The sequence below is a fragment of the Tamandua tetradactyla genome, chromosome 6 (genome assembly GCF_023851605.1).
Source record: "Tamandua tetradactyla isolate mTamTet1 chromosome 6, mTamTet1.pri, whole genome shotgun sequence".
In the NCBI taxonomy this organism is placed as follows: Eukaryota; Metazoa; Chordata; class Mammalia; order Pilosa; family Myrmecophagidae; genus Tamandua; species Tamandua tetradactyla.
The window spans coordinates 129,391,068-129,463,156 of NC_135332.1; positions in this window are offsets into that span (position 1 = coordinate 129,391,068).

A 72,089-nucleotide genomic window follows, 5' to 3' on the forward strand; every position below is an offset into this window, starting at 1 on the left:
AACTAAAAGTGAGATTGCAATGGATTTTCAAGATATTTGTTTATTTCTTCTGTTTCTCAACCTGAACACATGGATTGGAGTTAGAACAAATATGATGAGTAGATTTATTTCTACTTTCAGTCATAACTGAATTTGTGGTATAAATTTTCTAGGGTGAAAATGTGTTAGACTTCACTTGATTGAAGGCCGGGTTTTTTGCCCTACATGTTTTAAAATGAACTTTGCCCTCTTTTTAAGTGTTAATACAGTATTACATCGGAAGTTTCTCCTATTCCTGGTGATCCTGGACTTTCATTGTTTGGACTATTGATTGTGATTAGCTGAATACCAACACGTCTGAAGGCTTCTGCTGTGCTATTCACTTCCTTTAAAGGGGGGAAATAAAAGCATTTTTCATGTCTGAAAATCAATAAGAGAGTTGCAGAACAAAAGCTCTGTGCGCACAGCTCTGTAAAGAGCCAAGAGAATGAGGGCAAGAGTGATTGGTTCACTTTTGTTGTAAAATACCCTAACTCATCTAAGTGTGCCTAATGAGGAGACCTATTTAAACAGCCCCTGCCCACAAAATTTCTACAATAGATAAATAGAAAACAAAACTTCTGTGTGACTTTTGTCACACAAACGTCAGTGTGTGACAAAGAAGAGAGCTAGCATTTGAGGGAAAAATGCCCAGGTAGTAAGACTCAGAAGTTATAAATGTTAAGGTTTGCAGAGACCACTATTTGACTCTCAGTAGTTTTCCATGCAGCTGTCTCATTCAGGTTCACCTACTTACCTGACCTGAACTTCCCTGTATTTCTTTTCATTAAGCCTTGGAGTTTATATATATTTTTCAAATGCTAGCATATGAATATCAACTTAATTCAAACTTTAGAAGAATGTTTTTAGGAGAAAGCGTGGAACCTATTTTGAAGAGCCCTTTTATCCTTCTTATGAATTATCTGAGTTTATTGCTAAGAACTTGAATCCTAGAAATTAAATGGCAAAAAGCTCATGTTTTTGCTTCAAAGAAAAGAGGGTCTCTCCGGGGACTGAATTTCATTATATAGCTCTGTTGTTAAAATGTCATTGACAGGGCGGGCCATGGTGGCTCAGCAGGTAAGAGGGCTTGCCTGCCATGCCCAAGGACCCGGGTTCGGTTCCTAGTGCCCGCCCGTGTTAAAAAAAAAAAAAAAAATCATTGACAGGCAAACAGCAGTTCAATTATTTTGGCTGAATTGATTAGTCAATAATCAGCATCATGTTGCTTTTTTTTATTATTATTAGAGAAGTTGTGGTTTTACAGCAAAATTATGTAGGATTCCCATATACCATCCCATTATTAACATCTTGCATTGGTGTGGTACTTTTTACAATTCATAAAAGAACATTTTTATAATTGTATTACTAGCCATAAGTCCATAGTTTATCTTGGGATTCACTGTATGTTATACAGTTCCATGGATTTTTTAAAAGATTTTTATTCTAGTAATAAATATACAACCTAACATTTCCCCTTTTACCATATTAGATATATAATTCAGTGTTGTTAATTACATTCACAGTGTTGTACTAACATCACCATTATCCATTACCCAAACTTTTCCATCCTCCCAATTAGAAACTGTACATTTTAAGCCTTAACTCCCTATTTTCTTACCCTCATCCCGTCCCTGGTAACCTATATTCTAAATTCTGTCTCTATGACTTTTCTTATTCTACTTATTTCATACAATATTTGTCCTTTTGTGTCTGGCTTATTTCATTCAATATAATATCTTCAAGATTCATCCACATCATGGCATGTATCAGAATTTCATATCTTTTTATGGCTAAATAATAATTCATTATGTGTGCATATACTACATTTTGGTTATCTATTCAGTGCTTAATGGACACTTGGGCTGTTGAAATTTTAGAAATTGTGTATAATCCTGCTATTAACATCACTGTGCAGATATCTCTTTGAGTCCCTGTTTTCAATTCTTTGGGGTATAAATCTTGAAGTGGGATTGCTGATCATGGTCATATGGTAATTCTATACTTACCTTCTGAGGAAATGCCCATCTATTTTCCACAGCTGCTGCACTATTTTACATTCCCATCAGCCATGAATGAGTTTTCCTGTTTTTCTACATATTCTCCAATACTTCTAGTCTTCCATTTTTTTTTTTATAATAGCGATTTTGGTGTAAAATGGTATGTCATTGTGATTTTCATTTTCATTTCCCTAGTGGCTAATGATGTTTAGCATTTTGTATGTGTGTGTTTGGCCTTAAAATAGCTTCTTCACAAAAATATCTATCCAAGTCTTTTGCCCATTTAAAAAATTACGCTGTTTTTCTTTTTTGATGTTAAGTTGAAGGACTTCTTTACATATTCTGGATATAAAACCTCTATTGAATATGTGATCTACAAATATTTTTTCCCAGTGTGTAGGTTTCATTTTATTTTCATGATAAAGTCCTTTGAGGCAGCCTCTCCAGAACATGAGCTAGTTTCATCTCCCTACCTCATATTAGTGACAGACCCTTCCAATATCAAAAATTTAGAATTGCCATAGCCCAACAACCCCAAAACGAGGGATAGAAAGATCAAAGGTGATGGTGGAATTATACATAGAAGATAGGGCTTAACAAATGAATATGAATGCTGAATCATTACATTGATATCCCTTTTAGTCTCCAGTATTTTAGAGCAGCTACAAGTAAAAACCTAAAATTGTGAAATCGTAATCCATGTCAAAGTCTGAAATATGATCTACAACTAATTGTAGTGCTGTGTTTGCACTACACAAATTATAGCTTTTTTGCGTACATGTTGTTCACAAAAAAAGAAAGTAAATTGTGATGATAAAAAAGTATTTAAGCCCTCTACCCTCCTACATTCTGGGAGAGCTAGAAGGAAAAATATGAGAGGCTCATATGGTAGCCCATGACAAACTCTGGATCTGTCCTGTAACCACTTGTTGAAGAGCGCTTTGAAAACGACTGCTTTTTTATTTCTTTGCTTTGTATATATGTTATACTACACAATAAAAAAAGTTTTAAAGAAATTCAAAACCACTGTTCTGCTTTCTTCTGGCATCATTTTTGATGAGACATTTGGCATTCAGACAAAAAGTCCAGTGCCATTCTGATTCTTATATCTTTGTAGAGGATGTGTTCAATTTCTTTCCTCTTGTAACACTTTAAAAAAATTATCTTTTCTGAAATTCTGCAAGTAAGTGCTTTATGGTATTTTTCCTCATTCTTTGAGCTGGACACTTACTAGACTTTTCCTTTCCTCATGTTTTTCTGTGTTTCTGTGTGTGTATAACTCTTATTAGTCTCATAGTAATAGTCTTCATCTTTTTCTTCTTCTTTTTTTAATCTAAGAATTTTGTTCTATTTCCAAGGAGATTTCCTTGACTATATTTTTCAACTCTTTTTCATTTTGACAATTTTTTTTTAGCTTCTATGAGATTCTAATTACTATCAACATCTCACTTCCCTTCCTCTTTCCATAACTTTTTCCTTTTTTCTCTCTCCCAACTATAGAGTCAGTCCACATAATCAATGAATCATATGAAGCTTTCTGCCTATTCAGTGCCCCAAATTGGCCATTTAATATATTGTATTTTATTGTAATATAATTTTATTTTCTATGAGAAGTGCCTGGAATTTTATTTTGCCTCTATATTTAAATCTATAAAATAATTATTGAAAATATCTTTTGGCTACAAGCAAACACTTGAGAAATCATTACTTGTATTGTTGATGATTAACTTTTTCTGAAAATGGAGGAGACTGTGAGAATATATTCTTCTAATTCTGAATTTCAAGAATGAATTTGATGGTAAAGTGTAATGTAAGAACTTTGATAAAATGGGAACTTTAAATTTGGGACATTCAAGGAGGTGAACCCTAGGAACAGTCAGACATGCCTCTAAAATTGAAGTTAAATATAAAAATAGCTCAGGGTGCAAGGGTGCTTCAGCAGTAGAATGCTTGCCTTCCATGCAGGAGACTTGGGTTCAATTCCCAGACCATGTACCCAAAATAAATTTAATTAATTAATTAATTCTCAAAAGAGTCAGACAAACCTTTGCTTTAAAGGGTAAAAATGACTCAAGAGGGCAAACTTTATCATCAGATTTGTTCTTAAAATTCAGAATTATATAATAAGTTACTCTCTACTTACCATTGAGCAAGAAAAAGTAGCTGACTGATGTAGTTACAAAAAGTTCTTTCCAGATTTAAATTTAAAAAGACCATACAAAATGTAGAAGGAAGAACCAATATTTAGCATAGTGATAGGTAATTCATCCTCTAGAATAAAATTGTTTTAGACTGGCTGTACCACATGTATGACCTTATCAAAGTACTTAACTTCTTTTCTGTTAAATGGGGTTAATAATACCTACCTCATAGGAATTCTGATATCAAATAAGATAATGTACATAAGATGCTGAAAAAATATTAGCTTAAATCATGATACATAGTTGGAGATGAATCATATTGGCCTGCTATAAGAACAATATAACAAAGGTTAAAGCTAAGGATCAACCAAGACTTGTGAAAATAATAAGGAAAAAAATACTTTTGAGGTAAGTGCTGGCCAAGAAAAATAAAGAATGAGTTTAATGGCTCATTAAACTGGTGAACTGACATCATGTCAATAAATAAAGTGAAAACATTCCATACCTTTCTCTGTCTGCTCTGTCAAGTATATAATTATCATATGGGGAAGGAAAAATTAAGTACTGAAATTGAAGCAGAAATTAGCATAGGAAATTATAAGAAATCACGTTTCATTCTAATTATGCTTAGGTCTCCTGTATGAATCATTTCCCAAGATCCAGTTAGAAATCTTAGCTTAATCATTGAACAATTATCTGTGATCTTTAAGGAAATATTGAACTCAAACAAGGTATCCAGAGACTTGAGAAAGATTAATATTGTTCCAAAATTGAAAAAGAGGGTAAATGTGAAAAACTACAGATAAGTGGCCTTGATATCAGTCTCTCATGCAGAACTCTTGGAAAAAGCAAAAACAAAAACATGATTTGTGTAGTGCTTAAAGACTGAGGGATTTTTTTTTTCCATTTTCAATGCAGTTTGAGGTTTTAGCAAGGGGTCTGACAATATTCTATAATAGACATGATAATATAGAGAAAAGACTGATTAATGAACAAATCTAAACTTGAATGAGGTTTATAATGGTAGAGACCCAATGTTCTATCCACGGCTCTGTGTATATGTATGAGGATGTATGTGTATCTGTGTGTGTGTGTGTGTGTGTGTGTATGTGTGTGTGTGTGTGTGTGTAAATTTTGCTTAGTGACTTCAGTGAGGACATAAATATATGCTTTGGAAATTGGCAAATTTATTCAACAAATGACCATGGAGATGATGTGAAGGCAGAAGGAGAGAAAATATGTTACAGAAATTGATTTTAAGATTATGATAAAATCTGACAAGATAAAATTTAATAAGGTAAGCATACCATATAAATATATAAACAAACATGCAAATAAAATATAAAATTAAAATCTTTTTTTACATTTTTACAATATAATTATATAATACATAAATAGTATCTTATATATCAATAAAATAACATACAAATAAATGCATAAAATAAAAAGTAAAATAGAAATACCATTTAAATATATAAATAAAAAATCTCTCCCATCTATAACCATAGATTCAGGCTGGATGGTCATAGTTAAAGTGTTCTCAGGTAAAAATTAAATTGATATCTTAGTTTACATCAAAACCTAACAGTGAATAGAGTGATGAACCAAGTATTAATGTTCTTTAAGCTACTGCCTTAGCTTGCCAGAACTGCTATGTCAGTTACCACATATTCAGTTGACTTACACAACAGCAATATATTGACTCGTGGTTTTAGAGGCCAGAAGTTCCAAATCAAAGCATCATCAGTAAGGCCGTGCTTTCTCTTGGAGTCTGTAACAATTCTGGTAATGGCTTGCCATTATATTTGGCATCCCTTGACTTGAATCTCTCCCTCCATCACATGGCAAGCTTTCTCTACTTGTGACTGCTCTTTCAGTTTCTGCTGACACCTGGCTTCTTCCTGTGGTTTCTCTTCTGTTTCCAAATTTCCTGTAAGGCCTCTAGCCATACAGAGTAAGGCCAACCCTGATTCAATTTAACCACACCTTAACTAATAATAATATCTTCAAATTAAATGATTCTATTTACAAATGGATTCACTCCCACAGGAGCAGGGATTAACATCTGAACGTGTCTTTTGCGGGGTACATGACTCAGTCCCTAACAGCTATATACCTAAAATGTTAAGAATCCAGAATGAGGGAGGTGATTTTTATTTCCCACACTCAATTGTGTACGGGTTAGAGCACAATTGACATTTTATGTACCTTTCAGAAAGACACACTCACAGGGGTGTTTGACAAACTTTGATGTTAAGAAGACAAAGAAACAGAAAAATATAAAATATTTAGTGTGAAGAAGAAAAGGCCTTAGGAGGATAAAAGTTATGTTTGAGAGACTTTCTTATAAACTACTTGAGTTGTAAATGCCAAGGATTACATAAATTCTTTTGCAGCTCTCTAAAGCAAAATGGGAAAAATAAATGGAAAGTCATGTCCACACATAGATTCCTATGGTTTTATCTTCCTCACAAAATTTGGGGGAAGAGGAAGATAAGAAAGTTTATGTAAAAGATTTGACACAATGCCTGACACCCACAAGCCACTCAACACATTTTACTTTCTCTGGTTGGCATCGTCATTGTTGTTGCTGCTTTGGTTATTCTTTGGGGTATAATTTCCAGGCCCTTCACAATGATTTGCCTACTGATCTGAGAATCGATTCAGTGTAAATTCAGGCTTCATCAATTAATTGTTATATATCTGTTCTTGGAATTATATGGCAATAAAGGAGAGGAATGAAATTATTCAGAAAGCCAATAAGAGTGAGGTTTATTACTGCTGCTATGGTAATCACAGAACTTTTCCTAATGATATTTCACCCAAGAGACATTCTCCCTTATTCACTTGTCCATTAGAGGTTTTAATTGAGAAGAAGCAATTAATCGATTTTCTTTCAAATGACAAGAGCTGTTATTTTCTTTATTCCTGCATTCCCGAGTTTACCTCTGGGAGCTATTTTAGACACTTTAAAGTGATGCTTCTTTATTGTACTAAATACCTGACAAGTCAGTACAAGGCAAATGTGCTAAACTTATTTATGTAACCTAGTTACGTGACTCTGGTTGCTACGTATTTCTGATAGAAAGCATAACCGAACCATTCTCCAATTGGTTAATGAATGATTATAATAGCTTAACTTTTCTGAGATAATTGCTTTTCATTAAAGTGGTTCCTGAGTTAAGACACAAGGACATTTATTAGGTCATGTTTTCTTGTATATTTAAAGCTACCTATGACTCTTTCTAAAGAACAGACATATGAAAATACTCATTCATTAAAATTTACTATGTTTAGTAAGTTTTATTGTTTTTGCTTTTTTTTTCACCTCGGCAGGCACCAGGAAACAAACCCGAGTCTCCAGCATGACAGGCAAGAACTCTGCCACTGAGCCACTGTTGCTAGCCCTTAATAAGTATTTTAACAATAAAAATTCTAAAAGACATTATATTTTAATAGTATGGTATAACATTATCATCATCGTCATTATTAAAAGAAAGAAAATTAATTAGAAAAGACTGGAACTGTTACATAATTAAAATTCAGAATTAATGTCAATTCCAACTTCAAATTGTTTCTGTGAAAATTTGTAAGATTTTGGGAAAAGTTAAACAGTTGCCTAAAGCACATAAATTCTTTTCTGTATTCTGTTGTTTTCTCCCTTTCAACTTACTCTTTTTTCTCTCACATTGCTTTTACTTTCTGTCTTTCCTTACAGATACCTACAAATATCTCCAGATGCTTCAGAATTAACAGTTGACTAGACAACTTTCCTATGATAATTAGGTCTTTTCTTATTAATTAATTATTTAATATAATTGCCTTTTGTATTCAAAGACTTACTTTTGCTCATATTTTTAATTGCGTCAATGTAGGTGGGTGAGGAATTCTACTGTAACCTTCTATCTTAAAGGCCACTGAATTTGTAAATGCCAAATAGGCTGAAGACATTTTATAGCTAGTTCATTGTCATAGTTATTATTTCATACTTATCTAATATTCAATTATTATTGCCCTAGGGGAGAATCTTTCAGATTTTTGGTAAAGATCTGTCATTTTACTTGGATCAGCACCAGGTGGCAAAATGTATGCCATGGATCAAAATAAATTAATTATAAGGTCAGAGTGCTTGTCTTAAAACATGCAAAAATACATGTAAAAATAAAATTTATAAAACATCTATATTAGGGTAGCTATTTTGGGTACTTTCTTGGTAGTATTTGGGTAGCATTATGGGTAATTTCTTCTATTTCTAAAACTATTGATGATGGGTTATTTTATAAAATAATTTGAAATATTTTTTTCAATGTTTGAAAAAAGTCAAATGCCTTTAGGGGTTAGGCAAACAAACTAGATGTAAAGTAATGGATTGTGGTGATGACATTGAAATAATGTGTTACCGATTAGCTCAAAAACTATTAAAAATTCTGAACCAGGCAAATAAATATTAGTTTGACAGTGTTATTAAATATAAAACATATTTACCATAGTAAGAAAAAAGTAAAATAATAAACAATAAGAAAACAGTAAAACTATCTGAAGAAAACAACAAAACATTCCTAGAAGACACAAAAGTAGACTTGAACAAATGGAAAGACATCCTTTGCTCTTGGATAAAGCAGCTCAACATCATTATGTCAGTTTTCTCTAAGTTAATTTATAAATGAAATAAGATCCTAATAAACCCATCAGCAAGATTTTTTCTAAAACTAAACAAGATGATGCTAACATTAATATAGAAAAATAAACATGCATGAACTGCTGGGAAAATACTGAACAAGTGGAGCTTTGAGGGTAAACTCAGCCCTGCCAGATATTAAATCATAACACAAAGACTCACTATTAATCATAGATGGTGTTATTGAAAATATTGGGACAATGACAGGCTTTTTAGTAAATGGTTTGGGAACAGTTGGATAGCCATTTAGAATATCCTTTCTTCAGCAATACATAAGAATAAATTCCAAATGGATCCAAGATTTAATGAAAAAGCACAAAGCTATGAAAACTACAAAACACTGCTGAAAGAAATTAAAGAATACCTAAACAAATGGCAAGGCATCTATGTTCATGTATAGAACGACTTAAAATTAAGGTGTCAATACTATACAAAGTGCTTGACAGATTCAATACAATGCCCATCAAAATCCCAGCAGCTTTTTGTTTTTGCAAAAATGGAAAAGCTAATCCACAAATTCATATGGAATCACAAGTGTCCCTGAATAGCAAATCAGTATTACAGAGGAAGACACTTTAAAGTGATGCTTCTCTATTGAACTAAGCACTTGACAAGTCAGTACAAGGCACAGTAATCAAACCAGTTTAGTAATGGCATAAAAATAGACATACTGACCAATGGAATAGAATTGAGAATTCAAAAGTAAACCCATACATCTTTGGCCAACTACTTTTTGACAATGGTGCCATGAACTTTAATTGGGGGAAAGAATGGGCTTTTCTACAAGTGATGGTTGGAAAACTTGAAAACTGGATATCCACTTCCAAAAGAATGAATTTGGACCCCTATCTCACACCATATACCAATATTAACTTTAAATGGATCCAGGACCTAATCATAAAAGCTTGCACTGTAAAACTCCTAATAGCAAACAGAGGGGAACCTTCATAACCTCGGATTTAGTTGTTGTGAATTCTTAAATAAGACACCAAAAGCACAAGCAACAAAACAACAAAAATAGATAAAATGAATTTCTTCAAAATTTAAAAACTTTTCAACATGAAAGTTGACTATCAAAAGGGTGAAAAGACAATCTACAGAATGGGAGAAAACAACTGTTAACCATATATCTGCTAAGGGTTTAATATTCAGAATATATAAAAAAGTGTTGCAGCTTAATGACAAAAAGACGAATAACCAATTTTAAAAATGGGCAGAAGACTCAAATAGATATTTCTCCAAAGAAGATACTCAAATAGCCAATAACCACACGAAAAGATGCTCAACGTTATTGGTCATCAAGGAAATGCAAATCGAAACTACAATGAAACACCACTTCACACCCAGTAGAATGGCTGCTATTTAAGAAAAGGAAGAAGAAAACAAGCATTGATGAGGATACAGAGAAATTGGAATTCTTGTACATTGTTTGTGGTGTTATAAATGGCAGGGCCACTGTGGAAATCAGTTTGGCAGTTCCTCGGAGAGTTAAAAATAGAATTATCATATGATCCAGCAATTATATTTCTAGGTATCTAGCCAAAAGAATTGAAAGCAGGGACTTGAACAGATATTTATTAACCAGTGTTTTTGGCAGCATTATTCACAATGGCCAAAATGTGGAGGCAACCCAAGTGTCCATTAATGATAATTAGATAAACAAAATGTGGTAAATACACACAGTGGAATATTACTTAGCTGTAAAAGGAATGGAGTTCTTATATATGCTTCAGTATGGATGAACCTTGAAGATGTCATGTTGAATGAAATAAGCCAGGCCCAAAAAGACAAATATGGTATGATCTTGTTTATATGAAATACCTAGAATAAACAAATTTCTTACAGACATTTGTCTCTAGGTAGATTACAGGTTACCAGGGGCTGGGGACAGGGTAGAGGGAGTTATTGGCCAGATGATGCAAAAGAGCTTTTGTTTGAGGTGATGGAAAAGTTGAGGTCATGGATATGAATGATGGTAGTGCAATGTTATGGAGTTAGTCAATACCACTGAATTGTTCACATGAAAGTGATTAAAATGGGCAATTTTCCCTTGTATATATGCTATTAGAATAAGAAGTTAAGAAAAAAAAATATATATATATAGAAGTACCCAAAAAATGATAGGTGAATTCCTCTGTAACTTGAATGTAGGGAAAGGTTCTCTAATTATGACTCAAAATGAAAAAAAAAAAAAGCAAAAAGAGGGAACATTGATATGTTTGATCATAAAACACAGACAGACACATGCAAAGGCTAATAAAATCAAATGGCTAAGTGGAAAAAAATATTTGCAACATATATCACAGATAAGAGATTAAGATCCCTTATACAGAAAAAACTTTTGAAAATTGAGGGGAAACTTAAAACCCTATAGAAAAGTAGCCAAAAATTTTGCTAAAATAAAACATATGAAAAAAATTTAACTTCACTCTTACTAAGAGAAATGCAAATTAAAACTACATTCAGGGACATTTCTCACTATCAGGTTGGCAAAAATTTAAAAAATTTGAAATATACTTGGTTGATGCTGCCATTTCACATAGTGCTGGTTAGATTGGCAAATGGTACAATTTCTATGAATTTTTCTTTTGATTCAACAATCTTACTTCAGGAAATTTACCCTGAAGATCACTTCCACCAGTATGAACTAAATATGCACAGTGTGATTCACTGCAGCATTATTTACAATTATAAAATTGTGGAAATACAAAAATACAAAAAGTATAGGATATTGGTTGAATAAACTATAGCGTATCCATCCAATGGAAGGCTCTGCAGCTCTAAAAAAGAATGAGCATGGGTAATCTTTATTTATTTCCAGGATATCTTGTTATATGAAAAGGCATAGCATGAAAGAATATATTTCATAAGCTAACTTTTATGTAAAAACGAAAGGAAAACAAGCAGACATTTATATGTCTACCTACTTTTCTAAACAGAACACAGTCAGGATAAATCAGAAACTAAAGAAATTGACTACCCACAGGAATTGTGGAGCATAAAATGGAAGGGATGGAAAGGGAGCGACATTTCTGTGAGAAAGTGTATTTTTGAGTTACGTAAATATTCTACAGATTCAAAAAATAAAATTATATCACCAAGATGGAAAAAAAAGAAAATCTAAACCTGAATGCAGACAGAAATAAATAACCAAACCTGTATTTCAAATAAGTAACAGGAAGGGGGATAGTATTTCAGTGCAAAATCTTTGGTCTATGAAAATAAGAACTGCAAACAAATCTTGATCTCTTCACAGTATGGTTGGTTTTTTGCATGGTATATATATACAGCAATCCTGAAATTTTCTGTGTATTACTCAACTGGGGAACTTAGAAGAGGGAAGATGGAAATCTAGAATAGGGGAAGGCAAAGAAAATCGCTTAAGGGTTAGAATGAAATTTAAAGTCTCAGTATAAATTCATTGTTTCTAATGTATTTAGTAGCTTGTCTCCAGATATGGCTGCTGTCAACCTCTTTTTCCTATTTGCACATGCCCCTGTGCCATAGAGAGGTAGTATCTGTTCCTCCACTTGCTTAAGTCTGGACTTGCCTGTGTTGGCTTTGACCATTAGAATATGCAGGAAGGGATGCTGTATAACCGTTTTGGCCCTAATTTAGGAAAGGATTGACAGTTCCTGCTTCCTCCTCCCCAGAAAGCTCACTCTCAGGACCCATCCCTCTTAGAACCCACTCACTGTGCTGTGAGAAGCCCACGCTTTAGAGACAGCTGCACAGAGATACTCCAGTTGACAGCCCCGGCTGAACTCTCGACCAACAGCCAGCATCAACAAATAGCTGTGCTTTCATGCCCTTGTCATGGATGGCCATTACAGGCAAGCCTTTAAATGACTCAAGTTCCAGGCACCAGCTTCCCACAACTGCACGAGCAATCCCAAGGGAGAACTCCCCACTAAACCCTGTCAACACAAAGAACTGTAAGAAATAATAATGAATTGCTGCTTTAAGTCACTACATTTTGGGTGGTTTGTTATGCAGAAACAGATACCACTGCTGAAAGAACTGACAAGGAGTAACATCCCAGAAGCAATGACACAGTGTCCAGATCTTCTTGGTTTTTAGATAACATCTCTTAATAAAATGAGCAAGATTTTTGTTTTGTTTTGTTTTGTTTTTTAAATGGCTGTTGCTGGGGCTGAAGCAGGAAAGGTACAAAATGAGTCTGGAACATGATGTTATGCCAGAAGATAAGGAAGAGCTAAACAAATAAGAAAAGAAAAAGTGGGTTTGAGCAGGTCAGATGGAACGTGGCAGCCAATTTGAAGGGGAATAGATCTGGGACATTTTAGAGAATCAAAACAAATGAGGATAGTAATGGATTAAAATACATTGAAAAAATTAAGCCATAAATTCATGCTGATAGGAAGGGACAGAGGGTCAATCTCTTCCTAGCGATATAATGTTATAACGTTATTAGAAAAATCTCCACTTTACAACCATCTTAAGAAAAAAGTGATTTAGACAAGACTTATTAATAGGTGCTAAACCAAGGTGGGGATGGGAGTGGGGTAAGAACAGGATATTTACATAGTCTCAAAGCATCTCCCCCCAAATTATTTATTAATTGTAAGAGGGAATATACTAGCATTTCAGTGGGGAAAATAGACAAAATATACCAAGTGATCAAAATTAACATCACCAAGGAAGGCAGACGGGCATCTTGTACCATCAGATATGGTTACCTGAGAAAGACATGTTGGTTATGTTGTATTTCAGCCAAAAATGCATGACCTAAGTCTATTCATGAGGAAATATTTGAAAAACCCAAACTGAGAAATATCCTATGGAATAACTGCCCTGAATTCTTCAAAACCTGTCATTGAGGTCCTAACAAGCAGAGAAATATTAACTTAGGGACTATTCCAGGTGAAATTAGACATGTGACAAATAAATGCAAAATGTGATCATGAACTACATTATTTTGTATTGGGAGTAATTGATTTAAGAACATTACTAAGACGAGTAGGCAAAAGTAGAACAAGGAAAATAGAAAAGATAAATGTATTATATCAAAGTTACATTCCTGAAATTGATTACTGTGCTGGTATTATGGAGGAGACTATCGTTGTTCTTAGAAAAACACACATTGCAGTATTAAGGAGTAAAGAACAATGTTGCATGCAACCTACTGTCAAACAGCCTTTTTGTTTTTTCATGTGTACGTGTGTGAGTGGAGAGAGAGAGAGAAAAAGAGAGAGCTAGAGAGAAAAGAAAATCAATTGTGACAAAATATGTAAAAATTGATGAGTCTAGCTAAAGTGAAATAGATATTCTTTGTTCTGTTCCTTTAGATTTTCTATGAATTTGACGTATTTCAAAATTTCAAAATTAAGAAACTTGTAGGGCAAAACAAAAACAATCTATAAGTCAAAGTCTACCCATGCCAATTTATGGCCTCTGATTAGAAATATCATTTGACTTACCTGCAGCAGTTAATGAAATAGCATAAAAAACAAACAAAAATATTTGAAACCCAGGTTCAATTCCCGGTGCCTGCCCATGCACAAAATAAACAAACCTATTTGAAGTGAAAATGGAATCAACGAAAATAAAATGCTTTTATGCCTTCCCACCTCAAGGCTGATTCTAGAACCTGGGTGCGATTTCTTCCTAAAAACTAATTTTTGAAAGGATGATGGAGTAAACTTCAAAACAGTGCAATATTGTGATTTTACAATTTCAACGTTGTGTCAAAGACTTGAGTTTTGGAAAGGGCCTTGGGTGTTAGATAATGGGGATAATGGAGATAATTCTCTCCTCTTATCACAGCACTGTTTCAGCAGTCAGTTTGAAGAGTAAGAAGTTACACCATATGAAATTTTCTAGATAGCAGGCTTTCACCTCAAATGCTCTTTTTAAAATTACGTGGGTTTTTTTCCTAAAATATTTCCTGTAATAAGGCATTCTTTTACATATCTTCTTTTCATTTTGCTTCAGCTAATTTCTTTTTTCTGTCAATGCCATGAGCACAGGACTTATGTTAAATTCACTAACAGAATATTGTTTACAGGCAGGAATGCTGTCCTTGGTTAGGAAAAAAAGATGTGGAAAATGTGATTGTGGGCTACATTATTTTGTATTGGGGGAAATGTGGATGAATTATCCAGACTTGGCTTTTCCATCAACATACCATGTAAACATTGGCAAATTATATTCATTGCGTTCTAGTTTTTTAATCTGAAGAAATGCTAAATTAAATTATATCATTTTCAAGATCCTTCCAGATCTAATAATTTCCACTATCTAATTCAGAAGCTAATCTGCTTCCATTTCCTACTTGAAACTGGAGAAGATGTCGTCACCTATATTGGTAGGCCCCATGCCCTACTCAACTCAGAGTGGGGGAGGACTTGATCCTGGGGCCCCAAGATATGTAATTCCTATGAGATGCAAAAATAAATAAAATAGCATAAACGAAAATAGTGCCTTAATGGTCAAATATTCTTGCTTTGTTTAATATTTAATGGGACCAAAGAAATAGCCACTCAATTTAGGAATAAAGTATAAGCATTAATTTATTTTTTTCCAAACCACTTTTAGCTTTTCTGATTCATGGCAAGTGTGGCCTTGAGAGGGGACCAGATTAGGAGGGGGTGGCAAGCCAGCATCATGAAGTTCATGATTTAAGCAAACAACTGCTTTAAATATGTACAAACCAAAAAGATTCTATGGCCTGGGTATTATGAATGATGTTGCAACACAGGAAGGAGGTGCTGTACTTGTGGTTATAACTCATAACTTTCCTTATGTAAAAATAACATGGGCACTTCAGGGACTAATTTAATGTTTATTGGTCAACTGGGTGTTAAGCTGATAGTTAAAATAAGGTCGATGACCTGCAGGGCTATGGGATGGTTAGACCATGGGTATTTACCCATTTTTTCTACCAAATATTCCTTTGAGAAGCTACAGAGAAGAATCATGAAGTTTTTATAAGGATGCATTATGCACATGTGAAAACCCACATCCCCTGGATTCCAGGCTAAATGGTCCTGGAGCCCTCTTTCTCCCATAGGGCTTCTTTTATATATATATATATATATATATATATATATATATATATAAAATGCAATTTTATTGAGATATAGTCATATACCATAGGAACCGTCTGAGGATTTCATGATTTGTACATGCAGTTCATTATTTGTTCGTGTTGTGCTTATTCAAAAATCACTCTCAGGCCACTGAACAACTTTATAGAATTCTGGATGTTCATGTAAGGTCTCCAGAAGCATTTTGGAGCAGAGATACTAAAGCCCGGGAATTAAAACTTTCTGGGAGTTCTCGCAAAGCTTTTTTAAAAACATAAATAATCAGAATACCTTAAATTACATATTTCTCAAATTCCAAGGTATCTTGCTTGCTTCCTAGTAAAATGACTGTATAAATAAATTTAATTATGTACTAGAAATAGGTCTACTTTATGCACTAAACTAGGGTCCTTCTAAGTCATCAAGGGTAGTCAAAAAGCATGCAGATTCCTACCTACAGGGTCAATGTAAAAGCTTGCTTGGCCGCTCTTATTTGAATCTATATATATTATTTGTTTTACTAAAATTGGAACAGCAGAAAATTTTATATGAATGATTCCACATCTCAAGAATTATTCTTTTTAAGTGTTTTTTATTGTAAAATATAACATATATACAAAGCAAAGAAAGAAAAAAAGCAAAGATTTTCAAACCACACTTCAACAAATAGAGAACAGATCTCAAAGTTTGTCATGGGCTACTATTCCACCATCTCAGATTTTTCCTTCAAGCTGCTCCAAAACACTGGAAGCTAGAAGGAATATTTAATATAGTGATTCGGTTGTCATGCTCATGTGTTAAATCCAGTTTTCTCTGTTATACCTCCTTCTTCTCCTTTGATTCTTCTCCCAATCTATAGGGAACTTTGGGCAATGCCTGTTCTGACTTTTTCACTTTGAGAAGGGGTGTCAATGCTAAAGGATAGGGGGATGTGATTAACTGACAATCTTGGAGAGGCTGGTCCCTCTGAGTCTCAGGATTTATCCGACCTAGGAATCCTCCGGGAATTATAGGTTCCAGGAAGGTAAACCCAGTACATGAATAAACCTTTATAGTCTCAGTTTGAGCTCTAGGTGTTCTTAAGATTCAGCAGGAGTGATGCTGGGTTGGGGTTTAGCCAAACCATAGAAATTAGCACTATCTACTGAAACTTGCATAAGAGTAGCTATTCTCTAAAATAACATATTGGCTTATTTTCCTCAAAAACAAAACAAAAAACAAAAGAAGTTCGGGTCACAAAATCCAGCAAAAGGGTTAGCAGCTCTATGAATTCAGCTGAAAGAAATATTAATAAGGAAGGAATATTATAAAACTTTTGGTCTTTGACCTCAAAATAAGATAGCAGTTCTATAGAATCTTAAACATATATAGGGCTTCTGAGTATTATTCTTTTCTTAAGAAGATAATTTAAATTAACTTTTAATTTATCCACTACACTTTAAAAAATTCAGTGTGGGTGTCCTTATAAAGCAGTCTGGTTTCAACTAGATCCAGTTTAGGAAGATACTCTAAGAACTAAAAAGAAAATAATCTAAGAACCATGAGCAAATGACTTCTCTTAAAACCTGAAATATGGAGAAACTTGAACATCTTTTCCAATTTCTCTGTCCTCAGGACTCCTCTGCGATGTGCCGAGGATTTTATAAACACAAGGTTGGTGGGTAGTCAGCCAAGGTCTCAAAGTGCAGGCTATTTTTTTTTTTCTGTTTTTCTTGAGAGTTTGATCTTATCCCTTCTGCTTATCCCAAACCAAGCCTCTGTTGCCCCAACAGCTACTCCAAAATGGGACTGAGGAAAGCAACAACACTTTTTTTACTGGAGGGGCTATGATTGGAGGGTCGGCGTGGGAAAAGAGAAAGAGTAAAATGTACTGAGCAGGCTAAATGCTTAGACAGCCGGCACAGTGATGCAACAGACCCCGAAACTTCTGGGACTCTCAGAATGAAGTCAGATCACAGTGAGAAACTATATTTAGCCACCATTTTCCCACAGTGAGATATAAATTAAACCATAGCAAATAGCTGCTTTTCAATAAAACTTTTATTTAAAAAGTGTCAAATAGTAATTCCTCCTTCAGCATTCAAATGGTTTGAAATTAAGTGTGCAGACTTAAAACTATTCAACAAGAAGACATAACAACCATAAATATTTACGCACCGAACCAGAATGCCCCAAAATACGTACGGAATACACTGCAAACACTGAAAAGGGAAATAGACACATATACCATAATAGTTGGAGACTTCAATTCCCCACTCTCATCAATGGACAGAACATCTAGACAGAGGATCAATAAAGAAATAGAGAATCTGAATATTACTATAAATGAGCTAGACTTAACAGACATTTATAGGACATTACATCCCACAACAGCAGGATACACCTTTTTCTCAAGTGCTCATGGATCATTCTCAAAGATAGACCATATGCTGGGTCACAAAGCAAGTCTTAACAAATTTAAAAAGATTGAAATCATACACAACACTTTCTCGGATCATAAAGGAATGAAGTTGGAAATCAATAATAGGCAGAGTGCCAGAAAATCCACAAATACGTGGAGGCTCAACAACACACTCTTAAACAACGAGTGGGTCAAAGAAGAAATTGCAAGAGAAATTAGTAAATACCTCGAGGCGAATGAAAATGAAAACACAACATATCAAAACTTATGGGACGCAGCAAAGGCAGTGCTAAGAGGGAAATTTATTGCCCTAAATGCCTATATCAGAAAAGAAGAAAAGGCAAAAATGCAGGAATTAACTGTCCACTTGGAAGAACTGGAGAAAGAACAGCAAACTAATCCCAAAGCAAGCAAAACGAAAGAAATAACAAAGATCAGAGCAGAAATAAATGAAATTGAAAACAATAGAGAAAATCAATAAGACCAGAAGTTGGTTCTATGAGAAAATCAATAAGATTGATGGGCCCTTAGCAAGATTGACAAAAAGAAGAAGAGAGAGGATGCAAATAAATAAGATCAGAAATGGAAGAGGAGACATAACTACTGACCTCACAGAAATAAAGGAGGTAATAACAGGATACTATGAACAACTCTATGCTAATAGATACAACAATGTAGATGAAATGGACGGGTTCCTGGAAAGACATGAACAACCAACTTTGACTCAAGAAGAAATAGAGGACCTCAACAAACCAATCGCAAGTAAAGAAATTGAATTAGTCATCCAAAAGCTTCCTAAAAAGAAAAGTCCAGGACCAGACGGCTTCACATGTGAATTCTATCAAACATTCCAGAAAGAATTAGTACCAACTCTCCTCAAACTCTTCAAAAAATTGAAGTGGAGGGAAAACTACCTAATTCATTCTATGAAGCCAACATCACCCTCATACCAAAACCAGGCAAAGATATTACAAAAAAAGAAAACTATAGACCAATCTCTCTAATGAATATAGATGCAAAAATCCTCAATAAAATTCTAGCAAATCGTATCCAACAACACATTAAAAGAATTATTCATCATGACCAAGTAGGATTCATCCCAGGTATGCAAGGATGGTTCAACATAAGAAAATCAATTAATGTAATACACCATATCAACAAATCAAAGCAGAAAAATCACATGATCATCTCAATTGATGCAGAGAAGGCATTTGACAAGATTCAACATCCTTTCCTGTTGAAAACACTTCAAAGGATAGGAATACAAGGGAACTTCCTTAAAATGATAGAGGGAATATATGAAAAACCCACAGCTAATATCATCCTCAATGGGGAAAAATTGAAAACTTTCCCCCTAAGATCAGGAACAGGACAAGGATGTCCACTATCACCACTATTATTCAACATTGTGTTGGAGGTTCTAGCCAGAGCAATTAGACAAGAAAAAGAAATACAAGCATCAAAATTGGAAAGGAAGAAGTAAAACTATCACTGTTTGCAGATGATATGATACTATATGTCAAAAACCCGGAAAAATCCACAAAAAAAATACTAGAGCTAATAAATGAGTACAGCAAAGTAGCAGGTTACAAGATCAACATTCAAAAATCTGTAGCATTTCTATACACTAGTAATGAACAAGCTGAGGGGGAAATCAAGAAACGAATCCCATTTACAATTGCAACTAAAAGAATAAAATACATAGGAATAAATTTAACTAAAGAGACAAAAAACCTATATAAAGAAAACTGCAAAAAACTGTTAAAAGAAATCACAGAAGACCTAAATAGATGGAAGGGCATACCGTGTTTATGGATTGGAAGACTAAATATAGTTAAGATGTCAATTCTACCTAAATTGATTTACAGATTCAATGCAATACCAATCAAAATCCCAACAACTTATTTTTCAGAAATAGAAAAACCAATAAGCAAATTTATCTGGAAGGGCAGGGTGCCCCGAATTGCTAAACACATCTTGAGGAAAAAAAACGAAGCTGGAGGTCTCGCACTGCCTGACTTTAAGGCATATTATGAAGCCACAGTGGTCAAACAGCATGGTATTGGCATAAAGATAGATATATCGACCAATGGAATCAAATAGAGTGCTCAGATATAGACCCTCTCATCTATGGACATTTGATCTTTGATAAGGCAGTCAAGTCAATTCACCTGGGACAGAACAGTCTCTTCAATAAATGGTGCCTAGAGAACTGGATATCCATATGCAAAAGAATGAAAGAGGACCCGTATCTCACACCCTATACAAAAGTTAACTCAAAATGGATCAAAGATCTAAACATTAGGTCTAAGACCATAAAACAGTTAGAGGAAAATGTAGGGAGATATCTTATGAAACTTACAATTGGAGGCGGTTTTATGGACCTTAAACCTAAAGCAAGAGTACTGAAGAAGGAAATAAATAAATGGGAGCTCCTCAAAATTAAACACTTTTGTGCATCGAAGAACTTCATCAAGAAAGTAGAAAGACAGCCTACACAATGGGAGACAATATTTGGAAATGACATATCAGATAAAGGTCTAGTATCCAGAATTTATAAGGAGATTGTTCAACTCAACAACAAAAAGACAGCCAACCCAATTAGAAAATGGGAAAAAGACTTGAACAGAGACCTATCAGAAGAGGAAATACAAATGGCCAAAAGGCACATGAAGAGATGCTCAATGTCCCTGGCCATTAGAGAAATGCAAATCAAAACCACAATGAGATATCATCTCACACCCACCAGAATGGCCATTATCAACAAAACAGAAAATGACAAGTGCTGGAGAGGATGCGGAGAAAGAGGCACACTTATCCACTGTTCGTGGGAATGTCAAAGGGTGCAACCACTGTGGAAGGCAGTTTGGCGGTTCCTCAAAAAGCTGAATATAGAATTGCCATACGACCCAGCAATACCATTGCTGGGAATCTACTCAAAGGATTTAAGGGCAAAGACACAAACAGACATTTGCCAATGTTTATAGCAGCGTTATTTACAATTGCAAAGAGATGGAAACAGCCAAAATGTCCATCAACAGACGAGTGGCTAAACAAACTGTGGTATATACATACGATGGAATATTATGCAGCTTTAAGACAGGATAAACTTATGAAGCATGTAATAACATGGATGGACCTAGAGAACATTATGCTGAGTGAGTTTAGCCAAAAACTAAAAGACAAATACTGTATGGTCCCACTGATGTGAACCAACATTCGAGAATAAACTTGGAATATGTCATTGGTAACAGAGTCCAGCAGGAGTTAGAAACAGGGTAAGATAATGGGTAATTGGAGCTGAAGGGATACAGACTGTGCAGCAGGACTAGATACAAAAACTCAAAAATGGACAGCACAATAATACCTAATTATAAAGTAATCATGTTAAAACACTGAATGAAGCTGCATCTGAGCTATAGGTTTTTGTTGTTGTTGTTGTTGTTTTGTTTTTTGTTTGTTTTTGTCTGTCTGGTTGGTTTTTTTTGTTTGTTTGTTTTGTTTTGTTTTTACTATTATTATTACTTTTATTTTTTTTCTCTATATTAACATTCTATATCTTTTTCTGTTGTGTTACTAGTTCTTCTAAACCGATGCAAATGTACTAAGAAACGATGATCATCCATCTATGTGATGATGTTAAGAATTACTGATTGCATATGTAGAATGGTATGATTTCTAAATGTTGGGTTAATTTCTTTTTTTTCTTTTTTCCGTTAATTAATTTAAAAAAAAAAAAAAAAAAAAAACTAGCATGCACGTCTAGAAAAATGAATTCCAGAAATCAGGTGGAGGCAAACAGTTACATTCTGTCATCCATAATTCTGCCTAAGGGGAAACTGGTTAATCCAAAGATAAACCTATCTCCATTAGTTGGCTGGAATCAAAGAAGTAAACCTGCAGTGTTTATATATTCATAGGATAATATTTCATGATTACATAGCAAACATATGATAATACCCTTTTGATATTCTTAACTCTTCTTCAATTCCCATATCCACTTGGTCAATGGGACTTGGTAATTCTAGTTAGAAATGGCTCTTGAATAAGGCTCGTCTTTCTCCTCCCCCTTGTCACTGTGTAATTTACTCTTCTAAGTGGTCTGTTCCTACACTGGCACATGGCTGTTGAAGTTATCATTCAAATAAGCATCTGGTCTGCCATGTGGGAGAGCCAGGTTCCATTCCTGGTCCATGCACTTCCCAAAAAACAAACAAACAAGTAAAACAAAGAAGAAAACCAACCAAACAAAAATTCAACAAATGGTGCTGTAATAATGGGATACTCACATAGAAAAATAATGAAATGTGACCCCAGCCATACAGCATGCAAAAAACAAAAACAAAAAACAAGCATCTGGCTTTGCTCACAAGATAAAGCAAAGCACTCTGTTTCTGCTCACAGGATCAAGTCCAGCTGCTTAGAAGGGCCTGCAGAGTCCTCTCAAACTGGCACTTTTCTATCATCATCTAACCTCATGGTTCAATGACACCCATATCCTATAATCTATGCGCCTGGGATTTCCTACTGCTCCACTGAATCCCTGTCAGACCTCCAGACTTTATTTCCACTCCCTAGAAAGACATTTCTTTTGCTCCTCACCTGGTAAACTGCCATTAATCTTTCAAGCTCCTGCTCAAATGTCATGTTCGTAAAGCTTTCCTTGACCACCCCATCCTCACTCCCTTGTACCTTGTACCTGCGCCATTTTACCTGTGTCCCTATTAAAGTACTCGACACATTTTCACATCATGGTAGAGCACCAGCTCTGGAGGCAGAGACCAGATTCGAAGTTGACACATCACAAATTGCTGTGTGACCTAAGTCAAGCCACAGTGCCCTCCATAGTACTTAATATCTTTTTCTGTAAAATGAGGATGGATATAGCAACCAAACAGAACTGTTGTAACAATTAAATGAGATTATGTATACAAACCCTGAAAACAGCTCCTGGCCATAGTAAAAAGTAATTATTCTTAATAACAATTATTGTGGTAAGCATATGTTTAAATATCCACGTAAGGCTTATATAAATCTCATTAGGACTGAGACTGTGTCTTTTTAAACACTTTTCATCACCCATACTCATAAATTAAGTTTTTTGATTAATTCTTTTCTGGATATCTGGATGTTTTTTCTTTCCAGGTGTAACTTGGATGTATGGTTACTTCCCAGATTTCTAGAAAATAAGCGCAATCTGAAATGGATGCACTGAGGCTGGTTTTAACTATGATAAATCCTTCATATTATAGGCCCTCATGGGATAATATACTTTCTAGAAACTACAGTGGTTAAGTGATGTGCGGAGTATATTCATTGTAAATATTATGGTTCTTTACTTTTTCAGAAAAATATTAAAGTATTTTTAGTGAAGGTAGTGGATGAAATTGATACAGCTATATTAGATACTTGATTTAAACAGGATTTAATCATAAACATCCCTTTAGTATTTTATATTTTAGATTACATTCAGGCTCCTGGAGAAATATGCCATTTCAGGAACTTTATTTGGAGCCTCCCAATGGGTTCCAAAAAGTGATTTGTATTATACAAATAGTGAAGAATAAAAGCACATAGATGAAAGCAGACCATAGCATGTCTTGCAGCTTTCCATTAATTTCTTTGTTGTGGTAGCATTTATTGATGTGAATAAAACCTTCTTCATACCTCATCAGAATTCTCCCAAGAAGGTTTTTTTTTTTTTTTAATAAAACATGACTTGTTTGTTTATTTTAAAATCTGGGCTAATTAGACAACACTTATTCAAATTCTAGAGTATATAAGGTCATCTCTCTGATTGGAACATGTATAATAATGACATATATAAGTACTTTGTATTAGAGAAAGCACTTTGTATTACTTACATACTTTTCACTCCAATGAAGATCAAAACTGTCCATTTCTTTTCTTTAATAAGTTATGTTTCTCAACTAATAGTGCCCAGTTCTTTTGATAATTATTGCCTCCAGCATTTTCCATTAGAACTATTTAAGTAACTGATAACATCTGGCGATTATATTTTTTAGAACATAGGGTTTTGGTAGATTTCAATTCTGTAATTAATTATAAATGAGTTAGAAGACCCTAGAAAACCTTTCTAGAAATGAGAACTCTTGACTGGCTGTGGCATGTGGGATATGGAAAGAAATGCTAAGATTTCCATTCATTGGGGACCTCTAGCCTGATAGAATAAAGCATTGGGTTTTACCTCTTCTTCTGGCTGAGTTCATTTTATAAATACTTGTTAAGCCCTGGCTTCATGTGGATACATTGCCAAGTTCCGTGGAAATGCAGAAATAAACTACCTTCAAGGGACCCGCAGTCTAAAACAAGAAGCGGGAACATATCCTTCTCCTGGAACATTGCAATTGCTTGGGAGAAATGACACTGGAAGCTCTTTTTCAGCATAAATGCTTACCCTGATGTGATGAAGTAGACACTGGAAAAAACCTCATCAGGATGTCACAGACCTTAAAATTATATAGACATCTTTAAAGGAACTAGTGCCAGAAGAAATAATGGCATAAAAAAATTAGTAAGCTCAGAAAAACCAGGCATCTAGGCATCAAGATTCCAAGAAAAGTGCTCCATTGAGAAATCTAAGAAATGTGTTAGAAAGTTTACAATCTGCTTTCTCCTCCTGTGGCCACAGGGACATAGGAGTCCATGCTGCAGCCCGGCCCTTGCTGGACAAGACGTCAGTGTTATCTCTGGGTACAGGCTTCTGCCTATACAGACCGTTTCAACACAAAGACGTCTTTTAAACAACCAGGGCTGATGATAATACAGAGAGTTTCTGAGAATGAGCACGTATTTCTTTGGAAATGTTTGACTCAGTTATAGAATAACATTTAAAGTAAATAATATATTGAGGTCATGAGTAATCTTGGAACAAAAGTTAATCGTTCAGATTATCTTACTTTGCTTTGAAAGTACACAGGTAGTGATAAGATCGATGAGTATTAGCTACAAGAATAGGCGGTCAAACAAATTCATCACAGAATTTGGAATAATAGATTCTTCAATATTTGGATTGCAAAGACGTCCAGCTCGACAATAAAATAACATTAAGAAAATGTTAAGTAAAAACAAGTTAATAAAGAGATGGGTCATTTTAGAATTGATGGGAAATTTATTCTAGTCCATCCATCACCCACTCTGAGTGTTTAAAGTGGAGAAAGAAAATGAACCAAATTGGGAATTTCTCACTACACTTGGGTGGAGCACGCTAGGCAGAAATCAAAGCCTATAGAACATAATCTTCTTGTTAAAAACATATTTGATAGTAAGCAAAGGACTTTAAACCTTACCATACTTAATCTGAACCTCCAAATATATTGATTCTTTCATAGAATGGGAAAGAAATATCTTCTTAAACTACAGAAATTTAATTTGTTACCTTCAGTGACTTTCTGTTAAAGAAATGAGGTAAATTCTTTGACTGTTTACCTTCTGAATTAATTTCCCTAAGTTCTTTTAGATAAACTCAGCAAAAAAGAAGCCAGAAAAAGAATGTATAAACTAAGAGTCATTCTAACAAGAAAACCTTTGCTGTTGCTTTCCACCCTTCTGAATTTTTAAAATAAAATTTTAACTTAACACCGGATGGCCCAGTATGAACAAGGTGAATATATGTGTAAACAGTTAAGAGGACTGCTGTGTAAAGTTTTGAACTTCATAGGCGATGAGAAAAGAAAGAGAATTTCAGGGGGAAAAGAGCCCCACTTGTTTCTTATTTCATGTGTGCACACGAATATACTCACATATGCACATAAAATAATGTAAAGCATGTGATTTTGAAACACAAAACAAGTATGAAAATGTGTACTTTGTTCTGAATAGTTTGCAAAGACTTTGGAGGCCTTGCCTTGTCGCTCCATGCGAAGACACGTCAGACCATATTTGCTGAGGGCAGCTTGATAGCTGCTGAGTAATCGAGTTTATCAGCAGTACCAGACTTGATGGCCTTCAGCAAGTAGCACACACGCCACCATTTTGGCACATTTAAGGCTGCGGTTATGTAGAGGGAAGGTCTCTCAGGAGGCAATAAAATACAGATGAAATTTAAATAGTCACCGTCCAAGAGGCTGGACAATACACAGTGTGATCTCTAGTAAGAAATTCTTTTAGTCTGTAAAACTTGTGGAAAGTAGACATGGTTTTATTTTAAAAATTAGTATCAAACTATTTAATCCTTACATAGGTAAAGATGAAAGAATAATATTCCACTACAATATTATGTGATTTAACAGACTATCTGAGCAACATCATGACCTGCTGTTCTTGTGAAATGTGTCCCCTTCCTTCCCTCATTATTTGGAAATAATGAGTAAGCTAATTTACATGAGCATGGTGATGGTTTCATGAATGTACACATATATCAAATCTCATCAAATATTCCTCATTAAAGCTCTTTGACAAAAAAAATAGGTAAAAAGTAAAGTAAGGAAAATAATCTAAGAGAAAAAAATGTCATCCCTCTTTTACCGCTAGTCCTTCCCCAACTACTGGCAGACACTTGAAATTCCACTTTCAGAACATTGTCACCTTGTGGTGGTTCTTAATCTTGGTTCTGCTACAAATCCTTTTGAGAATCTATGAATTCTGTGAGCCATCTTCCCAGAAAAAATACACTAGTATGCATTCATGCAAAATGATGCATATAATTTCAACAGTATTCCCAGAAAGAAAAAGTATCCTAAAGTTTTGTAGCTGTCGTAGGCATTATCAGATTGAGAAACTCTATGTATTGCAATTAAAGCTATAGAAAGGTCATCATCTTCTTCATTTCTGTTCCTAGTTTTGTATTTTTGTATGTGTATAGGAGAAGGAGAGGATGTTATCTTGCTTTGCCTCTTTTTTTTTTTTCCCCCTTGCATGGGCAGGTACCGGAAATCGAACCTGGGTCTCCGGCATGGCAGACAAGAACTCTGCCTGCTGAGCCACTGTAACCTACCCTTGCTTTCCTTTTAACACAGAGGTTGGCCTTGATTGAATTTTGGAATTCTAATGATCTGAGTTTTTATGCCATTTCTTTCTCACTCATTAATCAAAATCACTTGATTGTTTATTCATTAGAAAAACTTCTATCAGTAGTTGAAATGGTAACTTGATGCTTATTCTGGTTACAAATGGTGAATTACCACCCTTTATTTTATATAAAACACATGCATTTCTGTATCAGTGAAACTATTTGAATGTGTTGCTTAGAGGATTAATTAGTTAGCTATGACTTTTAGACCACTGAATTCCAGGTATGCTCCCCATAAATACAGTCCAAAGGTTTAATTTAGAGAAACTATATTCGTGTGTGTGTGTGAGTGTGAGTGTGTGTATGCATATGTAAAATCCAATAGTGAGCTCACCTAAACATTTGCAGACTAAGTTTTCTTGGAAAATAATGCTTATTTTTACATATCAAACAATCCACTAGATTAAAACTATGTGATGTCTCAAAGTAAATCCCTGATGGAGAAGTCATTTTATGTCTAAGTGGTAACATTTCTTTCTGTCTTCCCTTCCCTAATAAATGTTGCAATACTGTTTATCAAAGGTACAAATATGAGAGAAAAGACCTTTCTTTGAAGAGAAGATGGATAGATCCTTTGGTAAACCACAGCTTGAAGTGCAGTTTCCTAAAGTTCACACTCCTGAAAAATAAAATCAAAGAAAAAAACTCAACCCTGAGAAAGGTCAATGCTGGCTTTGACCTCAGCTATAGGAAGTTAGTGGAAAGTGCATGTTTACGTCTAGTAATAAACCAGGATACAAAAGCTTCTAGTGCATACAGTATGGATTACAGAGATGGCAGTTGTGCCAGTTTGAAACTAGTATGTTTCACAAAAAAGCCATATTTTAATCTTGATCCAATCTCGTGGAGTCAGATCACTGTTTAGGGCGGGAAACTTTGATGGATTGTTTCCATGGATATGTGACACACCCAGTTCTGAGTGTGACATTTTGGTTAGATTATTTCCATGGAGATGTGACTCCACCCATTCAAGGTGGGTCTTGCTTAGTTTACTAGAGTCTTTTAAAAGGGGAAACAAGGGGAATGTGAGGATAGTTCAGTTGTAGAATTCTCACCTGTCATGAGGAAGTCTCGGGTTCGATTCCTGATCCATGGACTTCCCTCACAAAACAAACAAGCAAAACAAAGAAAGAAAAAGCGAAAAAAAAATTCAACAAGTGGTGCTGCAATAATGGGACACACACATGGAAAAAGAATGAAATGTGACCCCAGCCATACAACATGCAAAAAAAAAAAAAGGTGGGGGTAGGTGAGAACATTTTGGAAAAACCTCAGATGCAGATGTTTGGAGAACAGTTGCTTCAAAGTTGACAGAGACATGGATGTTTGGAGATGCTTAGAGTGCCAGTAGAGAGACATACCTAGACACAGGCACAGGCCAGCAGACATTGCCATGTGCCTCCTCATGAGATGCTAAGCAAGCCAGATTGTGTCCCAGAGGAGCGAAGTGAAGGCCCACAGATGCTTAGAGAGAAAACCACTGGCATCAGAAGCTGGAAGCCATGGAACTGGGAACAAGGACCAGCAGATGCAATCCAGGTGACTTCCCAGCTGACAGAGGTATTCCCACCCAGCATCAGCCTTTCTTGAGCAAAGGTAACCTCTTGGTGCCTTAATTTGGACATTTTATTGGACCTTGATCTGTAAACTGGTAACTTATTAAGTTCCCTTTTTAAAAGCTGTCCCAGGCAGACAGCAGTGGCTCAGTGGCAGAATTCCCACCTGCTGTGCCAGAGACCTGAGTTTGATTCCCAGAGCCTGCCTATGCAAAAAAGAAAAAGAGCTGTTCCACTTCTTGTATACTGCATTCCAGCAGCGTTAACAAACCAAAACAACATTTTACTATTAATTTGAAAGAATCGTCTCAGTTTTTTAAAATAATTGTGAAGATTATCTTATTGGCATGTCTCAGGAGATCTTTAAAAATACAGTTTCTAGCCCTTCAGGCCTTGATAGGTATGCTGGATTGTGCCCCCCTACCCATCCCCTCCCATACCCACCCGATTCATGTTCATCTAGAATCTCAGAAAGTGACCTATTTGGAAATAAGGTCCTTGCAGATGTAATTAGTTATGTTGAGATGAGTTCATACTGGATGAGAGTGGGCCCTAAACCCAATTATTAGTGGCTCTATATGAAGATCAGGTGAACACACAGAGACAGGAAAAAAGAGCATATGATGTTGGAAGCAGAGATTGGCTTTATGCTGCCACAAGCCAAGGAACACCAAGGATTGCCAGCAACCTCCAGAAGCTGAAAGTGGCAAAGGATTCTCCTCTAGAGCCTTTGCAGGGATTGTGGCCCTGCTGGCACCTTGATTTTGAACTTTCTGCCCTCCAGAATGTGAGAGAACATTTCTGTTGTTTTAAGTCACCCAGTTTGGGTACTTTGTTATGGCAGTGCAGGAAATAAAATACAGTAAGTGACCAATATGGTGGCCCCTCACTTGGAAAGCTGGGGACTGGGTACCACCTCCAGCCATGTACTATTACCAGTTGCTTAACCTTGGGCAAATTCATTTAACCTCTTTGGGCCTCAGCTTGCCTACTCCTAAATTGAATGGGATGAACTAAATAATGTCTGAATTTCCTTCTGTCTGCAGTGACCTGTTTCTTAGTTCCTAGTGACTAAGCAATAATCAGTCTCCAGTGAATAGCTGTAAAATCCTAGCCATGATAGAAATAGTTGGAGAATAATGAAAATCAAACAGGAACCAGAGGGCTGTCCATTCAATGGACATAGTCAGAATCCAGCATATAAAAGACACAAAACATTGTTTTCCTGTCCTTGCTTAGTATTTCCATAAGTACTACACAATTGTAGATTATGTAAGAATAGCCTGTGTCAGACTAAAATGTTCTAATCAGTGCTTTCCTAGTCTTTTGCCTTTCAAATAGTTTATTAAATTCAGTGAGGGAATTATTTTGTATTCTCTAGGCAAATATTAATGGGATAATGGAAAAATATCTTAGAACATTCTCAAGAAGCAAAAAAAAAATGATAGACAAAGATATAGATATGGGTATGGATATAGAATTCAAGACAGATAGTCCACAAAGTAAAAAATGTCTCCTGTAGATACTAGAAAGTAGCCTACTTACATTAAGGAGAAAGAAAAAGCCAAGCCATGAATAAGCCAATTGCTTTGGCTACTAATATATTTTAGTTGTTTGGTTAAAAATGGCATGAGCCTTCTGTTCAGACTATAGTTTGTATTTCTTTATTCAAAGAGCAACTTGGGTTTTTTGTGTTTTTTATTTTGTTTTGTTGAGAAAATATATACCATGTACAGATAATCTGGAAATGAATATTCTTATTGTCACTTCAATCTCATTTTCTTTTCTAGCCCCTTTCCTGTTCTTTGCAGCCCATAGGGACAAGGCAGGCAGAGTAGGAGGTTAGAGAAGAGCGTTCATGTCAATGTATGGCTTCTTGAGTCATCACCCTGCAGATCAGCTCCTCCTAGCACTAAAGGAGTGAGTCAGCTTCTCACTTTGCCATTCCAAGTCCCTAAAGTCTAAAGGAAATGGAACAGGTCATCCAGCCTACTCTTTTCCCAATTTGGAGCTATTGGATTGCCACCTGCACGATTTTCCCATATTGGGGTGTCAGTTGTGCTATTATTCAATAAACATTCTTCTTTAAAGGGTTCAACTTCTTATTCAAATGAATTTCTTTAAAAACAAGTGGTATTTTACTAACCAGTTTCATTTATCAAAAAATAGAAGTTAAACGTAAAAATATATACAATGAAAGCAATACAGTACTTTCCAATTCCAACCACACTATTGTTTTACTGAAGCCTAATCTCTATGACTCTCCTCGTTAACAAAGAAGATCACTAAATTGAGAAAGAAGATTACTAAATTGAGATTACAAAATTAATTAGAAACCAAAGTGCTTTTCCTTGAGAGAATCAGAAAGAATAAAATTATTGAGCAGGAAAACATTTTTCATTTTATGATTCAAGGCTCTTTAATGCCCTGTCTATGAATCATTAATGAATCATTAATAATGAATTAATAATGAATCATTAATAATCTTACCATACAAAGCAGGGAGAAAATAAAATGAGACTAGGATTTCTGTGGTGGCTTGGAGTTATGTACGCCAGTAAAACATGTTCTCAGCTTTAATCCGTTCCTGTGGGTATGAGCAACCTTGTAAATAGGACCTTTTGATGAAATTGCTTCAGTTAAGGTATGGCCCAGCTGAATCAGGACCTGTCTTAATCCTACTGCTAGAGGCCTTATAGGGAAGGTCACCGAGAGAGAAAGCCAGAGGGAGCAGCCAGATGCCGGAAGTCAACGGAACCGAGAAGCCAGGAGAGGCCACCATGTGCATTGCCACGAGACAGAAACTCCAAGGATCACAGCCAGCCAGAATGCCACAGTCTTCTGGGAGAAAATATTACCTTGATTTAGACTTCTCCTGACTTCAAAACCATGAACCCATAAATCCCCATTGATTGAGCCAACCCATTGCACGTTATTTGCTTCAGCAGCCAGGAAGCTGAAATAGTATCTTTTGCTTTACAAATTCAAGAGAAAAAGTCCATTCATTCTATATGACCCATGAATTTAGAGTGATACATTTAAAAGCAATCTGTTCTTCCTCTTCAAGCAGCATTTACTTATCCCTCCTGTATTAAGCACCTTAAGAAGATAAAAAAAAAAAAAGGTGGGGGGGAGTTGGAGTAAAAACCAAAATTTGCCCTTGTCCTTGATGAAAATTGTATGTGTTTTGGAGAGTGAATGTGACCACATGAGCAATAGAAAGAAAGCAAACGGTGGTTAAATGTCAGTTAACAGTACTAGTAGCTGCCCTTCTGCTATCTTTTAAGCAATTATAAATGGAGCATCTGCTATGTGTCTTGCATGGTAAGTGCTTTACAAATAATATCTTGTTTAATCTTCCTATAAATCTAGTGAGGTAGGTACATTGTTATTCCCATTTTTGGATGAAGAAGTTGAAGTTCAGAGAGGCTCTTAAACAAGCCCACGATAATACAACTTGTAAATGCAGGAGTAGGATTCAGAACCAGCCTGTGTCACTTCTCTACATTATTTATTGAATAAGAAATAAAGGAGTCTGAAGGAGTGAGTGAGGAGAATTTAACTAACAAGATTTTCATTTTATTTTTGGTCCCAGCCCACAGCAATTTCTTCTGAATAGAAAAGGCAGCTCGCCTTCAAATTCCCAACACTAAGATGTAGCTTTACCCCCATCAACTACTAGAGTTGTCAGAACTCCTTTGGAGCCTGAAGTCTCCCAGAGCATTTCTTGTGGGTGTGGCCAACTGCATTGTCCAATGCTGGGAGAGTTATCAGAGAGAGCTCCTTTCATCTGCCTCCACCAAACATAGGGTATGAAATTAGCCCAGGCACTATTTTTAAAAACAAAACAGTGCCCATTTCACTGCCCACTCCCCAGTCTGTCTCCCGAGTGAAGCATATTGCTCTTGAGCATTATTACGATGGGGACACAGGGTAAACAGCTTGTTTTTTTCCAAAACCTCAAGCTTGCACTGAAGTGTGATTTAAACCTGAAAGGCAAATTCAAATTACCATCATGGGCTAAGACAGGATGAAGGGAACGTCATCAAAGATACCACCTGAACACCATGGAGAAAGTTCAAATTGCTGCACAGACAGCCACAGCTGGGAGGTATTACATGAAGCTAACTCACCACCTGGGAGGTGGAATATTCAGGCACCATGCTGCCATGTTTTAGAAGCTCTAGCAGATGTCTGGATGGACACTAAAACAAGATTGGTCAGGAGATCAGTTGGGGTTGCTAGTGAATTTTGACCCAGGTCATTCCTGGCACAGTTACGATACTTTGTGATGCCTCTACCTGCTTGCCTCCTATTTGGCACAACCTCCTTGGTTCATGTCACTTAAAAACCCATGTCTTCAACCATAATTAAAACAATTTTAAGATGGAATTCCAATATTCATTCCATTTCAGTCACATTATCTCACTGACTCCTCAAACAACCCTAAAGAACAGAGGTCACCAAACTATGGTTCATGTGCCAAATAGCTTATTTTTTCTAAATAAAATTTTGTTGGTACACAACCATTACCTCTTGTCTATGGCTGTTTTCTCTCTACAATGGTAGAGTGACGTAGCTGCTTCAGAGATCATACGGCCCACAAAGCTGAAAATGTTTACTATCTGGTCCTTTTCAGAAAAAGTTTGCCAACTCAACTACAGAATATTTATGATTATCTCTCTTTAGATGAGCAAACCAAAACAAGATTCAGCTCAAAAGTAATAGTTTCTCTTCAGAAAATATTTTGTTGACTTAGAACATGGCCTCAAGAAGTGAATCAGGTAGAGATGTTAAAGATTAAATAAATACTGCATCCAACTTGAATATTATTTTTATAGTTTTGAAACCACAGGCATTTTCCCTAGTGTTCAGGTGTCATGTGAGCTCCTCACCGCTCTGGTATGAAAGATAATCTAAAGAGACAAAAAGAGGTTAATTATCTAATTTGTATAAGTAAATTACAGCTGACAGCCTTAGAGAGAAAATTTATGTTACTCAAGAATGTTCCATTACATAAAATGTGAATACATGTCTGTCAAAAGACAGAAAATAATCATACAAGATGTCTGTGCAAGGCAAAATGAAATACTCAATGACAGTGAGAGGGATACTTCTTCCCCACTCTGCATGGAGGGACCTCAACTAGCATAACACAGCTGGCACACCTCTATTCTTTCTCTAACTCCTTCCCTGGAGGGGAAAAGGGACTTAATCAGATTAGTGAGTTTTGAAAGAGAACAAAGGCAGAAACCTAGCCCCTCCTCTCCTCGTTCTTTTCTCAGTGATCTTCCCACATGGAGGATACCTACTGCTCTGGTCCTCCATACTATAAGTTTAAGAGACAGGCTTCCTTAAAATATTCAAGCGGGGAATGTTTTATATTCTCGCAAACATTGGGACAACAAATTCAAATAGGCTGAGCCCTCAATCTTGGGGCTCACCCCTATGAAGCTTATTCCTGCAAAGGAGAAGCTAAGCCTACTGATAATTATTCCTGAGTCACCCACAGAGAACCTCTTTTGTTGCTTAGATGTGGCCTCTCTCTCTAAGCCAACTTAGCCCATGAACTTACTGCCCTCCTCCTCCATGTGGGATATGACTCCCAGAGGTGTAAATCTTCCTGGTAATGTGGGACAGGATTCCCAGGGATGAGCCACGATCTGGCATCATGAGATTGAGAAGGCCTTCTTGAACAAAAGGGGGAAGAGAAATAAGACAAAATAAAATCTCAGTGGCTGAGAAATTTCAAACAGAGTTGAGAGGTTATCCTGGACATTATTCTTATGCATTATATAGATATCCCTTTTTAGTTTATGGTGTACTAGAGTGGTTAGAGGGAAGTACCTGAAACTGTTGAACTGTATTCCAGTAGCCTTGATTCTTGAAGACGACTATATAACTATATAGCTTTTACAATTTGACTGTGATTGTGAAAATCTTGTGTCTGATACTCCTTTATCCAGGGTATGGACAGATGAGTAAAAAAAAAGGGATAAAAATAAATAAATAATAGGGGGAGATAAAGGGTAAAAATTGGGTGGATTGAAATACTGTGGGTCAATGAGAGGGAGGAGTAGGGATATGGGATGTATGAGTTCTTTTTTTTCTTTTTTATTTCTTTTTCTGGAGTGATACGAATGTTCTAAAAATGCTCATGGTGATGATATTGTGAGCTGTTGATTGTATAATATGGTTGAACTCTATGTGTGTAGATATTTCTTAATACAAATATTTTAAAAAGAGAGAGAGAGAGAGAGAGAGAGAGAGAGAGAGACAGGCTTCCCTGGCCTAAAGATTTTCCTGATTATTTGAACAAAGTTATTTAGTTCCGGCATCTGGTATTAGGACATTAACTTACCCACAGTTATAGGCCATATTTGCCAGTATCAGCCGATCAGCAATGAAGATGAAGTGTATCTCCATGGATTTTACTCCATATTTGTCTCTTAATTTGCTCCAAACTCAAGCCAGGTATAGGGTGCTATTTATTGGCTCTCAAAAGCACCCTAAATTGCATGCACTTGTTAGGAGCTTTGAGAAACCAAAATAACATGTGCCAATGCTTTTGACAGGTCAGGACATGTGATTTGGGGCATTGGACTTGAATGTGAAGGCAAGGTATGACCTTGGTGGGGTTGGGACCTCTCTTTGGAACAAGATCTGGTGTTTATAGTTGTACAGCTGGCTTGTCCAGCTATAGCAATCTGTGTGGCCAGGATGAGACCTCACTTAGGTTGCAGACCACATAGACTTTGATCATAGTGGGTCACTGCAGGCCATAACAGCTTTTCCCAGAGGTTAGTGATGCTATCTGTAGAGACAGGGCTGCACAAGGCCCTACAAAGATGAGATGTGGGCTTCAGCTAAGTGCCAACCGTGGAGGTGGCCTCAGCAGACATTGGCTGCACAGGGCCTCGCAAGCATGTGATAGACTCATGATGCAGGCCCTTTAGCCTTGACCTTTATTAATGACTTTTGCCCTGCCCTTGACCACTAATCAGAGTAAGAGCAAATCTTTTCAGCTTTTGGGGAAAGAATGACATGTGCTGCATCTAACCACAAGACGGTGGAGTTTCTTGAACACTAAAGCACTAGGAGTGTTCTGGTCCAGCAGTTGGCAAACCTTTTCTGTAAAGGGCCAGATGATAAATATTTTAGGCTTTACAGACCAAGGTATCTCTCTGTTGTAAATATTCAACTCTGCCATTGTATCATGAAAGCACGTAGCCGATAGTTAAATAAATGAGAATAGCTGTGTTTCAGTAAAACGTTACTTACCAAAATAAGTGTGGGCCATAATTTGCTGACCTTTGTTCTAGGCAGAGCTAGATGGGCAGCAGTGAATTGGCTGTCCCAAATTTTATTTTACTTTTGTGGCCAAAAGAGATGATTCTTGAGTTCATGAGGCTTGCTCACACTCAAAACTTAACCCCACATGTGCATGAGGTTTCAAGATGGCTCTGGATTGGTTAGCTACATATGCTTGGAAGCAGACTTTTTTTTGTTTTTTGTTTTTGCATGAGCTGGCACTGGAAATTGAACCCGGGTCTCCGGCATGGTAGGCGAGAACTCTGTCTGCTGAGCCACGATGGCCCGCCTGAAGAAGATTTTTAAGACTAAAGTGATTTCATAAAAAGGAGGTTGTAGAAGCAACCAACCTGGTTCAGTCCTGAAATACCTGCTCATTAGGCAGTGCAATATCAAATCACTAGTTAAGTATATCCCACACTCAATTCAGAGGCAGGCAGCAGAAACATAGGTAAAAAGAGGAAATGGAATTAAAGAGGTTTTGATAGTTTGAAGAGGAAAAAATGCTCCTTTAATAAGGCCTAGTGACTGATACTGTCACCTCTGCAAACTTTTTAAATTTTTAAAAAGAATAAGGATTATATAGGTGCATTTACAATCAAGATGCACATTTATAATCAAGATACAGAGGTAAAATTAGCATTTTACTGGGAAATGTCATCTAATAGAGTTTAAGTTAACCATTATGGATTTTGGGTCACTAGTTAAAATGACTGGATTAGCACCAGGACAAAGCAAAAATCATGATTATTGTCATCTGTCTCACTCGTAGATCATGCATATCTGTTAAGGTCTTTGGCAACCCTAAATAATGCTGGTTTTCACTGGGTCCTGGGAACACATTAGTGCCTGAAATAGTAGCCCAGGGCCAGGAGATTGATCTGTTTTCTAAATTTGGTGGATGGGTAGTTCCAGTTCTTTGACAGTCTCTTGAGACTCTTAAGTGAAACATGAGAGACTTGGCTTGAAACAGCCTTGGCTGAAACAGCTGAAGGAGTCTCAGCACTTTCCAGGCTTCAAAAACCCTGTGGCTGAGACTGGGTAAAGCTGGAAGTTGAGGTGGTTGATGAATTTTGGATTTAGGTGAAATTAAACCACAAGGGGAAACAGATTTGATTATAGATTTGGATTACTTTGACCTGTGAGTTTTAGGCATTTGGACTTTAATTCTCCCTGGCAGTCTGATAATGGGATGGGTCTTATATCCAAGATTCCTATTACTATCATTTTAATTTTGGATTATGTAGTAGATTTGAAATGGGTTAAAAATGAAAACTGGGGGCTGAAAGAGAGACATTTCTTTCCATTCCTGTTATTATTATTATTGTTTTTTAATAGGTGGCAATCCATTTTCATTAACACTCATGGCCTTCTCTGATTTAATTTGATTGAAGACTTTTGAAGAAGAAACAGGACAAATGGAGACCAAACTTTACCGCCTCCTTTTCTCTTGGGTACAAGAGCTGTGGATTATGCAGTCTGCTCAGTAACCCTATACTGTAGATTTTATAAAGCCACTGTTTGACCCTTAATATGGAGGTTGCCCAAATTCTGCACTTCGCATGTCTTGGAGGAAAGATGAATTGACTAGTGCTCCTGGGAGTCCTAGAGCTGAATTACAAGATGAAAAATATCTAGAAACTGTTGCTGTTAAGCTTTGGAAGAGCTGTGTGCATGTAGGAAAGGCTATGCTTTTCTGTTACAATGCATTCATCAGTAAAATTTTTAGGAAATCATGCAGGAAAGTCATGGGACTGGAATGAGAACGACCTAATGAATTTAGCTTGGCATAGGCAGTAATAGAGAAATTCAGTAACAGAGAAATGAAAAGAGAGATCAAAGTAAGATTTGAGGTCATCTGTATAGGTGATATTAAAACCTCTAAGGTGGGATGAAAATAATTTAAAAAGACAGAACTTAAAGAATCTACAGTGATACAGTTTTGGTAAAGGAGGAGAATAAAGCATCATTGAAGCAGTTCTAAAGGTTTAAACATTAGGATTCTGTAATATTTCAAAGAAATAGAGTTTCCATAAGGAGAGATCAACAATGTAAAATAATGAGAAATCAAGAGAGAGAATAGATTGAAAATATATCATTAGATTCAACAAATATCTGGAAATTGTCAAAAGGGATAGGTTGGGTATATAGAAACATTTTCAGGGTTACAATGACTTTTTCTTATTCAGCTTAGGAAATACTAGGAGATATTTGAAGACAGAGGAACTGTAACCTAGGAGGAGATTTATAGAAGTAAATGTAAGGATTTAACCACAAGTTGTATCTCTTTAACTGTTCTTAATAACCTTCAAAGGCACTACTTTGAAATAACCTTGAAATAACTGCTATTACCCATTGCTGGAGAACTTTCCCTATCAGTTTACTCATTCCTTTTGTGTGTTCATAACACATTTCCAAATAGAATTTTTAGCAGCACACTTAAAGGGATTATAACCGTAACCACAGTACAGCTAACGCATGTAGAGTACAAACCTCAAAACAGATGTAAACAATCCAAATAATCACAATCCACCATTACTATTTGAGAACCACAATATTTCATAGTATCAATGAAGTGTTCGCATTTTCTGCACTACTTGCCTCATTGCCCTTTTGCAGCTGTTTGGGTAATGCTGTTTGCAGCCAGGGACACACTCTTAATATACTCACATGGCAAAATCTCACAAGTTCCTTAAGTAGGATATTCTTTCACAGGTCAGATTTTGTATTCAAGTATGCCACTTTCCTAACCATGTGTCCAGTTTATGCCTCTTGTCCTGATGTAATTATTAATGGCATCCCCTTTCACACTCCTTGTTTGGATGTCCTTGTTTGGATGATAACTTATATATAGGAACACCTCACTCTTACCTCTTTTTTTTTTAGCATTTTTTTTATCACATAGTTGTATATTCATCATATGATCATTTCTTAGAATATTTGCATCAATTCAGAAAAAAAAATAAAAAGAAAACAGAAAAAAAATCATACATACCATACACCTTACCCCTCACTGATCACTAGCATTTCAATCTACTAAATTTATTTTAACATTTGTTCCTCCTATTATTTGTTTTTAATCCATATGTTTTACTTATCTGTCCATAAGGTAGTTAAAAGAAGCATCAGACACAAGGTTTCCACAATCACACAGTCACATTGTGAAAGCTATGTCATTATACAATCATCTTCAAGAACCATGGCTACTGGAGCACAGCTCTACATTTCAGGCACTTCCCTCCAGCCTCTCCAATATAACTTAACTAAAAAGATGATATCTATTTAATGTGTAACAATAACCTCCAGGATAACCTCTTGACTCTGGAATCTCTCAGTCATTGACAGTTTTTTTGTTTTATTTCTCTCTTCTCCCTTTTGGTCGAGAAAGTTTTCTCAATCCCTTGATGCTTGAGTCCCAGCTCATTCTAGGATTTCTGTCTCATGTTGCCAGGAAGGTCCAAACCACTGGGAGTCATATCCCACGTAGAGGGGGAAGGGCAGTGAGTTTGCTTGTCATGTTGGCTGAGAGAGAGAGAGGCCACATCTGAGCAAAAAGAGGTTCTCTTGGGGGTGACTCTTAGGCCTTATTTTAAATAGGCTTAGCCTATCCTTTGCAGGTTTAAGTTTCATATGAACAAACCCCAAGATTGGGGGCTCAGCCTATTGCTTTTGTTGTCCCCACTGCTTGTGAGAGTATCAAGAATTCTCCCTTGGGGAAGTTGAATTTCCCCCCTTTCTCACCATTCCCCCAAGGGGACTCTGCAAATACTTTTTTATTCACTGTTCAAATCCTTCTGGGATTTATCAAGGCATCACTCTGGACAAACCTACAAAATCTCATGCTCTACTCAAGGTTCCATGTACTTATGGTGTCCAATTAAGCTGTCCATATAAGTTATATTAGGAAATGCACTAGTCGAAATATAAATTTTGTACCAAATAAACATTTTTTGCTTTTCACTCTTACCTCTTACTTGCCCAACATTATAATCCATTACAAGGTCCACATCACTCAGGGTTTTGTTGGACAAATAGAGTTCCCATAGTATTTATACTCAGCAATAACTAAATAAATACAACACAGTGATCAAAATGTATGGCTCACCAGATGTCAGAGCTTCTTGATTGAGAATCATGGTTCAGGATAAATGTAAAAAAAATCGTAGAAAATAGAGTTGACAACAGAAATTACAAAGATGCGGCAGTGTCCTGAACAATTATAAAACCCTAAAACTGAGGTTGAAAAGAAGCAAATGGAATATTACTATCAAAGTTGGGATTATAGTAGCCTTTACAGTGATTACCTTTCAAAATTTTTTTTTGTTACTTAGTGCTGGTTTTTTTTAACACTTTTTTTATTGTGAAATATAGCACATATATAAAAAAGCAATAAATTTCAAAGTACATTGTGACAAGTAGTTACAGAACAGATTTTAGAGTTTGGTATGGGTTACAGTTCCACAATTTAAAATTTTTCCTTCTAGCTTCTCCATGATACTGGAGACTAAAAAGAAATATCAATATAATGATTCAACAGTCATACTCATCTGTTAAATCCTATAGACTCTGTTATAATTCCTCCTTTTCCTTTGATTCTTCTCCCAATCTTTAGTGGTATTTGGGCTACACCCATTCTAACTTTTTCATGTTGAAAAAGGGTGTCCAAAGGGGGATGGAACTAGTTGATGTTCTAGAGAGGCTGGCCCCTCTGGGTTTCAGGACTTATCTGGCCTAGGAACCCATCTGGAAGCTGTAGGAAAGTAATCTTAGCTTGTGAAACTTTTGTAGAATTCCAGACAGAGCATGTTCTTTAAGATTGACGGGAATGGCTTTGGTTGGGGTTTGGCAAACCATGGTAAATAGCAATATCTAGATGAGGCTTCAGTAAGAATAGCCTCCAGAATAGCTTCTCAACTCTATTTGAACTTTCTCAACCACTGATACCTTATTTTGTTACATTCCCTCCCACCCCCGCCCCATTTTGATCATGAAGGCATTGTTGATTCCATGTTGTCAGGAACTCCTCCCTGGGAGTCATGTCCCACCTTGCCAGGGTGACTTTCACCTTAGATGTCATATCCCACATAGTGGGGAAGGTAATGATTTTACTTGCAGAGTTAGGCTTAGAGAGAGAGAGGCCACATCTGAGCAACAAAGAGGTTTTCTGGAAGTAACTCTTAGGCATAGTTATAGGTAGGCTTAGGTTCTCTGCTATATAAATAAGCTTCATAAGAGCAAGCCTCAAAATCAAGGGCTTGGCCTATTGACTTGCAGGTCCCTATTAAATTTCTTTCTTTAAAAATATGCCACCATATATAAAATAGTCACAAAACACCAACTTCACTATGTCTAATTCAGGTTCAGAAACCCTCTTGAAACTCTTTGTTACCTACACAGACTTCATTGACTTGCGAGATTTACAGCATTCCAGCTTCAACCTCCTTTTCCAAATTCATCTCCTGTCAATCCAAGCAACTTAGTCTTCTTTTCTTTACTCATGACCATCGATCATTTTCATTGCTTTTGAAGCAGTATCCAGGTTTTTCAGCTTCTCTTTGCCTATTCATCTTTAACTTTTCTCTTCCTTGTGATTTTCTGCTGTCCAATGTGATTACTATTTCTCCTCTATATTAGAGGGTTCCCAACCTGGCTCATCTTCTGAATGAAATGGGAAATTTTAAAAAGAAAGTTTCCTAGATACCATTTTAGACTTCCAGAGTTCTATTTCTTTGGGGACATATGTCAGGAATCTGTGCTATTTAGTAGTTCAGGTCATTCTGAGGTGCAGGATCTATATACCATATAATGGGTACTTGAGCATGGCTTCATTATTATTTTTTTTCAGTGTTGCTGCCAAGGTCACTACTGACCACCATGTTACGTGCATTGGTCAACCCTGAGTCCTCATTTTCTTAATCTATAAGTGGCATCCAACCCAGTTTACAGTTGACTACTCATTCCCTCTGGTAACAATTTCTATGCTTGGCTTCTTCTCCAGTCTTGCTTGTCCTACTACATCACAAATCATTTCTTCTCACTCACCTTTGCTGGTTCTCCAATTTATCAGGCCTCCGGGGTTGGAAGAGATCCAGGGCTTACCCCTTAGATCTTTTTCTTTTGTATCAAACATTCCCTAAATGATTCTGTCCAGTTTCATTGCTTTAAATACTATTTCTATGATGACAACTTTCAAATTTATAACTCTAAACTGGAGCTCTCCCCCCAACTCTGGGTTCCCATATCCACCTGCCTATTTGACGTGACCACTTGGCTGTCTAAGAGACATCTCAAGCTTAGCATGACTAAGGCTGCCCTACCCAAACCTGTTTTATCCCACAGGCTACTGCATCTCATCTTTGCAGTTGCTCAGACCGAAAATTTTGGAGGAATCCTTGACAATTATCTTTACTACATAGAATCCATCAGAAAATCTTTCTGGATCAAATCTAGAATTTGATCACTTCTTGCCCAGCCCCAATCTATTCCAAGCCATCATCCTCTCTCACCCAGATTATTGCAAGAGCTTCCTAAGTGGTTTCCCTGCTTCCACCTACTTCCTTCTGTCTAGTAGCTAAGCAGCAGCCAAAGTGATGTTGTCAAAATGGAAGTCATATGACACCTCTCATTTGCAAAAAAATAAACAAAAAGAAAACTCAAATTTAATAAATAAAAAGTCTGCTAATGACTCCTGTTTCACTCAGAGTGAAAACCTGAGTCTTTGTAAGTCCAACAAGGCCTTTCACTTGTTCTCAGTTGGTTCTCTTGTCTCCCCTCCTCCTGCCTTGCCCCTCATCTGTTTTGTCCCAGCCAGCCTGGCCTTCCAGCACTTCCTAAAAGGAGCCAGGCACGTTTTCCACTCCGGCACCCTGCCCTTGCTCTTTTCTCTGCCTAGAATGTCCTTCCCCAAAAGTTTCACCGGACTCCCTCCCTGCCAGGATGCAGGTCCTTGGATCACCTTCTCAGTGTGGCCTTTCCTGGCCACCCTATCTACAGTATCAACTACCTTCCCCTACCCTTTGCTTCCCTGCTTTATGTTTCATCCTTTCCACTTACCCCCATCACTCTCTACAATTTACTTACTCACCTTGTTCACTGTCCCTCTCCATGAGAATATAAGCTCCACAAGGGTAGGATTGTGGTTTTGTTTTTGTATTTGTTTTTTTGATCTCTTGTTCAGTACAGAATTCTCATTGCCTAATATGATACCTGGCACATAGTTGGCACTTAGTATTTATTGAGTGAATAAATATATGTATTCCTTATTTTCCCCAATCCAATAATTCAGTCCAGCATAATATCTGACATAGAAGGATCTCAATCAAGATTTGTGCTTTTAAAAAAGTGATTGCATATATCAAAGTTGTTCTCATCTTTTCAGCTATGGCAAGAACTAAACCTTCATAACTTTAAGATGCACACTACTGACATCGGTGGCTTACTGGTATGACAGCACTTTTAGGGAAGGAAATAGAAGAAAATATGGATGGCAGAAATATCAGAGCAATTTTACACGAATTTTTCCAGATTATTTTCATTGAATGGCATATTGCTAATGGCGTAGTTTACACCCATATCCTCTCAAAACCCAACACTTCTAAGAGTATCTGAAATATCAGACAAGTACTTGTGAAAATGTTACTTGAAGTATCAGGGACAAAAATACTATATGACATTCATATCAAATATTGTAACTAACATGGAAATTGAGACTCTATCTCAGATATTGAATGCCCTCATCTCACTCTAGAGAAACAGCAAAAGATTGCTTCCCTTGGCCCATATATGAAGCTTTGTGAAATATGGTGTCTGATGGATTAGACTTTGAACTTCTCAGCTACTCAGATATACTATTAATTGGCTGATTTCCACAAGCCTCATGGAACTTCAGCTTGGAATGTGTTTCCCACTGCTCCAGAGCTAGAGCTCATACAGAGCATAAATAGGATGTTGGAGAAAGGGAGATACCTATATACATCTGTGCCAGCATCTGCAATAGAAATAGTGACTTATATTTACTGCTCCGTTAGGGTGCATGTGTAAATATCATCTGCTTCAGATACCGGGTTCTGGAAACCCAAGAGTCATGTCAAGCCTGCATTTCTCCTGTGGCTCGCATGGTGTTCTAGTTTGCTAGCTGCTGGAATGCAACACACCAGAGACGGATTGGCTTTTAATAAAAGGGGATTTATTTTGTTGGTTCTTCAGAAGAAAGGCAGCTAACTTTCCACTGAGGTTCTTTCTTACGTGGAAGGCACAAGATGGTCTCTGCTGGTCTTCTCTCCAGGCCCCTGGGTTCCAACAACTTTCCCCAGGGTGACTTCTTTCTGCATCTCCAAAGGCCTGGGCTGAGCTACTGGTGCTGAGATGAGGAATGCCGAGCTGCTAGGCTGTGCAACATTGCGCTCTCTCATTTAAGCACCAGCCAATTAAGTCAAACATCACTCATTGCAGCAGACACGCCTCCTAGCCGACTGCAGATGTAATTAGCAGCAGATGAGGTTCACGTACCATTGGCTTATGTCTGCAGCAACAGAACTAAGTATGCTCACCTGGCCAAGTTGACAACTGAATCTAACTAACACACATGTGTTCCCAACTCATTTCAATACCAGTTGCCAGCGTTATTTTGTTCCCATTTTCTTTCCTCTCTAAGATTTCTGTCACTTTACTTACTTACTATCTTACTTTCTTTGTCTTTTCCCTAGAGTTCCTTTTCCCTCCTAGATCACTCTTTATGGTACGCTTTTTATGCATCATTATATTTATACATGAGAAGGAAAAAAGGTTGCAATTATATTTTTTCTTACTAATATATGATATTTATTTGGGAAGCACATGAGGAGTGAATAAAGAAAGCTAGTACATATCACGCCAATATTAATATGAAAAGCACCAAGATAAATGCATATAAAGGGTTATACCTTCTTCCCTTGAAGACTTCAGATCTGTATTTCTGTCACTTATTCCTCTAACACACTGAGAAAAGCTAAGTCATTCTTCTTTATATTTGTATTGAGTCATGAAATCATGACAGTGTTACTCAGAGAAGCTATCTGCTTTAATCCAAAAGAAAAGACTTTCTTGAACCTATAATTACCAACAAATAAGCAGGGAATTAATTTGGTGGAGACTCCAAAATCCATTAGCTCAGTCTTTAAAGAAAGCTTTATTTAACAAGACTTCCAAATTCCCAAGACCATTCCTGAAGGAATTCTATTTTAAGGGTCTTCTTTGGGCCATCCACTCCCAGTAACACTGTGAGGAGCCTATTGTCATCTCCAGTTTTTGTAAATGAAGAAGCAGAGCTGCTGGTAGTCGGGTAACCTGCCATGATCATACAATCTTAGGTGCTGGAGTCGGATCGTAATTGAAGCTTTCTGACATCTGGGCCCATGCCCCTGGCCACGTGGCTCTTTATCTTCAGTGTTGGCCACAATTACTCTGCTGCACAGCCATGTATGAGCAGAGTTCGGTTTGGTGCAAATTTGGAGCTTAATTTTTAATTTTATCTCTAATCCAGCATTTCTGAAATTGTGATTTCTAAAATTATAATTGACATCACTGGGGGAATGATACTCAGTTAAACAATGTCAAATAGTCCACTTAATTTAGAACTTCACAGGTTTTTAATATACATACATACATCAGGTATGACCAAGAGTAGAAGCTAGTTGGCAGAGTTTCTTGAATTTATTTACTTATTTATCATAAAACCCTTTGCATGTGTGTTTAGAGGGGTGGGGTGGGAGTGGTGTGTGGGGTTGGGGGTGGGTGGCCCTGGCACCAAGTAGGGCAACTGTAGGACACAAGAAAAGATCTTAAAGCAGTCATAGAGAAAAGACAGATCACCCTCAAAGGAATGGTAGTTACACTGATATCAAGCTTTTCATCGGCAGTCATGGAAAGCAGTAGATGTGGGGATTTTATCTTCAGAGTACAGAGATAAAACAATTGCCAACTCAGAATCATACATCCAGCCTAATTACAGCTAAAGAATGAAAGTAAAATTAAAATATGCTCAGATAACAACAACAAATGCCTGAGACCTAACTGATGCAACATGACGACATAAAAATACATTTCAAGAACAAAGAAAACTATCTCATTAGGAAAATCTGAGATTCAAAGAAAAGGTAATATGTGTAAAAACTAAACTAACTCTGGCTCTATAAAGCAGTAACAAAAATGCCTACCATATAGAATAAAAAAGAAATGAGAAAACATGGATGAAAGCCTAAACACAATACCAAGAATTCATTTAATTTACTTTAAAAACAACAACAAAAAGATTTATTGTGAATTATAATTATAACTAAAAATAGTGATTGCTGATTATTGTCTACACATACTCCAAGGATTTTGGAATCACTTCAAGGTTAATGTTGTTCACCATAAACATGGTAAAAAGAAGAGTACACACTTTTTAAAAGATAATTTCTATAATGTTTATGCATTTTCTACCAATCTCTATATTTATAAATATTAAAAAAACAAAAATAGAAAATATAACTTTGCCACATTTTGAACATAATGTTATATTTAAGGCATTTTCCTGTGCCATTCAAAATTCAACAAAAACATTAGATATTTTACAGATTTAACAGAATTGCTTAATCATCACTGCCAATATTTTACTAATATAAATTTGGTTTTAGTGAACTTCCCTATACATAAATCTTTGCCTGGTTTCTGATTATTTCTTCATGACAGAGTCCTAGAAATAGACTTACTAGACCAAAGGAGATATGGTTTTTTGTTTTAGCAGTTTTAGTTACACACCATACAATCCATTGTAAGTGTGCGGTCAATGGCTCCTGGAATAATCACATAGTTCTGCAGTCAGCACTACACTTAATATGAGAACGTTCTCATTTCTTCCAAGGGAAAAATCCCATATCCTTTATATCCTCCTATAATTGACATTTAGCTTTGATGTAGTACCTTTGTTGCAAGTAACAAGAATATTACAATGTTACTGCTAACTATAGACCTTAGTTGATGTTAATTTTTCCCATATGCTACCCTATTATCAACCCCTTGTAATAGAGACGAATGTTTGTTCTAGTTTATGTAAGAACTTTCTTATATTTACACAATTAACCACCATCATTGTCCACTCTGGGTTTCACTACTGTTTAACTTACTTCTTATCCTCTAGCTTTCTTTTAGCCTTCGTCTTTCAACCATACTCATACTCAGCTTTGTTGATTACACTTATAATATTGTGCTATCATCACATAGTAATATGCTATCCATTTATGAACATTTACAATCAACCTCATTGAACATTTTGTCCTTCTGATTGCCCAGTTTTGCCCTCTTTCTATCTCTTGATAATCCATACTTGAGACATCAACTCTAAGTTTGCTCATTATAGTTCATTCATATTAGTGAGACCATACAATATTTTTCCTTTCGTTTCTGGCTTATTTTGTTCAACATAATGTCCTCAATGTTCATTCACATTGTCGCATGCCTCCCAACTTCATACCTTTCTGCAGCCGCACAATAATCCATTCTAAGTATGCACCACAGTTTGCCCTTCCACTCTTCAGTCACTGGACCCTTGGACTGCTTCCATCCATTGACAGTTGTGAATAATGCCACCATATACATTGGTGTGCAAATGGCTATCATGTCCCTGCTTTGAGTTCTTCAGAGTATATACCTAATAACAGAATTCCTAGATCATATGGCAGTTTTATACTTTGCCTCTTGAGGAACCGCCACACTGCCCTCCAGAGGAGCCGCTCTTTTCTACTTCCCTACTGGCAGTAAGTAGGTGTGGTAGTTAGATTCAGTTGTCAACTTGGCCAGGTGAAGGCACCTAATTCTGTTGCTGTGGCCATGAGCCAATGGTACGTGAACCTCATCTGTTGCTGATTACATCTGCAGTTAGCTAGCAGGCATGCCTGCTGCAATGAATGATGTTTGATTTAATTGGCTGGTGCTTAAATGAGAGAGCGCAACATAGCACAGCCCAAGCAGCTCAGCATGCCTCATCTCAGCACTTGCAGCTCAGCCAGGCCTTTTGAGATGCAGAAAGAAATCACCCTGGGGAAAGTTGTTGGAACCCAGAGGCCTGTAGAGAAGGCCAGCAGAGACCATCCCGTGCCTTCCCATGTAAGAAAGAGCCTTAGATGAAAGTTACTTGCCTTTCCTCTGAAGAACTAATGAAACAAATCCCCTTTTATTAAAAACCAATCCATCTCTGGTGTGTTGCATTCCAGCAGCTAGCAAACTAGAACAATAGGTATACCTCTTTCTGCACATCTCATCCAGCAGTTTAAAAACAGTTCTCTGTTTTTTCAAACAGCTTTATTCTCACACCACACAATCCATCCTGAGTGTACAATCATGGCTCCTGCTATAATCACATAGTTATGCATTCACCACCAAAATCCATATGAGAACATTCCCTTTATTACAAAAAGAAAGAAAGGGGATAAAAATTGCATACCCCTCCCTTATATTCCCCTCTTATTTACATTTAGCTTAGCACATACACTTTTATACAGGGTTGTCAATGATCTAGAGGATAAGCAGTACCTAGAAAAGACATTCAAATTTTATCTTTATGTGGGAGCTCAAAATTATAGGCAAGGCATCAAGCACTTGAAATCCCACCAGAATACTGGAAGTTGCATGTTCACAATAGACTTCTAAGTCTCAGAGGGAATAGCAGTCTACTTGTATGTTTTTTTATGTAAATGGTGTCCTCTGTGATTGGCCATATGAAACCTCTCAGGGAAATTATTTCATTCTTGTCCTGCTAGAAATTGAATTCAGTTGATTAAGTTTGTATAATAGACAGAATGCTTATAAAATAATAGTTAATTCCATGTTTTTTAAACCTTAAGATGAGGGAAAATAATGTTTGCTCAAATTTTCACTGAATATAGTTTTATCTTTTTCTTAAACTATGTCAAAATACATTCTAGACTTTTTCATCTTTTAATATGGCAGATTGGAAATTAAATTTAGGAGGATAATTTGTCACTGTAAAACTGTAAAAGGAAAAACTCATGGGTACTACCTACCTACACAGATGATTCTCATAATCAGAGGTAGACCCAGATATTATGGAGTTGAAACTAGAAACAAGTACAATTTGGGGGGCCTTCTTTGAGAAAAATAATTCAAAATTATGAATAATATATAAGGTATGACTATTAATATGTATTTTGAATGAGAAAGGAAACCAAACAAAATACTGGAGTCATTAAGATTCATGTCCCTTTCTTCAAAATCTCTTTAAGTAATTTACCATAAACCCTTATATAGAATGTTTCCTAATTGCTATTTGGCTTCCCCTCCCTATCTAGAACATTCTACAACTCCCCAAAACTCCCAGCCTTTACAGGAGCCCATGCAATCCTGGCAGATGTGGAAACCGAGGTTTAATCCCTGCAAGTAAATTACCTCACATAGCGGGAGAGCTGGGGTTTAAACTCTGATCTTTCTGGCTCAAAGCCACTGATCTCCCCACTATACTGAATCACATCCATAACCAAAACACTTTATTTCAAAGACTGAGAAAACACTGAAATCATATAAGGATGTGAGGGTTATTTTCTGAATCCTGCAATTTTGTTACCAATTTCCCCATCTGCCAGGTGGAGAGAAGGCCTCTCACAATCATGAGAGTTTATTAGGAATTACTGAATTTACTTTGAGTGCCTTAAAAGAATCCTTTAGAAATACAAACTTTTATTATTAGCAGGATTAAAAGACCAGCACTATTTTCTTGGTAGATTCTTCCTATAAATGCTAAGTGGATTTTGTGTGTCATTGTTTAGACTGTATGTGTCATTTTGAATAAAACGACCCAGAAATTTCACCAAAAGAAATTCGGCCATTTTTCTCCAACAGTTCTTGGTTACAGTAACCAGTTAGGATGTGTTAGGTGGGGGTGGAGGGGCAGGGAGAAAAAGAAAGTTTAAAAGGACAAATGGTGAACACGTGACACGAGCTAAAATAGGAAATGCTGGAAGCCTGACAGAAAAAGTTGCCTTCTAGTGATCATGGGTCTGACTTTTAGATCAGAGCGAAGCTACAGACATTGAACACTTATCTCTTGTGTCAATAATGCTCAAACTCTCTGGCCAGGAAAATTCAGCTCTGTAAACTACAAGCAGCAGAGAAGACTCTAAGTGACACTCACAATGAGAACTTTAAAGCCAGTAACACTTTTGATTTAGTTTCGAGAAGCAAAGTCCAGGTTATAATCACTCTTAACCTTTGACCAGCTGAGGTAAAGAGCTGAGGTAAACTTTTCACATGAAGGAACTCAGAATATTCCATAAAACAAATTCTAAACACAGAGGGCAGGGACTTCCACCTATTTGCGTTATGATAAAACATACTGTGAAAGCATTTGGAGCAAGGTACTGCCAACTTGCTGAGGAATGTTACTGACAAATTAAATATGGTTAAGATTGAGTAAAACAGGAACCAACTCCTTGTTTTACTACTGCTGTTGTGGCAATCTTGTGTGCCCATGGAATTTAAACTTGAATTTATGAATAGTTGGGACCTGATGTCAAATTTGAAGACAAGTCAGTAATATTATTAAGGAGGAAAATATGAAAATGTTCATGTAATGCTTTTTTTTTTTTAATTAGGATTTGAAAATGCAAAGGCTGAAGAAGGGCCCAGTGAAGGAACAGAGCATGTCCTGAAATATTAATCAGTGAACTATGGAAATCACAGGAAGCTGTGATTCACCAAACCTCTGGTGCATATATAAAGTCCTCTCCTGAATGGAATAATTTTAGGATCTTTAGTGCTCAACATTCAGAATAACCCAAAGCCACCCCTAATAGATGGTATATCTGGCTTTTGCAGTGTCATTTCAGGCAGATTTGGAAATCCATTCTCAGCTTTCACTTTAAGCACTGCAGGGAGAGCCACTGCCCAGTCCAGTGCTGCTGAGTTACTAGCCTGCTCCTAGCACACGCTTTGAACCAGCGTCACAAGACACACTCTGCCTGCCAAGAATTCAGGGCTGTCAGAACTTCTCACAAGTGGACTTTGTTCAAGGCCCACTCCAACCCAACAGAATTTGCTTAACAGCTTTTTGCTTCATTTACGATGTTTATTTGCATGGAAATTACTTAACAGAATTTTGCTTCATTTACTATGTTTATTTCCATGGATTCTCTCCTAATAGAAAAAGCATGGGAATTTGAGTCAGTAAAACAATGTCTGAATTCCTGCTCTACCAACTACAAGTTGGGTGATTTGGGGCATATTATGCATCTTCCCTGGACCTTAATTTCATTATTTTTAAAGTAGAGATAATGTCATAATTGAAAGGATTGCAAAAAAGAATGAATAAACTAACATGAAAAATGCACTTGATAGAGAACGTAGTGCATGGTAGATCCTCCCTGAATGTTTAACTTTGAAAGCGGATATAAGGGCAGTAGAAGACTGATGTGTCGTTAAATGTCTAACTTTGAAAGCGGATATAAGGGCAGTAGAAGACTGATGTGTCGTTAAATGTCTAGTCACTTTTTTGTAACTATTGACTGGGTGAATCTAAAAGATGGAATTCCTAGAACCATAGTCAAGAACATCATTTTCCCCAAGGCACGCAGATAAACTCTTGGAAGATACAGTTGTGGAGTTATTAGCACTTTGCTATAGTTAATAATTAGGCTTTGGAGTAAGTCTACTTTGATTCAAGTCCTACTTCTAATGCCAGGTAATCTCGGACAATTTAATTTCATAGTATCTCTGTTTCATCATCAATAAAATTGGAATCACGTTAATACCTCATGGGAAAGTTTTGGCAAGTGCCTGGCACATAGTATCAATCAAATAAGCATCAGATTTTATTATAATTAATGTAGTTCCTTTATTATAATTATAATTGCTGTCATTAATTATTATTACTTAATGATTTGTATTAACTAGAATAGCCTAGGTTATTTACATTATCAAGGAAACCCAGAATTTTAGTGACTTAAAACCCAGAGATTTCTTTCTAGATCACACCAAATACCCAGTGTGGGTTGGTAAAGACACTGCTCATTGCTCTCTTCATCATATTCTCTCAAGGACCCAATCTGATGTCAGTCCATCTTTTTTTTTCTACTGAGATATATTCACACACCATACGGTCCGTCCACAATATACAATCAATGGCTAACAGTATCATCACATAGTTATGTAATCATTACCATAATAATTTTTAGAAAATTTGTATCACTCCAGAAAAAGAAATAAAATGAAAAAACCATACATCCCATACCCCTTCCCCTCCTTCTCATTGATCACTAGTATTTCAATCTACCCATTTTTTTTTACCCCTTATCCAACCTATTATTTATATATTTTTTGTCCTTATTTTTTTACTCATCTGTCCATATCCTGGATAAAAGGAGCATCAGTCACAATGTTTTCACAATCCCATGGTCACATTATAAAAGCTATATAGTAATACAATAATCTTCAAAGATCAAGGCTACTGGGATATAGTTCAAAACTTTCAGGTACTTCCCTCTAGTCACTCCAATACACCTCTAATCTAAAATGGGATATCTATATAATGCAAGATAACCTCTCAACTATGTTTAAAATCTCTCAGCCACCGAAACTTTATATTATCTCATTTCTCTCTTCCCACTTTTGGTCAAGAAGGCTTTCTCAATCCCATGATGCCAAGACCTGGCAACTCTTTGGGAGTTCTGTCCCATGTTGCCAGGGAGATTTACACTCCTGGGAGTCATGTCCTATGCAGCAGGGAGGGCAATGAGCTCATGGGCAGGTCCATTTTGACTTATGCTTTTATGGTTACTGTAACTGGAGAAGAGCTTTCTGGAGCATCAGGCACTGGCTCTAGAATTAACCCACACCCCAGTCAAATAGCCCCACCCAAAAGCAAGGAAGGAGTCTGGGAAGTGTAATTCTCCCTTGTGTCTGGATGGAGAGGGGAATTGAATATTGCTAAATAGCAGTACAGTCTAGCACATTCTTCAGCTGCTTTCATTAAGAGTTTCCCTGTTCATGTTGATAAAAGCAGGAACATAATGATCCCATACTATTATCATTAATATATAACAATCAATATAATTATCCCATAATATAATATAAATTATATAATAAAATTATAATAATTATGTAACAAATAATTATAATATAATTAATCTTGTATTATTATACTAATCCCATATTACTTTGGGGAAATGAAAATAAGATCATTTTCCCCTCAAAACTGGAGGATAGGAATTCTTAAGCAAAGAAAGCAGAAATGTGCCAAAATAGAGTATTTATTTATTCATTCATTCGTCCATTTATTTTCATATCACTTAAAAATGGGAAGAAGTAATTGTAATTGAGCTCTTTCTAATGTTATATATAAAAATTTTTGAAGAAATTATTTTAAAATCATCTTAGATAATGATCTTGTATAAAATATATGGGAATCAAAGGAAGAGAGTTTTATTTTATCCAAAACCTAAATTTTCTGTAGCACATAATCTAACTCCACCTGTTTGGATAGATCATTTAAACAACCCAAATACTTGGAGCCTAGAATGAGAATGAGGGCTTGTAATTCTGAATAGTTTAATGTAATGCCCAGATATATCCCAGAGTATGTTGAGCAGATAATTAAAAATATCAGCAAAGTCCCTTGAGGGAGGAGAGAAAAATATGGAACTATTAAACTTTACCACTGGGTAAACCCTTGATACTGTGCCAAATATTGGGGACTACCAAATTAATAGGCCAAACCTTTGATCTTTAGGCTTACTCTTGTGAAGCTTATTTATGTAGCAGAGAAGCTAAGTCTACCTATAGTTATGCCTAAGAGTTACTTCCAGAAAACCTCTTTTGTTGCTCAAATGTGACCTCTCTCTCTCTCTAAGCCCAACTCTGCAAGTAATATCATCACCCTTAAGTCTAGGTGGGACGTGATATCTAGGGGTGAATATCTCCCTGGCAGCGTGAGATATGACTCCCAGGGATGAGCCCAGCCCTGGTATTGTGAGATTGGCGATGGCTTCCTGACCAAAAGGGGAAAAGAAATGTAACAAAATAAGGTACCAGTGGCTAAGAGAGTTCAAAAAGAATCGAGAGGCTCTTCTGGAGGCTGCTCTTAAGCCAGTTTCAGCTATATATTGCTATTTATAGGGTACACAGGTGGTTCAGTGGTAGAATGCTCACCTTCCATGTGGGAGACCCAGGTTTGATTCCTGGACCATGCACCCAACCCCCCCCCCAAAAAAGGTATTGCTATTTACCATGGTTGCCAACTCCCAACCAAAACCATTCTGCCAACCCTAAAGAATACCTAGAGCTCTATCTGAGATTCTGCAAGTGTTCCTTGCACTATGATTACTTTCCCAAAACCTACAATCTCCAGATGGGTTCTTAAGGCAGATAAGTCCTGAAACCCAGAGAGGCCAGCCTTTCTAGAACATCAACCAGTTCCATCAAAGATTGAGAGAAAGATAAAAGGAGAAGGTGGAGTTATAACAGAGAAGATAGGATTTAACAAATGAGTATGATTGCTGAATCATTATATTGACATTTCTTTCAGTCTCCAGTACTTTGTAGCAGCTAGAAGGAAAAACCTAAAATTGTGGAATCGTAATCCATGTCAAACTCTGTAATCTGTTCTATAACTACTTGTCACAGTGTACTTTTAAATGTTTTGCTTTTTTTGTATATATGTCATTTTTCACAATAAAAAATAAAAACATAAAAGTAAACAAACAAAATATTTATGGGAATAATTACTCAAAACTCATTCAATAATAGCCTTCATCTCTCAATTAGCAACAGAAAACATAAATTCTCTGTCAGTTCCCATTTTAATTACCAAACATGTTTTTTCCTTCAAGATTAAGCTATTTGTCATGAATGAATCACATTCTTCTCCATTTTCTGAAACTGTTTAGGAAATTAATTCTTTAATGCTCACCATTACCCTGGTGGCCCACTATAATTACTCAGATTCATGAGTGTAGATCATTTATTCCTGGAATCTGACTATCCACGACATTAAAGGGAATACTTTGCAAAATTAGAAAATCTAAACATATAATATTAATATATAAATATTAATATCTCTGCAGACTTCTTTATTAATAATCCTAAAAATATTGAAAACCTTTACCAAATTCTCCTCAGAATTGTCTATCCAGGACTGATTCACCTCTGCATGAACGAATGATTTGTAAACTTTCATTCAAACCTCCACAAGATCCTTCATTTTCATTTTAACCCACAATAAAGTCCAAGCATTCCTTTTTTTTTTTGCTTCCACCGTAGTAATTTATTGGCTCATAGTTTTGAGGCTAGGAAAAGGAAAATCGAGGCATCAGCAAGGCAGTGCTTTTTTCCCAAAGACCATCCCAGGCATTCTTTTTGATTTTGCTTTTTCTTCAAGCTCAATCTTCAGAATTCCTTGCAAGACGGGTGTTAAAATAAAAAATCTAATGCAGTCTCTGCCAAGATCATTCAAGTCTCCTCCTTTTCACTCCTCATTAATGCATGATTACTGATACATGTTTAAAAGCTTAGGCATGGGCTCTTCACTTTGCCCGCACTTCTCTTCCGGTTCTGAAGCCATTAAGAGGAAGGTGGCAATTGTTTCCCGCTCATGGATAGACCACGCTCCTTTCCCTTGCTCAGTAATCACAACATTGCAAGAGACTATTCATGAAACCACTTCAAAGATTTTTGAAAATGGCTTTTATACCTATTTAAAAATTATATATAAAAAGAGTTCTCTCTTACTGAGCGATTGCTGCCCCAGAGCTAGCAATCCTCCTTCACAAACTGAAGTCTTTAATTCTGTTTCCATCAGGTAGGAATGACAACTGAGAAGGCAATTGGTGCCCACTGAGGCAGTGACTTTAGTGATTGCCCTGCTTCCTCTATGCCTGGCCCACCCTGCATCTGCCAAACCACTAGATTTTAGTTATTTGCTTGGAGTCCATTATCTGTTTGAAATTGTGTGTAAAATTTTATGTACATCTGCGTGCCTATTTTTCTGTGGAGAGAGTTTATAATGATCACCTGTTCAAAGTAGGTTCATGACCCTCACTGCAAATTACTTATTTATGTGTTTATCTTTTGGGTGCATGGTCTGGGAATCAAACCCGGGTCTCCTACATGGAAGGTGATCCATCTACCACTGAACTTCCCATGCACCCGCTCCACCCAATTTTCAAGAGCCACTTCATCTGCTAGATTTCCACTAAAAACAGGGCACCATGTAAAGCTCAGGATGTGTCTATGCAGCCGCTGCAAGGACAGACCCAGGTAAGAGAGCAATCTGGTTTTGCAGGTGGAATGTGGCAAACAGGTTGCAATTGCAGAACTATTGATTATATTTGGAAAGCTCAATATGAGACATAGGCTGCCCCACCAGGCCAGAAGACACAGTGAGAAAGGAACCGGGAGCTGGTGTTCACGTGGCAGGTCTGGCAGAAAGGCAACATTAACGGGGTCTACAAACAGCCAGAAGAATGCTGGGACTCCAGATGAGTCAGAGGATGGCAGCAGGTGCTACCAAAAAAAAGCTCTTGCACACATAAGAATTAGAAAACAACATGGAACTTGGAAGCAAAGCGTAGCATAGAATGCTAGTGGACCACCAAAACCCATTTTCTTCCTCCTCCAGAGCAATAGAATTGCAGCTTAGTATGTCTGCGTGTGTACACACGTGAATACATACATATACAAATACATTCATATACATGTATGCACTCATATATATATGTACATTCATAGGTCCACTCATTTATATGCTCAGGTACATGGTTTATACAAAAATATGTATGATTTATATATAAATATTTATGTGTGTATATATATCAAATATTTACTGAGATCCTATCATAGCCCAGGCACTGTACTCAATTCTGTAAGCACAAAAGCAAAAAGGTACACTCAAAATCAATATGCTCAAAACCTGTTGTGGGGAAGAGACATATGGCAAAAGACTAAAGCATGGTATGTTGTACTGGAGGCACAGAAGGTGCCACGGGAGCCAAGAGAAACGTGTGCCTAAGTCTTTCAGGATCTCCGGGCTGGCATCCCTTGAGAGTCAGGCCCGTGTGCCAGGACTACCACTCCCTCCTCCCTGGGGTGATGCCAGTTCTGCTGATGGACATCGGGCAGGGAACCAGGCCCATGCTGACAATGTCCGGTTGGTGATTGTGGCGACTGCTGTCTGAATCTATGCAGATGTTCTGACTCTCACCCTGTGCCTTCATGAAGAAGCTGCAGCATCTGCCATGAGTCATTGAAGAGCAAGAGAGCTGGCATCAGACTGCACATCCCATGCTAGCTCTGCAGAAACCCTCCCCGTGCATGAGACCTCGGGGTGTCTCTCTGACTCCCTTCACCTAGGTTTCTTCATCAGCAAAGCAGGGATGGTAATATTTGCTACCTCATAGTGGCAGAAAACTTACGTTAGGTAATTCATGTAAAATGCTCAGCAGAGTTCCCGGCACAGAGTCAACATATGAGAAATGATTGTTATTTTTATGATTATTATATAATAATTAATTAGATAGAGCTGGAAAGCAAATTCTAGTTGTTTCTGCAGACAACTGCAGTAAGACTTTATTACACAGGTTGCTACATATATAATAAATGATGCTACAAAATCTGGGATAGGTATTACTTCAAGGATTGTTCTGTAAATCTTTCCTCAATTTCCTCTGGGAACTGTTTTAAATATATCAGCAATAATTAGATCCTCATCAGGGATTATCCATATTGCACAAAGTATCATGTACATTACCCTTCACTGAAATCAGTATGGTCTACCCTCTTTACATTGGTTAGCTTCATATTCTCTGAAGATGATTCAATTTCACTGGTTCTCACTACCACTCCATCCCCCGTATAGATAGGACAGGAATATAAATATCTGCTTATAGCATATAATTTCAAAGTTTCTCATGAAGATTCATTTGGAATCCGTTAAAAAAAATAGGAAAATGTGGCATTTTGATAAATACATAAATATCCATCAAGATATTTGATATCAAATATCAAATATATGATCAAGAAAAAGAGAGATGGAGGGGCAAATAGACAGATGGAGAGATGGAGAGATAGAGAAGAGTATTTAACCTTCAGTATGCAGTGGACCTGCTGGGTTCATGAACTGTTTTTCTCCTGTTTCTTTTATGTATTGCCACAATAAGAACATTACATAGAACCTTAGGTTAAAAATAGGGGGTTGGGGTGCATGGGAGTTTCAGTGATAGAGTACTAGCCTTCCACGCGGGAGACCCAGGTTCGATTCCTAGACCATGCACCCCCACAAAAATAAATAAATAAATAAATAAATAAATAAATAAATAAATAAAGGGCCAAGTCCTGGTATTTGTATTTTAAAGATTCTGAATCAGCTCCTCTGGGAATCAGTAAGCAGACCCTGTGGAATCTCTCAGTTCAATAACCAAAAAGCCATTTTCTGGCCTTCTGTTCTTAATAACAATAATTAGAGAAAATAGATTCAATTCTACCCCCAAATGCTAAATTTAAGTGTTTTTAATGATTGAATCATGTTTTGAATAAATTTAAAGAGGCCATAAGACATCTAAACACTAGATGGAAATCAGAGAACTTCCATTTTGTTCTAGCTTAATACTCATGATCAAGCAACTTTGAGCAAGTTATCTGGCACATCTGGATGTCAATTTCCTCATCTTCGTTCCAGGGTTAATACTAATCATTGCCCTTCCTCCCTCCGGAGTAATGGAGTGGGATAAATGAGATGTAAATACTTTCAAAAATTATAAAGTATTCCTACAAATGTATAGTATCATTATCACTCTGTAGTTCCCATGAAGGATGAACCAAAAAAAGAGCTCAAACTAGAAGAGATAATGCAGGAAATATTGAAGTGGAAGAAACTATACTTCTAGGTAAAACAAGAACTTTGAGATCCTAGTCTTACATCCCTAAGGATAATAGGCGGGGAAAGGCCTAGCAGTTGTCAGCAATATGTATGAATCAAAGAAAGAATCCAGGTTCTCAGGGGCTGCCTGATGCTGCCTTCCTCCAGCCCCGAGTCTGTCACAGCCGGATCCCTGCCTGGAGGCACCTCTATCCCAGGCTCAGGGGCCACTCTGGTGTCAGGCAGGTGGGATGAAAGGAACTCTAGCTGACTGCTCAGGGATTCAGCAGCGCCAGCCTCTCCACTGTCCTTTTGGACCTTTTCTTGTAGCTTGATTCATTTCTGAGGGCACCAGAGGCCTACACGGAAAAAAAAGTTCTGTAAAAGAAAAAGGTGGAGAGAGAGAGAAGAATTTCTCTTTTGTCTGTCCCTGACCATTGATATTTAACTACTGAGCTGCAACACCACACTTAATCCAGCATTTAAGCAAACTAAGAACAGTATCTGGACAATTCCCAGTAATGTCAGCCCATTGATTCTCCACTGTCTCGCCCATATGCCTATCTTCCTGGTTCTCAGATCCCAAAATATTTTAATGACAACCCTGGACAGGAAACTACTGACTGCATTCCAGGCCCAGAGAAATTTCTAGTTCCTCGTTATTTAATCAGACAGCACTCCAGGAAAGTGTAGGGAGCTATGGCACAGGGAACACTCACCTACTTGTCCAGACAGTCATATACTTTGTTACATTGAGTTCAGTTTATGTTTCATCTTGGCATGGCAGAAAAGTCTTCTCTCAGCACTTTGAAATAGTCCCTAAGTTATTAGGTCTCCTGTAATTTTATTTAAGAATCCCATATATCCTAGAAATTATTCCCAGTACAATCTTCCTACTTATGATGTTAAATACATTAATAATAGTAGGTGAGATAATCTCTTTGATTTGATTATGAATTTTACTTAAAAATATATAAAATTTAGTCAAAAAACCATCATCGTATGGCTTAATTTATCTATACTATTCTCCTTCTCTCTTTAAATTGAAAATAAGAAAAGACATAGAGATCATATTTTCCAGAAAATAAAAAATAGGAAACTAGGGCACAGATCGACAATGATATATTTTCATAATCTCTTTTAATCTTTTCGACAATTTTTAGACTCTCGTTCCTCACCTCTACCCTCCACCAGTTGGGCCTTGTCTTTGTTAAAGCCAATACTCAAAAGCGTGTCTCTCAATTTAATTTGAAGTTAGATGTAGGGGATGCAGATGAATGTGGCAAAACAGTATAAGAAGAAGGCAGAGACTTTAGTAAGCATATGTCTCTCTATCATCACAGAAAGAAATATGAATGCCATAACAAGTTCTTTCCAGTAACTCAAGAAAATCCTGCAGCTTATCTTCTTTAGTTCTTTTTTCTCTGTATCTGTGGTTGGTTTCTCTTTCTACATTTAGCCTGAATTTGGTATTCCCGGGAGCCCGTTCTGGTCTCTGAGCTCTTCTTCCTGTATATTCTCTTCCTAAGTGATCTCACCCCTTCCTGTGGCTTTAGGTTCCTTCTACATCCTAAGAGTGTCCAGCTTTGTATTTGCAGGGTAAACGACTCCTGTGAGTTCTAGTCTCAAATCCAGCTGCCAATTTATAGTTTCACTTACATCTTCCAGAGATTCCTCAAACTTAATATGTTTAAAACCCAATTCTGATTCTGTGTAGTCTTCAACATTTGTTTGTCTGTCTTCACATCTCTGTAAACGATACCACCCAGCTGCACAAGACAAAACACTGAAAATTAATATTGAAGCCTTCCTCTCCTTCAGGTTCCCTATATCCAATATCTCACAAAGTCCCGTCACTTCTGCCTCTAAAATACATGACAGTTTTGTCTATTTTTCTCCAATCCACCACTCATCGTCCCAGCCCAAGCTGCCAATTTCTCACCTGGTTTATGATAACCTCCTTATTGCTCTTTAACATCTCCTTTTGTTCTTATAAATCATTTCCTCACGTGGCAACCAGATTAAACAGTTTAAAACCTCAGTGGAAAAATAAGTAAATAAATAAATAAAGAAGAAGAAACCTCAGTGGACTCGTTTTAAAACATGTTTCACACTATCCAGTGATTTCCCGTCACACGTGGCCTTCGATGCCTCCACAGGTGAGTTGTGCCTTCATCGCTATATCCCTCCCCTTGGTTTTACAATCTCAGCGGCCTCCCTTCACTTGAGCACAACAGGACAAGAGAGGACCTTCTCTCCCCTCAGAACCTACATTACGTGTCTTCTGCTTAGACTATTCTTCCTTCTCCCCACCCGTAACTCCAGAGGAAAGGGCGTGGTGGCAGCTAACATCCTGCAGATCAGCTAGGCTGAGATTTAAAACCAACCACCTGGAGAAGCCCAGATGTCCCCTTCTTCCACAAAGTCTGTAGCCAGGACTTTACTGGGGCAATTTTTCATGAATGCAACCTAGTATTACTTCATTAAATATTACTGAATCACATATTCCACTTTCCTTTTCACAGCCTTCCTGGGGAGACCTGACATTAAGGAGAATTAACACTTTTACTGAAAATCCGTATGGCCACATAGTGCAGTGTTTCAAAGCTTGGGCACAGGTGTGGGAATGGAGGAGATGAAGCATAAGATTAGCCAGGGTTCAGAGATGTCAAGCACACAACAAAACAAGAGACAGGCAAGGGGGTTGAATGCATATGCCAGAGACCAATTAAAATGGTTTTCCATGGAAGTTGATGTGGGTAAGGGGGGCAGTGAGGGGATGAAGGACATTGGATCCTAACGAATCAAGGGATTGTTGTACTAGGGAAACTAAAGGAAAGACATTGGAAAGGGAGGCGGTGATAGTGCAGAGCAGAATGCTTATAATTGAGATTATGAAATGAGTGACTGAGCATGCCAGTTTGAAACTCTCATGCACCCCAATAAAGCCATGTTCTTTAATTCAGATTTAATATTGTAGGGTGTGACACACTTTGACTGGATTGTTTCCATGGAGATGTGACACACTCATTAGGTGTGCAGGTGTGATCTTTTGATTAGGTGGTTTCCATGGAGATGTGTCTGCACCCATTTAAGGTGGATCTTCATTAGTCTACCAGAGTCCTTTAAAAGGGGAAACATGGTCCCCAGCACCTTCACCAATAAATAAATAAATAGGTGATTGGTTTTAAGTCTCACCCTGGCTGATCTGCAGGATGTTAGCTGCCACCATGCCCTTTGGAGAAAGCTCAGAGCCAACAGAGATACAGGCATTTGGAGATGCTTGGAGTGCCAACAGAGAGAGCAGATGCCTAGACACAGATGTTAAGAGATACAGAGCCCAGCAGATGTCACCATGTGCTTCTCAAGAGGTGTTAAGCAAGCCAGAGCCCAGAGTTGTGTCCTGGAGGAGCTAAGTGAACCACAGATGCTTAGAGAGGAAACCATAGCATCAGAAGCTGGAATAGAACCAAGAACAAGGACCAGCGCACACCAGCCACATGTCTTCCCACATGATAGACACTGGCCTTTCTTGAGTCAAAGTATCTTTCTCTGGATACTTTAGTTTGGACATTTTTATGGCCTTAGAACTGTAAATTTGTAACTTAAAAAGGTTTCTTTTTAAAAGTCACTCCGTTCTGGTATCTTGCATTCCAGCAGTGTTCAGCAAACTAAAACACTGAAGAAGGTAAAGGTCAAGTTTACTGGAGGTGAGAAAGTCCAGTAACAAAGAGGCCAAGGTCCTGGAAGGATCCTCAATGTGGCTATGGAAAATCCAATAATTATGGCAGGGGTAGGGTAGGACAGAGTGATGGGAGGGCCTCAAGGGTTGAGGAGAAGTTGCCTGAGAGGGCAACAAGAAGTCATAGATAAATGTTAAACTATAATATAATCAATAATAATAATGTATTAATAACTTGCTCTATTCTTTTTAAAATACTTGAATATATGTTGCCTATTTTAATATTCTCATAAAGTCTCTGAAGTAGGACTTCACAGGGAATGAGAACTAAAATTTGTTCTGTGTATTCTCTGGGTGAGGAACTATGCTAAATTTTTCACATATTATCTTTTAATCCTGAACTTACCCATCTGTTCAGTAACTTTTGTTCTTCCAGTTACATTCTTGGAATTAATAGTTTCCCCTCACTGATTAATCTTGCTAATTAGAGGAGCTATTTTTTTTCTGGAGGAGGGCCATTTGACTGGCTTTCCCAGCTTCTCTGGATGAGAGAATTTTCTAAAGACTCTGTTCCACAACAGAAGAGGTCAGATAGGCAGGGTGAGAATCTTCAAGTTATGTTGTCATGGCTATATGGAGAATAATTTAAGAGAGGAGATGAGATAGTAAATAAGAATTGAGAACAAAACTCTCACTGACCTATTCCTCTAGAACTAGGTAAGAAAGGGCAGGTAATCCATGTATTTGGATAATCCTGAACCACCCTGGAAGTACCCCCATGGAACACAGACATTGCACATTCATATTGCTTCTATTTATTAAGCACCTATTATTCACAGGCACCGAGCCAAGCACTCACTTAATCTGCTATGCTGAGACACAGCTATGATACACGCTTGTGATGAGTATATTCTCATTCTTTTTTTCCCTTCCTTTTTCTGAAGCCTGATAAATCTCTACCATGTAGATATCAATCAACCACTTCCGAGAGAAGATAAAGACCAGATTTTTTTTTTCATATGAGACATATTTCCTTATCTCTCAGGGGAAATTGAGAAACCCTCACATGTGAACTCAGTGAGGTCAGGTAACCCTAAGGTCAGGGCCCACCACCGGCATTCAGGAGAGATCATTTGGGGCCTTTTCTGGGGATAAAGACCTTCCCACTCATTTGAGGGTGTGTAAATTAAGAGTGAAAAAGTAGAAAATTTGGGTTTAATTCCTAGCTCTATCACTTACTAGTGTGACCTTGGGCAAATTCATCTCTTTGAACCTTATTAAATCCTATTAAATCTCAGAAGTGGCTACATCAAAAGCTATTTTTAAACTTCATTGCATGTGTTAATGCTTTCCTCTTCATGTTATTAACAACACAGGCAAGAAGATTATCCTATTTTTGTTTAACCTTGGTATCCAAGAAATCTTTTGAGGCCAGCAAACAGCTCTTCCTCAAAGCTAAGTAAGAGTTTAAGAAAAGACAGCAGCTGCCCTACCCTCTGGGTCAGTCAGGTAAGCCTGAGCTGGACCAAAAACAAAGAGAACCCCTTGAGGCTAGAAGCCTAAATTACCCTACCATCAGGCCAGAATGCTCAAAGGAAGGCAAACCACAAAACTTCACAGACACAGTCAACCCCAAAATGGGGAAGACAATACAGTGACTAAGCTTGGCATGGTCTTTCCTTTTCTGAATGTAAACTTTCTCTGACTCACAGTCAAGCTCCTGGACAGAATGGAGGGGATAAAATGGAAATTAGGAAAATTTAGATAAAAGAGAGATTCGTTTTCCAAAAAAGAGTTTTAAAGATTTTTCCCTATTTTCAAGAGCTGGTGTTTCTTCGGCCTGTGTCTTTTAGGAAAAAGACAGGGAGGTCAGAATGCAGTGTCTTCTCTGTGGGCTTTATAGAAGTATTGGACTTGCAAGGTTTGCCCGAGTCAACCACATCAGAGATGGGGAGATGCATTAGGCTGGCATGAGATAGGACTGAAGTGATGGCATTCCCCACCCCCACCCCCCCACCCACAATTAATGTATGTAAAATCTAAGCTGGTTTCTTTACCCCAGGGACTAAGCACCATAAATTGCTTTCTGAGGCAAATGGAAGAGAAGCAAATTCTTCTCTCCTTCAGTTCCAGCAGCATTTCTGAGTTGTAGATTTCTTCGGAGTAAGAGCACTTAGAGTCCATCTGTCCTGGGTATGTAAGATGATCACACCGGAAGAGAGCCCTGCCAGTTGGGGAAGTACTCACAGACAGCTCTATGGGAAAAAAAATGCAAGCAGTCAGCTTGTTTGCTCAAATGGGGAGTTCACTTTATTTTACACAGAATTAATCAGGATGTAGATCCTAGATATAACACCAGCACAAACATCTATTTCCTGGGCAAGGAAACATATGCCTTATAGATATACGTATACACTTAGCATATATTAACACTCCCCTTCCCTTTTCTCCCATCCCCCCTGTGGTCCCTAATCTGCTTTCTATCTCTGTAACTTTGCTTTTTCTTATCATGTCTTATAAGTAATATCATACACATGTTGTCCTTATGTGTCTTGCTTATATCACTGAGCATAATGTTTTCCATGTTGCATGTCTCATAACTTCCTTTTTTCTTATCACCAAATAATAACCCATTTTGTGTATCTACCACATTCTGTTTATCCATTCCTTTGTTGATGGACACTTGGGGTTGTTTCTAGCTTTTGTGAATAATGCTGCTATAAGCATTGGTGTAGAAGTATTTGTTTGCGACCCTGTTTTCAGTGTCTTTGGATACGTACCTGAAAGTGGGATTGCTTGGTCAAATGGTAATTCTTTATCTAACTTCTGAGGAACTGCCAAAATGCCTTCCACAGTGGCTGCACCATTTTACGTTCCCACCAGCAATGCACTAGAGTCCCAATTTCTCTGCATCCTCTCCACACTTATTTTTTTAACAATAGCCATCCTTTGGAGCATATGTTATTAAAGTATAGTTTTGTGTACATTTCACATATATATCCAAATGTTTTTGCAAACTGATGGCCTCAGTCAGAATCTGATACTTTAAAAAAAAGTTTCTAGATCATTTTAAAATTGAATTTGACTCTTTCTATATGGCAGTAGGCATCCAGTGCCTTATGGTCCTTCCCTATTCCTTATTCTCTTACATCTCCTCAGTTTCTCTCATTGACATGACTTTTCTTAACCCCTGAATAATTTCCATTTATGAAAGCCTTGAAATAGTTTATTTTTGCCTTTAGCATCACAAATTTCTCTCAGAAGAAATATGTCCTAGCATGGATTTATGTTGCTACAGCAATAACCTTTTAGAATAATCACAGCGTTTGGAAGCACCAGCTCTCTGAATCTGTGGAGTCTAAAGTGAGTGAAGCAGCCAGAACTGAGGAGAAAGCCAAATGTCTTGCTCTTTCCTTCCCAAAGCAGATCCCTTGTGTTGCTGTCTGGCTTTGGTTTTCCTGCTGCAGAGATGGAAATCGGTTCAGTTCAGCAACAGAGAGAGAGAGAGAAGAGTGAAGTTAGAGGGGAAGGCAGAGTGGATAGAGTGTAAAAGGAGACAATGTGAGTAGGTAGCAAATTCAGTGCAAGGATGATTTGTTCCTTTCCAGGGAGAAGTAAAACATTTTTCTTCAGATAATAATGAACTTTGTTTTATTGATGCACATCTCTGATTGTGAGGAGATGGAGTGTGTGGGCTGTAACCAGGGCAACTGAGTGGGCAGTACTTCAGGAGGTCTGATAAATTTATGGCGAGAGCCTGTTGGTAAGGATTCATCTTACACATCAGTCTTTTCCATCTGCAGTAGCCCCTGTGCTGTTATTATCAGCTCACCTGTGTGTCAGAGAGAGCGGGGTTGGCTGGCAGTTAAAATCTATCCTGATTCACATTAATTCATTAGAAAATATATATTAGTATATTAGAAAATAGGAGAAAAGTAAAGTAGCACTTGCTGAAAAAAAGTGTCTGTTTTTAGACACAGGCAATTATTATTTTTTTTTTAACAGATGCCAGGGGTGGGGACCACAGCTGGAACAAAGAAAGGTGAGTTCATGGGTGGGGGAGGCAATAAGGAACAAGGGCTAAGAAATGCCCAGGCACATTGTAATACACATAACACAAATCTGAGCATGACATTAACCTTGAGCTTTGTTTGAAACAATAAATCTTCAGCCCTCTGGTTTGTATCCCATAACCCCAACCAGTGCTCGGGCAAGAAAGCTTCATTTCTCTGGGCTGTTACTTGATGCCTCAACCACCCTTTTTCATCAACTGATGATATCTAAAAGAAAAATGCTTCTACTAAATGTGCTCAGTAAAAGAGAGTTTCTGATTAATAAAACTAGTTAGCCAAGTATATCAATTAGCACAGCATATGAGGCATAGGCGCAGATTTATAAAAGCCTGAATAAGGAGTCATCATGATATGACCTGTTCTATTAGGATGGGATCTCTGTGAAGAAAATTGAAGCCTGCTATGATTAAATGTACCCCCCAAAATTTCACTGATCAATGTACAAAAAGCATTAGAAATATGTTAAAGTGAGCCAACCTTTGAGGTTTGTCATTTTCCTAGAGTCATAAATGAACCGGGTGTATACAAAAATCATTCCACATTTTCCCATCTATTCTAATTTTGTAACTAATTAATACTTTAAAATTAGAACCTTAACATATAACAAGGGCTCTTTAGAATTATTTCCCAAAGATGAATTTGGTGAATGCTAATAAATGCTGATGTTTAAGGGATACACCATTTTCTCATCAACCTGCTGGTCTCTTGTTACACAAATTCATGTTGACGTACTGACATTTATGCCTTAGTAGAGCTGCAGTAAACAGGGCTACTAGACACAGGAAATATCCTGAGTATTAACATTCCTGGAAATAATTTTTTTAAAAACATGTAATTCCAAAAATGGCAGGAAGATTTTTTTAAGTATATCACTTGGAATTGATGACTCATTATTTAATACCTCTCCCCCCACCAAAAGCAATGGTTTAAATGTTCTTCTTTTCCAGGAAACGAATTTCAAGCTTTACTAAGATGGGGAAGTTTTAGACAGATTGGCTTTTAATAAAGGGGATTTGTTTTGTTAGTTCTTCAGTGGAAAGGCAGCTAACTTTCCACTGAGGTTCTTTCTTATGTGGGAAGGCACAGGATGGTCTCTGCTGGCCTTCTCTCCAGGCCCCTGGGTTCCAACAACTTTCCCTGGGGTGACTTCTTTCCACATCTTCAAAGACCTGGGCTGAGCTGCAAGTGCTGGGATGTGGAATGCCAAGCTGCTTAGGCTGTGCTACGTTTCGGTCTCTCATTTAAGCACCAGCCAATTAATGTCCTTCATTGCAGCAGGCACGCCTCCTAGCCGACTGCAGATGTAAATCAGCAACAGATGAGGTTCACGTACCATTGGCTCATGTCCACAGCAACAAAACTAGGTACGCTCACCTGGCCAAGTTGACAACTGAATCTAACTACCACACTTATATTTCAAGGAGACATCAGGCACTTTGGGTCTAACTCTCACTAGTCAACAAACCTCAGTAGAAGAGGCCAGACATTATAATTAATCCTAAAATGGAAGTAGAAGACCAAATCTCTTCTTTCTCAATACTATTGCTCCAGAATCTACTGGCCATCAAATATTTTGGGGATTTAGTCCTAATGTGCCATGTTCCAACAATGATGCATTTGACAATGTTTCAGATTAAACAACGAAAACAAGATCTCTCTTTTTGTCCTAAAATCCCATGTCTTTCAACTATGGTTGCAAGTAGGAGAGACAATTATAGGTAATTACAAGGTTAAGTGGGGCATTCCCTAGGCCCTCCGTTTAAGACGTGGCTCTCCATTAAATGAGTCACCATCTATCAGCAACCATGGGTTTCACATGCTTTGAGATACAGAAGGGAATCTATTGACTATAATGCTAAAGAGTTAAGCAATTATACTTGGGTGACTTTGTCTAGCCACAGATTTGATGCTGCAAAGGAACTGTATCTTAGAAAAGGAAATAAGAGCCTCAAGCCCCAAATCAAACTTGTTCTTCTTATGGTCTGTAAAATAATGTGGGTGTATTTCCGACTGCCTTATACTTCCTTATACATGTTTAAAGATATGTTTCAATCATTCCATTCGTTAACTTTCGGGTTATAATACCCATCATCGGGAATTATGCACAAACTATATTATTCAAACAAAACTTCTGGTAAAAACAACTGAATTGCTGGGTAAGATTTTTTTAATCTCCTTAGGGAATCCAATGTTTGACAAAATAGTAAGGGAACATCAAGCCAAAACACAAAGCAAAGTGGGAATCCAGAGAAATAAGTGGAACACTGAAGATTCTTCTGCCTTGAGGGCATTTGCTGAACCCAGTAAAGTTGGACTTTGATTGTGGAGCCTTCATGGGGTGAGCAGACGGAAGTTAAGGCTCAGCTACCCCTCAACATGGTGAATCTACTAGGAGACCCTCCTCGCGATAGGCTGTGCACCAAAGGCTTACATCTCTTATAAATAAGCCAGAAATAAATTCCCCACCTCGCAATTCCCACCACACCCCTCAAAGCACACACCTCAGGGGACTGGGGACTGTAGGAAAGCTTGACATGGCCCTGGGTGAACAGGGAGAAAAGATAATGGAGTTGGGGAGGGCTGGGGACAAGAGTCACCGTCTTGTCCTGGTATAGATTTGAGGACATGTCCCTTGGGTGGCTGGTCAATCTCAATCCATAAAGTTGCTGTATGGCATTACCAAATCAGTAGTTTCTACTGGAAATAGAGAACGAAATGTAGCTCTTCTTTGCAGATAGGCAACTCAATCCTAGGCCTCAAAGAAACAGGAAAAGTAATTTTTGAAAAATATTGAGTAGCTCATAGTAAAAAATAACCAAATGCACAAGAAAACAAGACACCATGAAAAACAATCATTAAAAAAATAAAATGACAACAGAAACAGATCCAAAAGTACTTGAGATATTGAATAACCAGATCTAGAAATAAAGCAAGCATGTTTTCTCCTTTAAATCAACTTGAAAATATCCGAAAGGAAAGGAAACTCTAAAAATAGACCTAGCAGATTTGAATAAGAAGCAAATAAATCATACCAAGAAACATATATAAATATGAGATGAACATAAATATTCAGTGAATAGGTTGAAGATCAAATTAGATGCAGCTGAAGAAGATTTAGTGAAAGATAAGAAAACTGACCAAAATGCAACATAGAGAGATAAAATGATGGAAAATGTGGAAGACAGTAAAGAGACCGGGTTAATAGAAAAAGAAGAACAAACATACTTTCTTTTTTTTTTTTTCTTTATTTTTTGCAAGGGCAGGTACCAGGAATCAAACCCAGGTTTCCAGCATGGCAGGCAAAAACTCTGCCTGCTGAGCCACTGTTGCCTGTCCAAGACTAACATCCTTTTAATTAGAGTTCCACAATGGAAGAGATTCAGAAGAGTAAATAAGTCAGGGTCAATAATTGAAGAGATGGTAGCTGATAATTCTCAGAACACAGAGAAAGCACTCAAGAAGTCTGACAAATCCTAAGCGTAATATGTAAAATGAAGCCTGCATTTAGACATGGCATAGTGAAACTGCAGAACGCTAAAGAAAAGGCAAATATCTTTAAAAGTACCCACAAGGAAAAAGGCAGGTCATCAAAATAATGACAGCGTCAAATTTTCAAAAGCAACAATTGAAGCTGGAAGCCAGTAGAATGATTGTTTCTATATGCAGAAATAAAATAATTGCCAATCTACAATTCCAAACCCATAGAAAGTATCTTTCAAGGAAGAAGGAAAAATGGAGACATTTTCCTACAAAACTGCCTTAGTACCATAAGCAGAACCTCATGAAATGATTTTAAAGGTTGACTTTAGGCAGAGGAAAACTTACCCTAGGCATAATGTGCCAGAAAGCCTGATAGAAAAAAAAGAAGTGATAAATATGCGTTTGTATGCAAATGAATATGGTATAAATGAATAACAATAATAATAATAGAGTTAAAGTACATAATAATAAACAATTTCAGGAAGGGAATAAATAAAGTTATAATATTCTTCAGTACTTGTCTTGTCTGAGAGAAGATAAAAGAAAAAGAAACAGAATTAAGTGAGACAATTAGGAAGCACAAAATAAAGTGGTAGATTTCAACCCAAATATATCAAGAATTGCATTAATGTGAATGGGCTAAACACTTTGGTTATCTTTTTGTGTGCTTATTTACCATTTACCTTTTTTTTAAGTATCTATGCAAAGCATTTCCTTGTTTTCAATTGGATTGTATTTATTTTTATTAATTTTATAAGAATTATTGATATATTCCAGGGTTCCAGAATTTATGAACAGACAAAGTCTGTTGTCATATTTATGTTTTGCAAAAATGTTTTCTTATTTTATGGTCTTACCTTTTATTTTCTTAATTGTGTTTTTAGAGGGGAAAAAAAGTTACTTCTTTTTTAATTTTGATGAAGTCTAATTTATCAACTTTTCTTTTATTGTCATGCTTTTGCTTACTATTTAAGAAATCCTTACCTCTCCAAAGTCACAAATACATTCTGTTGTCTTCATCTAGAAGTTTCATAGGTTTAGCTTTTACATTTAACTCTCTAAATCATATTGAGTCACTTGTTTTTTTTCTATATGTAGATCTCCTTGTACAAGCATCATTTGTTGACAAGACTTTTCATTGCCCAACCCAGCCAGCCATCAAGAACACAATGACAAAATCAAGTGTTGTATAGCAGACTAGTGTGCAGCACTGAGGATAAATAAATTGTCATATATGCAACAACATGGATGAATTGCACAAATACCTTCATGAATCATAGAAGCAAAACACACAAAAAAACACATAAAGTATAATTTCCCCCATGTAAACTTTACAAACAGGCCAAGTTAAACTACCATAGTTAGGGATGCATATGTGTGAAGAAGAGTAAGAATAGGGGTGGTCACAAAAATTAAGACAGTGGCTCCTTTTTGAGGGTAGGATGAGGTTTTGATTGGGATGGGACACTTCAGAACTTCTGGCCTGTTTGAGAAGTTCGCTTTGTAGTTATATAACTTGATAATTATTCATTAGACCAAATCTAAGTTATATTCACCTTTTTTGTCAGTATGTTAGATTTCACATAAAAGACAGAAAATCAAGATTGAGTATCTGAGACCATATCTGAATGAAGTAGGGCAGATGTGGTTTAGTGAAGAGCGTCCTGGCTCTGATAAAAATCAATATAGGCAATGTCACTTAGCCTCTCTGATCCCCTTTCATTTGTGAAATGAGAGTGATTAAAATTAGATAAACTATATGACTTTTTGTAAATTAACCATACTACACTCAA